Source organism: Lactuca sativa, chromosome 4 (assembly GCF_002870075.4).
Source record: "Lactuca sativa cultivar Salinas chromosome 4, Lsat_Salinas_v11, whole genome shotgun sequence".
Classification (NCBI taxonomy): Eukaryota; Viridiplantae; Streptophyta; class Magnoliopsida; order Asterales; family Asteraceae; genus Lactuca; species Lactuca sativa.
The window spans coordinates 21,655,885-21,727,973 of record NC_056626.2 but is presented as its reverse complement, the minus strand read 5'-3'; the positions used below and the strand labels follow the sequence as shown (position 1 = coordinate 21,727,973).

General features: G+C 37.6%; 2 protein-coding genes and 1 long non-coding RNA gene across 11 annotated transcripts; all 3 read right to left on the bottom strand.

The window, feature by feature from the left end:
- Window positions 1–15,769: 15,769 nt before the first annotated feature.
- LOC111890379 (uncharacterized) lies at window positions 15,770–29,172 on the bottom strand. Of its 8 annotated transcripts, XR_002849841.2 has the most exons (12): window positions 28,796–29,170; window positions 28,126–28,186; window positions 27,974–28,034; window positions 27,790–27,877; window positions 27,608–27,689; window positions 27,424–27,525; window positions 26,569–26,707; window positions 23,637–24,474; window positions 23,430–23,512; window positions 18,143–22,994; window positions 16,320–16,399; window positions 15,770–16,022 (listed from the first exon to the last, which is right to left on the bottom strand). It is a non-coding gene; the product is annotated as an uncharacterized LOC111890379 (long non-coding RNA). The 8 variants fall into 8 exon arrangements; XR_006190082.1 differs by lacking the exons at window positions 23,430–23,512; window positions 23,637–24,474 and having other exon boundaries at window positions 28,796–29,172; XR_006190081.2 differs by lacking the exons at window positions 15,770–16,022; window positions 16,320–16,399; window positions 18,143–22,994 and adding an exon at window positions 23,018–23,165 and having other exon boundaries at window positions 28,796–29,157.
- Window positions 29,173–29,488: 316 nt separating this feature from the next.
- On the bottom strand, window positions 29,489–33,510 carry LOC111890366 (protein ALP1-like). 2 transcript variants are annotated; one of them, XM_052771316.1, is made up of 3 exons: window positions 33,169–33,510; window positions 30,375–30,719; window positions 29,489–30,286 (listed from the first exon to the last, which is right to left on the bottom strand). In XM_052771316.1, the coding sequence occupies exons 2-3, from the start codon at window positions 30,711–30,713 to the stop codon at window positions 29,648–29,650; spliced, it is 978 nt and encodes a 325-aa protein (XP_052627276.1). In that variant the 5' UTR covers window positions 30,714–30,719; window positions 33,169–33,510; the 3' UTR covers window positions 29,489–29,647. The 2 variants fall into 2 exon arrangements, with proteins under 2 accessions (XP_052627276.1, XP_052627277.1); XM_052771317.1 differs by lacking the exons at window positions 29,489–30,286; window positions 30,375–30,719 and adding exons at window positions 30,729–31,405; window positions 31,482–32,242.
- A 412-nt stretch (window positions 33,511–33,922) lies between these two features.
- On the bottom strand, window positions 33,923–36,170 carry LOC111890395 (uncharacterized). Its single transcript, XM_023886514.3, has 3 exons — window positions 35,922–36,170; window positions 34,815–35,845; window positions 33,923–34,726 (listed from the first exon to the last, which is right to left on the bottom strand). Exon 3 carries the CDS (start codon window positions 34,671–34,673, stop codon window positions 34,089–34,091), a length of 585 nt encoding a protein of 194 aa, XP_023742282.3. The 5' UTR covers window positions 34,674–34,726; window positions 34,815–35,845; window positions 35,922–36,170; the 3' UTR covers window positions 33,923–34,088.
- Window positions 36,171–72,089: the final 35,919 nt, after the last annotated feature.

The window sequence follows — 72,089 nt, the reverse complement described above, 5'->3', positions numbered from 1 at the left end:
AATGGTGCGAATGTATCTTATCCATTCGCTAAAGTTGGTACCATCGAAGGTCACCTTTTGGCAAAGACTCATTAAGGTGAATGAGTTGGCAGCAGCGTTGTTTGCGTTCGACATCTACAAATAGAAAGGACAAAGTTTGATTAGAATTTGGATCCCTAATTAAACACCCAAAATGAAAAATTAGGGCTAGGACCCAACAACATTATTCACATATTAGAAAAGGGATGCCGTAATCCAATCATGCAAATAATTTGGAGGTAAGTGAATGACGATTCACTAATTATTCACCACGAAAACATAACTTTAAGTTTTATTGAGAATTCCTAGATTTTAGAGATTCATTGAACCTTTCAATGGCATATGCCCCTCTAGTTTGTGACTGGGATACCGAGGATCACAAAGCGGGTGTGAATTACCATGCAAATCTACATGGTGCCTTCATTGTTTCAATCATCTATTCGATGTGCCGGTAAACCACACACGCTCCATCGAACTATGATAAACAATGAATCACCCTTTACCACCTTTGCTTAGAACCAATTAGTGTGCCGGTAAACCACACACGCTCCACTAACTTCTTAGCAAGGGTGCGAAGTGCAATTTCATGGGATTGCATCAATTCACTTTTCCTAAAGTAACTAAGATTGGGAATTTTATAAAATAGTTTAGTTACTTTATAGATTCATTATACTTATTAATGAGGATAGAGAGTTGACCTATCCTACCCGTTCGGCTAACGACCCTCCACCGATCAAGCAAGCGGTAGGTGTGAGTGTACACCCATTAAGCGCCATTTTATAGGCAGCAACCTTATACCCACCTTATAGACCGACTTCGTGAATGAGGCCTACTAACGGTAAGACTAGCATTTTAATCTTACTTATATATTTATTAAGATTTTAATAATATAATAGTATAGGGTTGAATTTTAAACTTGTAAAACTCTAGGGGTTGAAATTTAAATTCTTCTAAATTAAACTATTAATCACAAAATTCAAAATTCAAAACTTCGGGATAAAAATTGAACTTTTCAAACAATAGGGATCAAATAACAAATAATTGAAATTAAACAATTAATTTCATAATTATCTATATTTGACCTAATCCAATTTTAGTCATTAGATAATTACCAAATAATCTTAAATAGTCAAATATTTATCATATAAATAATCAATATTTAAAAGATTTGAAATTATCTTTATTTATGTCAAGGATAATCATTAAATTAAGTTAAAATTCGGATTTTTACATAATAAAACGATTTAGGTATCAATCCAAGACAAAACAGCAACAAAATCCCAAATTATCCTCTGTCTGACTCTCGGACTCGTCGAGTCCAGCTTTGGGACTCGCCGAGTAGGGTCAACTCGCCGAGTCCAAAAACTGAATCGCCGAGTTGGGTCGACAGAGGGCAAGAAAAACGATTTTCAGCAAGTAAAACATTTAAGCATCATATTCAATTGAAACCAATCATGGCTCTGATACCACTGATGGGTTTTGGACATAAGAACTTTCCCTATGTGCACATACAACCCTATAGCTTGGATCTAGGTTTCACTAATTGAACATGCCATAATTCCAAGACTTTCATGGCTAGATCTAAGAACAAAACATATGAAAAGAGATCTAGAATAATACCTTGAGTTACTTGCTTGAAACCTTCTTCTTCTTGGAGCTAAGAGTCACAAATGTCACTCCTCTAATGGCTTACAAACACAAACTAGCAAGAAGGTGACTTGAGAGAGATGAGGAAGAGGGAAGTCGGCTCTAGGGTTTCTCCAATCACAATGGTGGTCGATTTCCTCAACCCTATGGGTCTATTTATACTGTGAGCTCCTAGGGTTTCACCCTTAAACCCTAATTGGATAACTTAGCCTCAAAGCAATCCAAATCCCTTCTCAGATAAGGCCTTGGACGATTTCTAGGTGATCCATATCCCTAAAATCATCCAACCCTATATCCATTAGGATTATCAGCTCAAAATACAACTTTCATACATTTGACAGTTTATACCCCTTTACTCAATTAATCTCTTTAAGTCACTAAATTAATTCCTTATTAATTTATGAATTATATTAATCAAATAATATAATTATTCTTTTAATATATTATTCTTACAATATATAAATAATATCTCTTCTCTCTAAATCACCCTATCAAGTTGCTATGGTGAAGGCAACCCAAAAGGACCATGCACAATCGGGTCAAGTACTTACCAAATATAGTTAAAGCCTTAGACACTAATCCAACATGTACAATCAAGCCGGTGCCTTCCCGCGACCCTCTGAGATACCTGAAACACATATCACAATACACGGTAAGCACGAAGCTTAGTGAGTTCCCCAAAATACCACATACAACACATATTAGCCACTCGAGGCTATAAATCTGTTGACCCTCTGGTCAATGTGTCTCAGTGGGACCCTCTAGTCCCATAACTCTGTGGACCCTCTGGTCCTAAGCTCGTTGGACCCTCCGGTCCGGTCTGCTTGAGCCTTCCGGCCTCATGAATCATTGGACCCTCCGGTCCGGTCTATAAACTCTGCATAGCATAAATCACAAAGACATAATGCATAGCATGTCACATACAACAGGATAACATAATACTCAATGTGAGCACATAAGAACTTCCGGTCACACATAACTACCACTCAAGGTAAAGTATAGTGAGAAGACTCACCTGAAAGCAGAAAGCGGTTATCCTTACACTTGAATCTCGAACTCGCCACCGCCTAACACATAAGGAAAATATCTCTAATTAAACCGACAATTTCTCTTTCCCTCTCTAATCGGGTAGTGGGTAAAAGACCATTTTACCCCTCTATGATCTCTATTACTTATGTTGACCAAAACCCCAAAGTCAACAGAAGTCAACTCAAGTCAACGTCAACTCTGACCAGACTCGTCGAGTGCACAAGAGTGACTCGGCGAGTCCATGCATGTCACCTGACTTCTCTAAGGCCTCACTCGACTTGTCGAGTGATCCTTTCACTCGACGAGTTTCCGTTGCATTCGAATCGCGGGGCAACCCGACTCGACTCGTCGAGTCTTCCCATGGACTCGGCGAGTTGCTCCCATGACAACACTCATCTGACCTTCTGAGATCAGATCTGTTCCTCTAATCCATAGATCTGGCTTCCTTACGACCAATAACCACATAAAGGTCGAATCCTGGTACACATGCGAGGCACTCTATGCTTATTTTGGTGAAATCCTTTATATCATGACAATCCTAGCTCATAACTCCAAGGAAAAGGCATAAAGCAGAATGGAAGGGACTCTCTGGACCTCTTAAGGTCCAGATCTAGGAATCATTTCACCATGGGACCTCATACTCTAGATTCAAGCTAAATAAAGCATGAAGAAACCCTAGATTCATAAATCTACTAAACAAACGCAGATGGACATGAATCATTACCTCTCAAAGCAGCTCTGAACGAAATGATGGAAGATTTGAGTCCCACAAGACAGCCCAACTCGAAATCCTTCCTTCCCTTTGCTAAGACACTCCAAAGGATGATGAATTAGCCCTCCTCTTGCACTACAAGCTTCCTTTCTGCTCTCTATGGTTTCTCAGGGTGTGGTAGCCGCAAATGAAGGCCATAAGGACCTTTAAATAGGTCCCAAACCCAAGAAATTAGGGTTTCTTTGCCCAGCACCTACTCGGCGAGTCCCTCCTCTGACTCGTCGAGTCCACTCATTAAATCCGCGTGAGAAACCCGACTCGACTCGGCGAGTTGGATCCTCAACTCGTCGAGCCTCTCATTTAATCAAAAGATTAACCTACACAATAATAACCCCAAAAATCTGGATGTTACAATTCTCCCCCACTTGAATTAGATTCCGCCCTCGAAATCATTCCTTAACCACACATAGATTAAATCATTAACCCGAAAGGCACTACCGAAATGATCTTCATAGCACACTGATGTCTTTATCTATGGACACCCAAAACCACATAGAACCTCCAAAACCAGAGTTTAAACCAACTCTTTCGTCGCTAAAATACTCCTTTCCAATAACCGGAAACTCTAGTGGCCTGACCCGCCGCCAGACCGCCTACTTGAGCGATCACCATGATATTTGCTCCTCGAATATCAACCCAGTTTCTTCACTAGCTCTCTGATTCTCATAAGACCACATCCAACAACCGTCTATCTCTTCTCCAAGACGATCATGCTAAATCATAAGAATCATGCCCCATGAAAATAAAGGGATCACACTCCACCGTGGCACATCTACTCTACTGCTATCAGAAACCATCCGAACAAAGAATCCCCAACACTCTGCCCTTAGACACAAATGCATAACCATGCTCGCTCAGAAGTGTCCTCAAACATCACATTCATAATCCTCAACTCCAAATTCCATATCTCTTTTAATACCACACGAGGTCTGACCTCAACCCTATAGTTGAACCTCCATGGTTACCCATAACATGATCCAAAATGTCTCACTGAATTCCTATTCACATCAACTATCTCGGCCCTGTGACACACAAGTCACAAAATTCTCAAACGAAAACTACAATCCAACCGAAGATCAACTTAGCCCCGACCTCTGATGTCTACTACACATATCTCCGCACATCTTGCGGTATCTCCCGCACCCGAGCACTGACCTATACAGGCCTAAGACATCAGATTACGAACAATACCCCTCATCTTGGAACCCAACTCAGAATCCAGAATCTCATCTCGCCTACTCAATGCACTACTAGAGCCAAACTCAACTCGAGAGTCTGGTCCGACCCAGAGTTGGAACCACTCGTTCCAACAAACCACTCAACTCATGACTCGTGACCCGCAACCCATGTGTACATCACTTCCCAAATTCCTTCTGATTGTGATAACCATACCTTAACTCAGGATATAACGACTCTTGATCGTTAAGGAGACCCCCGTCACGCCCCTGATCCGACCACCAGTCTCCCAAAACTCATAGATTAGGGCTACCCAAGCCTAAAACTCTTCTGCGTCATGCTCTAATCAAAGAGTACTTCATCATAAAAACCTCGTGCTGACTAGCGAGTACTACGTCTCCCTGTAGCATCACCACACCCTCTCTCTAACTAGTGAGTACTACGTCCCCCCGTAGCATCATAACACCCTTTCTCTGCCTAGTGAGTACTACGGCTCCCCGTAGCATCACAACACCCTCTCTCTGATAGTGAGTACTACGGCTCCCCGTAGCATCACAACACCCTCTCTCTGACTAGTGAGTACTACGGTTCCCCCGTAGCATCACAACGCCCTTTCTCTGACTAGTAAGTACTATGGCTCCCCGTAGCATCACCGATTCTGACGACAACCGCCATAACAAAGCATCCTTCCATGCTGAAATCCATATTCTTGAATAATCCCTCTTGATGTCAATACCCGAAGGGCTCCCACTGGAACCGTAGATACTTAATTCACCATTTGCCGCCTCAAATTCACGACTCTAATATAATTCAGAATTCAGGACATCATACTTGGATACCCCGGAACACCATCGCAGAACATCACAATTGTCACACCCCAAAACCAAGAACGGCGGAAACGTTCTGGGGCGGAGGACGTCATGTATAATATCAGCAACAATGTAAAGTAGTAAACAAGCAACAACATCGTCCATTGCATTAATAAAATAATTATTATACAATTGTATTCTGTCAAATTTTGATAAACACTAAAGCATAAATCAAAATGAAAGATAAGTCTTGAACAAGCTCCATCTTCCTTTCTCCTTGCATCGGTACCTGTCTATGATAACCTGAGGATACAAGTAATTTTGAAAACGAGTATCAGCTTTAAAGCTGGTGAGATCATAAGCATTTAGTGTCTTAATTTGTATGTAAGTATTTGTAAGTCTATGTATTGTAAAAGTTTGAAAAACCCTAGAATCCCTATGATTCCTTCTAGTATGTGAAGGTGTCTTCTACCAAGACCTAACTGTTCTGTGTGTGTGTCTCTTGTAAGAGTATGTGTTTTTCCAAAGTATAACTATCATTATCCAAAAATATAGTTTGTACATTTATGTTTAAGTGAGGTTATCACTAAAAATATGTACTGGAAAAATTAACGTAGTACTAAACGTAGCTCTAAAAGGACTACTACCGTACTAACTACCTCAGGCCGGATTTTGGGCAAAGGCACTATGTGATAAATTGCGCCATACTATCGACTAGTAACAATGACATAATGAATGGTCGTAATAAAGAAATGACGTTTGGCACCCGCAGACCTGCAGGTTCGGCTGTAGCTAGCAACAAGGTGTAGGATTGTCAATCCAGCATAGATCTATACACAAACTCATACTATGGACTAGTTCATCGACATAAGAATGGTCGAAATAAGGTATGACGTTTGGCACCCGCAGACCTGCAGGTCCGGCTGTAGCTAGCAGTAAGGCGTAGGATAGTCAATCCTTTATAGAATCTATACGCAAACTCAACGCTCCCCCTTCAAGAGACTCTGGCCGCAACTCAAGTCATGAGGTTTTAAGTCATGCTCCGATTTAAATCACAGTAATTAACGTATTCTCGTATATGTAATGGAATGTACTGTTCTAGCAAGTATATTAAGGAACTGTTCTACCAAGTATAGCAATGTAATGAACTGTAATGTTCTATGTGTGCTAGCTGAAATGTAATGAACTGTTCTACCAAGTATAGCAATGTATGAACTGTAATGTTCTATGTGTGCTAGCTGTAATGTGTGCTCTCTCTATCTAGCAAGTATAGTAATGTAAACATTCTAGTATTCTTGTATACGTTCTCGTCCTAGTATAGATGTATATGTAATGTACAGTAATGTTCTAGAAAGTATTGACTCATGAATGAACTGACTCATTGTATGATATCGCGTTCTAGTAATGGTTCTAGTATCTTCTTGAACTACCCATATGGTAGCTTGCTAGTAAACTAAGTGTTACGTATGGACGTGGATGTATACCCTTGCTACCTAAGGGCATAAGATGAACTGGAAGGACCCTTTTATGAATTTATATGTACACATGATATATAACTAATATTTAAACGACCTTCGGACGAGTATCCGATATCCCACCAGACCACATCTCAAGCGCGAAAAGGAAATAGGGTGGATAGCCTTCCTAAGTCTTTTAAACATTTCTTATATAACTATACATATAGAGGCATGCAATTTATAATATCAAAGCATAAATAAGTTTAGTAACATTTGAAATATAAATATTAGTCTAAGGAAAGATCGACTTGATGTCAATCTATAAAATAATTTGAAGGCATAAGTCTGATAAAACAATATAAGTACAAGGAACATTTGTTTGATAAAACAATATAAGTACAAGGAACATTTGTTTGAAAACACAGTTGTAAATAAGTTTGAAATATGATGACAGAGTAAGAAGTACAGTGTAATAAGTAGTTTAAATCATATAAAATGTTTATAAAAAACCATTTGAAGGAAACTATTCGGTAAAACGGCTAATGAGTAGCCAAATCTTTTGAATGTTGTATATTAATCACATGTGATTGACGTAATAAGTAATAATGTCCTACTTACTAATCACATATGATTGACATAATAAGTAGCATGATTCTACTTGTATCCCCCCCCCCCATAAAACATTTAAAATAGTTTAAAACATTAGTTAAGGGGTATGAACTCACCTGCAGTATGTGACTGGAATTGAACGGCTGTTATCGTATGGAAGGATCGGACAAGTGCTTGGTGTCAAGTGATGAGTTAGACACACACAATGATCCTAATTACATATGAAGACATATGTATATAAATAATTAGAGATTAAATCACTAATTATACAAGTATAAACATTTAAGCGCGAGGACAACACTTTTGGTCAAGTGCTAGGAGGCTAATGGGTTGCAACAAAGAAGTGCAATGCCCCTAATGGAAGTTTAAGGTCAAAAGACCATATTCATTAGAGTTTATGGCCCAGGGGAGTAAGCTCCTGGCCGTAAACTCTCAATCAAGGCTTGGAATGGAGTTTGGAAGTACTACATCCTTAGAGGGGAATTGTTTCAAGGCTATACAAGTGTTTAAGGTACCATATTGACTCCTAAGGGGAGTTTACGGCCCAAAGACCCTTTTCCCTTGGAGTTTACGGCCGTAAACTCCCTTGGGAGGGTTCTTATTGTCCTTTCAAGTCTCTAATATTTCTAGGAACAAGTCTAGGCTTCAATACTTGGATTAAGAGAGGTTTATGGCACTAAATGGGACCATTTGATGGAGTTTACGGCCATAGAACTCTTTGGGCCGTAAACTCCCTCACACATGAGGTCCTAAGAATTTTAACTAGTCCATATCTCATCTAGGTACTTGCCCTAAAAGTTTCTTGGCCTAAGGAAGTGTCTAGGGTGTCCTTTGACCCCATTAAAGGAGTTTACGGCCCAAGAAATACTCTTGGCCGTAAACTCTTCAACACTTATGCTTTTCATGTGTTATCTAGGTCCTAAACACATTAAGGTACTTGCCAAAAATGAAGACTAAGCCTTAGGAAGAGTTTGAAGGCATTTTGGAACCTAAAACTTGGAGTTTACGGCCTAAGGAGCATCTTGGCCGTAAACTCCCTTCCAATGTTGGTTTCTAATTGTTTTTTTGGTCTAAAACACTTGCTTAAGGCTTCTAGGTTCTTGTTCTAAGGCTAAAGGATCACTAGGCACTCATTTGTGCCCTTTACTTGGAGTTTACGGCCCAAGAGGTGGTTCCTTGGCCGTAAACTCCTCAAACTACTTGCTTTTGTTTTGTTTCTAGCCTCTAATGATCATACACTAAGTCCTTAGTTAGATGCCTAACACGGAAATGGGACTATGTGGCCTTTAGGCTTGATTTTGGAGTTTACTCCCCAAGAACGTTCTTGGGCGGTAAACTCCCGGATCTTGTGTTTTGGACATGTAAACAATGTTATAAAGCATATAACAAGTATTAAAACACATTTAGGGAAGTAGACTCACAATTTGGGATGAAAACCCGAAGATCCGTGAGAGAGTATTTGGCTTTTCTCTATTTGGAAATCAAATAATGAACCAATTTGGTTCAGAATTCTATTTATAGTCCAGAGATTTTTGGCAGAAAATATTTCTATTCTCGGAATGGATTCTAATGACCTAGAGTAATGGAATTACAGTGTTGCACAAAATCCTAGTGCACCCACTCTCCTAATAACTCCTTAGGTGTAAAACCCTAAAACTGCCAAACTTATTCCAAAAGTTTGAATTTTCACTGAAACTGCTCTACTTCCATTGGATTGATGTGGTTTGATTTGAATGGAAAATTTCGGGTTGTCACAACAATGTCCTGCTTCAACCACCAATCCCATACTTACGACATCGTTCACGGATACCGCCGTACATTCCCTCAGGATATCATAACTATCCTTCATTTCACACAACTCGCAACTTCGGAGTATCCCAACTCTCAATCGAAACACTAATGAATCGACAATGACTCAGAACATGATGACAACCATCCGAAACTCCCTCCTTTATTGCTCAAAACACATGCAAGAATACACTGAACGACCCTGAGGTTGGTCGCCCAATCAACTTCTTTCCTTCCCATACTGCATATAATAGCCCATACTCTGAACCAGAAATTCTCAACCGCCGAACTAACCTCGCAAGCCAACCACCTCGATTTCACCATTTTAACCTTGAAGGATTCCTAACTACCACAAGGTCTCCGACCAACGGCCAATTGCCGTGGAGACACTCATCCTTTCTCAAACATGTATCACATGCACTATCTTGCTCTGCACCTCTCCTTGACCACCAATAACTCTGGTCTCAGGAATTCGCATTGCAGGCCTCTCTATCCAGTTCTCTAATCGCTCTTGAACAATTCTCAAATCTCCTCAAAAGTACTCGGTTCTCCCCAACTTAGGGTTTGATCCATCACCAATTGGTTCGCCAACAATCTAACCCACAAACTATTTTTTACCAATAACATCACACCTACTCTTGGAAGGTGATACGCAATGCTCGATGATCTCCCTGATGGAGGTCAAGCAATTCCAAATTCTCTGAATCTCCGATGAAATCCTCAGAAACTTCTCATCATGACTACCTCTAGTCATTTAGAATCTCATACCATCCCACTACCGGACATCTCAACTGTCCATTCGTAACCCTGACTCTCAGTCTGAAAATAACGAACTACATATTCCTCATCCTCGACTCTTCAACCAACGTTCCATCACGTGGGTTGTAATAAGAGTGGATTCCTCATTACCACACTTGTCACTCATCATAGACAATAATAGCCACCGCCCCAATATCCTCTTCTTGATCGTCTGCCGCTGCAGCTAATACATGACCTACTATGCTCAGATAGGGTGTATCCTTGTCCTTAACCATCTCAGTCTCCGTTGACAACCTGCTCAGGCTCTAACATTACCTCTCGGCAGACATACTGCCCAAATACTCTGATGAAAGATTGTAACCAAAGCCACCCTACAGGGCTCACCCCCATCCCCAGGAAACCGAAAATCTCAATATCTCTCCTGTTTCCCACAGGAACATAAATAACACCACTCAGGTCACAGAAAATGACATCTCCACCATCGGATGATTGCTCAACTCATGCCACAATCCTCTATAACCGCCATCTCTACTCATTCCTGAGTCTTGTGACTCCAATTGGCATCTCACCAACAATTCCTCGGAGCTAACTCGATTTCTCTTTTTATGGATGCTCCACTAAAACTTGTTCATCATGGCCCTCTGGCCCCATACTTTTTCACATCTGATCTCGGTCTAACCAATCACCACAGAATAACTGGTAGAACCAATAACACTAACTTCCACGGGTCATGGTACTCGAACCATGTGGCCACCTCTCGATCTGCTATGAATCATGGTACCTGAACCATGTTATCTCTTCTCAACCCGCTACAAATCATGGTACTCGAACCATGACGTCATTCCTCCATCTGCTACGATGTATGGTACTCGAACCATAACATCACTCCTCAATCTGCTATGATGCATGATACTCGAACCATAACATCACTCCTCAATCTGCTACAATGTATGGTACTCGAGCCATAACATCACTCCTCAATCTGCTATGATGCATGGTACTCGAACAATGACATCACTCCTTAATCTGCTACGATGTATGGTACTCAAACCATAACATCACTCCTCAATCTGCTACAATGTATGGTACTCGAACCATAACATTACTCCTCAATCTGCTACGATGTATGGTACTCGAACCATAACATCACTCCTCAATCTGCTACAATGTATGGTACTCGAACCATAACATCACTCATCAATCTGCTACTTAGAACCTTCAGAATACTCCCTGTATTGAGTATGGGTCCTCTGCTTTCGATAGTACAGGCCTATACTACCTGCCACATCTACCCATACTTTCCACACAGACCATCCCGGAGCTCCTAAGTAGCTGCTCAACCTTCTCGTTCACCAATTCCGCCACGCGTGCCTGCTCCCCAGCGAAATGCTATACTCTACCAGCACACTCATCTAGCTAAGGTTACTACCTAGGCTCTTCCTTGGTTCTACCACTTATCCGCCATCAGTTGCTGAAGAACTCCTAATGATGCCAGCCATCTACCTCCTGAATATCGTCATATTCACTTAGTAGCTAACTCCCATCATCGAGAGCTCCACAAAGCACGAAGCAAGCAGCATTCGGGCATCGAAGTATCTCCTTCAGCACGTAAAACCTCCTTAGGTTATTATCTACTCGCTTTCCTCATACTTGAATGATATCACCTAACTCTAACATCTTCGCCCCACATGGCCTCTGGCTACCCTCTCGGAAGACTCCTCATATGCTCATATAGATACCTCTTCTAGATTACTCCTCTACTCGAATCCCCTAAAGGATTCCTGCTGAATACTCTCACTCATCTCATACTCAAAAGCACATCACATACAACAACAACTCCTAGGCTAAGGCATCACAAATAAGGCCACTCTAGTCCTAACATATGAAATACCTAACCTGTCTCTAGCATACATAATATTTCATAAAATGTGTCATAAACATCTCGTAACAAAAGTAAGGGTATTTTGGGAAATCACCGTTCGGGCTCTGGCTGATTGTACACACTGCTCTTTCTCGTTTTCTCCTTGAACTCTTATTCGCTTTAGCAAAATCATTTCTTTGAAATTTTTTCTCAATTCCTCAGTTTGAGTCCAGATTTACCCGAAGGTGAGTCCGAATCCCTCAAACCAAGGCTCTGATACCAACTTGTAACACCGTAATTTTTCAAACAAATTTTTTCATTCTAAAATCGCATACTTTTCATAACATTTTATATGGAAATCTCGGTTATTCAAATTACAAAACACACCTCTTATTAATAATCCAGGATCCTTAACACATAACTCTTTCTGTGGTGTGTATAATCAATCCGGTGCCTTCCCGCGATCCTCTGAGATACCTGAAACACATATCACAATAGACAATAAGCACGAAGCTTAGTGAATTCCCCAAAATACTACATACAACACATATTAGCCACTCGAAGCTATAACTCTGTTGACCCTCTGGTCAATGTGTCTCAGTGGGACCCATCAGTCCCATAACTCTGTGGACCCTCTGGTCCTAAGCTCATTGGACCCTCCGGTCCGGTCTGCTTGAGCCTTCCGGCCTCATGAATCATTGGACCCTCCGGTCCGGTCTATAAACTTTGCATATCATAAATCACAAAGACATAATGCATAGCATGTCACATACAACAGGATAACATAATACTCAATGTGAGCACATAAGACCTTCTGGTCACACATAACTACCACTCAAGGTAAAGTATAGTGAGAAACTCACCTGAAAGCAGAAAGCGGTTATCCTTACACTTGAATCTCGAACTCGCCACCGCCTAAAACATAAGGCAAATATCTCTAATTAAACCGACAATTTCTCTTTCCCTCTCTAATCGGGTAGTGGGTAAAAGACCATTTTACCCCTCTATAATCTTTATTACTTATGTTGACCAAAACCCCAAAGTCAACAGAAGTCAACTCAAGTCAACGGTCAACTCTGACCAGACTTGTCGAGTGCACAAGAGTGACTCGGAGAGTCCATGCGTGTCACTCGACTCCTCTAAGGCCTCATTCGACTCGTCGAGTGAACCTTTCACTGGACGGGTTTCTGTTGCATTCGAATCGCGGGGCAACCCGACTCGACTCGTCGAGTCTTCCCATGGACTCGACGAGTTGCTCCCATGACAACACTCATCTGACCTTCTGAGATCAAATCTGTTCCTCTAATCCATAGATTTGGCTTCCTTACGACCAATAACCACGTAAAGGTCGAATCCTGGTACACATGCAAGGCTCTCTATGCTTATTTTGGTGAAATCCTTCATATCATGACAACCCTAGCTCATAACTCCAAGGAAAAGGCATAAAGCAGAATGGAAGGGACTCTCTGGACCTCTTAAGGTCCAGATCTAGGAATCATTTCACCATGGGACCTCTCATACTCTAGATTCAAGCTAAATAAAGCATGAAGAAACCTTAGATTCATAAAATCTACTAAACAAACGCAGATGGACATGAATCCTTACCTCTCACAGCATCTCTGAACGAAATGATGGAAGATTTGAGTCCTACAAGACAGCCCAACTCGAAATCCTTCCTTCCCTTTGCTAAGACACTCCAAAGGATGATGAATTAGCCCTCCTCTTGCACTACAAGCTTCCTATCTGCTCTCTATGGTTTCTCAGGGTGTGGTAGCCGCAAATGAAGGCCATAAGGACCTTTAAATAGGTCCCAAACCCGAGAAATTAGGGTTTCTCTGCCCAGCACCTACTCGTCGAGTCCACTCATTAAATCCGCGTGAGAAACCCGACTCAACTCGGCGAGTTGGATCCTCAACTCGTCGAGTCTCTCATTTAATTAAAAGATTAACCTACACAATAATAACCCTAAAAATCCGGATGTTACAAGTTGAATAAAAATTTCCGTAACTTATATGATGATCATAGCCTATTAGGTCAACATTCAAAAAGTTTTTTTTTTATATTTACATCATTTTGGACAATTTTGCCCCGGTTCCTAATATCATGGTCATTTGGGCCAAATAAAGTAAGTGTATCAGAACAAAACGATGACATAATAGTAAATCAAAAAGAAATTAAGATGTATTAGTCGATATTTTTTCCAAAATATGCAACCTATATATTTAACAATGATGCAACATGTTAATCTTCAACTATTAAACATAAAAGGAGAAGGTTAAAAACACATATTACTAAGTATTAAGATACAGCTAAAACAGAGCATAAAATAACTAAACATATGCCTCTGTAACTCAAACCAGGAAACAATAGAATTTGATTAAAACATCATAAATAAGTAGAATTCGATAAAATAAACAGTATGGGTAAAATGGAAAATGAAGAGCAAAAGGGCCACTAATGGAACAATGGAAAACAAAGAAAAAAAAGTTACATAATATACAAAATTAAAGACAATGTAGGAACTTACAATCCTCTTCTACAATTCACCACTGAACCTCTTTTGTTATTGGTTTCTGGCAAACACCGAAACCCCCCCCCCCCCCCCCTATCTTTTAAAAATCTGTAAAGAAAAAAATGGATAATGGGGAAGGACAACTTGAATTATAGTGCTCAAAGCCTCACACAATGAACATCATAAGGGATAAAACCGAATTATATTGACCATATATTAAACATCATGAAGGATAAAACCGACATAATGATGTGAGAAAAATATGGAGAACTGCCTTGGTCAAGTTATAAAAAAACCACATATACCAACCCACAACTCTAAAATGTAACTGTACGTGTGATAAAAAACCAAATGTTGGCCAGTACCGATTATATTTTCAATAAAATAAATAGTATACAACAAATATGAATCTGAAAAAATAATCAAATCATCTATTTTTTGTTCTGAGGAACTCAATTAAGTGATTAGTTGTGTATTTGATGTTATAATTATGTCGCATTTATAATATAAATCCCTTATTATATTTTTAGTTTTCTTTTTATGATATTTACAATCTTTCAGTTCGTCAATTGAGAAAAAACATAGGTTTTAATTAAATAGTTATGTATGTTTGAGCTTATTTCACATGGTATTGATTGTATTATACGTATGAACTGCCAAACTGAATTACCCCTCAAAGACACACACACACACACACATAAGTATGAAATTCAATATGACATTGTTGGAAACTATTATTTGACACACATTAAAGAGAATGAGAATATCAGTGAGAAATAAATTCCATTGATGAAGTGTAGGGGTAGTTTGCTAATTACATTAACCATTTGCAGTGGACCAATCATTGGGGAGCCATGAGGGAGGACAAATTAGCTCAATTTTGGTTCAGGTAAAAGAAATAGCTAAACGAAGGGCTAAAATATGTAATTTACTCAATATAAGTATAAAAAAGGAATTAAAATTTTTATTTAATGTAATTTACCCTACATGTTCATAAATAAAAAGTATAAGTTTTTGTGAAGAACATGAATTGTTACATATCTGTTTTTAATGTCATATAATTTCCGAACGTTTTTACCCTTGTTCATGATATAATGGTTTTTTGGCAAATAAAGTCAGTGTATCAGTAAAGTAGAATGACATAATAATAAAGTACCTTTTCTGTACATCTTCATGTATTAGTAAAGTACAATGACATATTAATAACAGAACATAAGTAAGATGTATTACCCTTGACAAACAGCAAATTGTAATCATATGGTACTGAAAAGATGGGTATAGTGGGTGTCAAAAGTCTTAAAACATACCCATGTTTCAAAAACCAAAACAAAATGACATGAAATAAATGGTATATATCACGTGCTTGTACAACCAATATGTCTAATTATAACATCAAACCGTATCAAAATGAAAAAACATGATCATATTTACAATCACATCTATCACCTTGGCATACAAACTGTCTCAAAATCTGAATGAAATGAAAAGACTTCATAACATTGATGAATCGGAACAACACACTCAAGTTTTTTTCCTGTTAAGAATGATAGTTCATTGTTTCGATAATCCCACCATTCATGTGCATCTGCATTGTTATTAATAAAATCAACTTCAACCCACTGATTGCGAATGAGAACCCAAAGACGCCACATTCAATCTCCATTTAGACATAGAAATCCCAATTTCCCCTCAAATTTTATTAGCCTCGAAGTATACGACATGTAATGTATATGTGTATAAGGTGAAAATATGATTACATATTCTTCTGAATATGCATCAAATCATAATATCTCATAGTTTGATAGTAAGATGTAAACTACATCTTTACTTATGATTGCTACTGCCAATACAGGATGAAAAGAAGATAGTAAGTGAAAATTACCAAGGTCCCTCCATTCCCAAGTAGTGGAGTGAAATAATTCTACTTGGAAGTTTTCATAGCCATGATCATTTGTCAAGTCACTACAATAAAAAAACATAAAAGTTATAGAACCAACTAAAACAAATAGTTAAATAATAATAGTAAAAGAGGCTTATGATGGCTCTGCATATGATAAACGAATAATCTTGAAATGTAATGGGTTCGAACGCATAACCACCATAGCAAACTTAACCGCAATGTACTTATAAATCGGAAATGGTAATGATTTGGCATCTAAAGTCGTTGGCTTACATACAAATAAAAACTTATTTGGATATTCATCTCGGTTATCACATTCACCAACAATGAGTCTGTTCAACGAAGTTGCTAAAATTGTAAACGCTTTTGGTAGACAACCAATGCCAAAACTCTTTGCACCAGACAATGGAACAAACTGACGCTCTATCGTTCCCCATGGTTTTTTTTGTTGAACAATAAAACCATGAAGCACATTATTTTTTCGCTTGTAAAGATCAAGAACATGCTTGTTGCAAGTTAGTTTTTCAAGACGTTTACTTGTGCAACGTATAATATGAAACGTTTTTAATGATGTTCTTGAAAGAATTTCAATAAACACGTCAGTCTCCAATACTACAAGTTGTAAAACAATCAAAATAATTATATAATGAACAAACATAAAGTAAAATTTGTAACGAACCAATTTTTCAAAGAAATTTTTCATTTTAAAATAAGCAACCACATTTCCATAATTAAAGAAATTCAATCGTAATTGATTTCAAAACATATATCAAATAAAACTTTTGTTCCAAATATGCGGATTTGGGAAGAAAGTGAGAGGAAGGAAAATTTTAAGTTTTATTTTCTTATTCCTCCTAACTCAGGATCACAAAAACTTAAAATTTTCCTTTCATTTCCTTTGAACTCGGGAACATGGAATAATGAATATTTTCCTTCTTCTCCCTTTCTTTCTGTCAAAATGTTCCTTCCCTTTCCTTTATTGAGTTTACAAAAAAACTCGGAAACAAGGCATTAGAGAGTGTTTGGCAAAACTTATTTAAAAAGGCTTATAGCGGAGTCAAAACGTAATTTTTAAAAAAGTATTTGGCTAAGCTTATCCGATGTCAAAACGCTATAAGCTGATAAGTCATTTTTAGTGTTTGCAAAAAAAAAAACAGCTTATAAATGTAAAATTACCAAAAAAAGACTTCCTTGATAATCGAAGCACAAACACATTTACAAATCAAAAAAATCGACAGAAACACAAAATTCAGCTCATTTGTTTGAGTTCCAATTCAAATTAGTATCAATGGCAGCACAAAAATAAAACACAGCATCACAGAAAAAAATCAACATCAGCAAAAAAAAAAAAAAAAAGAACTCACAATTTTTATTCTTTGATAATTGAAGCACAAACACATACACAAATCAAAATAATCGGCAGGAACACAAGATTCGGATCATATTTTTGAGTTCCAATTCAAATTAGTAGCAATGGGAGCACAAAAAATAAAACACAGTAGCTAAAAAAATATGTCCTTTAATATACATCAAATTCTAACAGAAGGTTTCAATAAAATATTTTTTGTAAAATACTTCAGTTAACTCCATTGATATACATCTTCTGTCCTTTAACTTAAAGGTCAAAAGATTGATAACATTGTATGTGCCGGGGAACAAAAGGAAGTGAAATCACATAAAAAATCGACATCAGCAAAAACAAGCCATGATTTTTTGAGTTCCAATTCTATCATACAAAAGAAAACAAAGGGAAAAGAAGGAATATCGACAGCAAGGGTAAAAAAAATGAATGCAGAAACACAAACCTTTATGGGGTCGAAGGTCGCCAGTGCTGTGGGCTGTGACGATCGGCCGGTGGGGAGGAGATGCCTAATGGTGATGCTTCGTGGGGACGGCTTGAGGAGGCAAATCGAGAACAGCATATGTTGGAGGCGTACGATTATTTGAGTCGATGTAAGGTTTAGGGTAAGGATATATTTGTCAAATTTTTTGAACGGTGAAATAAGGAGTTTTGATATGTGAGGGGTAAGTTATCAAAAAACGACTTATTTGAGGTTCCCAACAGCTAAAAGCTGTTTTTAAAAAAAAAAAAAATACCCAAACATTTTTTTTGACTTGTACCGGTGTGGAATCGGTAATAAGTTAAAAAGGCATTTTTATAAGCTTTGCAAACACCCTCTTAGAATAACAAAAAAAAACGGAAAAAACAAGATGGAAGAAAGAACGTTTGATGGACGAGATACACGAAGCGGGGGGAACCACAATCATCAAGGAATACGGCTTGAAACCACTTGGTATTGAGCACGACTTAGGCACCGTGCATAAGCCTTTTGGGATTTTATTATATATATAATCAGTTAGGTCGGTTAAAGGTTGTTAACTCTCCATCCAATCCTTTCCTAGGAGCTTTTCGTGGGATATCCATGAAGATCGCACAATGGGAAGGAATCATCAACCTAATAGTGGTTCCGATGGACAACCATCGACCAGGGATGATCTAGAAGATACAAGATGAAACTAGAATAACTCTGAGGACTTTAGAACATCCTAGAACATGCTAGGTCACGAAAGAACAAGTTGGATAATGCTGGAACGTCCTAGAAATCTCTAGGACGTTGTAGAATAGTGTAGTATATTATAGAATCTTGTAAATGTTATATAGATATCATTGGAAGAGCCTATAAGAGTCGGCAAGATACAGAACCTAGAAACTTTCATTTGAGGAGGTGTAAAGTCTCTATAAATAGAAAGGAGGTCTCATTAGTAGAATTCATTGATAAGTTGCCTTGTAAAGTAGTTGAGTTCTACAATACAAGATTTCTTTCATAGAATTCATCGATAAGTGTCTCTTGATTTCCAAGTTCGTTAGTAAATCTAGATCATCAAAGTTAGCTTGATTTCCAAATTCGTTAGTACATCTAGATCATCAAAGTTAGCCTGACTAATCACAAGAGTCACAAGAGTCATCCCGTGACAAGGAACTTATACTTTTATTAACAAATACATTTTTTGAATTACAATGTTTTAATAAAAAAAAAATAGACAATGCTATTACAATTAGTTTACCTGACTTCTCATATTAACTTCCAAAACTAAATCAAATGAATTGGCATCCCCATTTGATCATCTATTTGAAGCAGTTCACTCCCATAATATACGAACTCATATGTCTTCATCAGTTGATCAAGCTCTTGAATCATCCTTGTAACATTTTCTCCATTGACATTTAATCTTGAGCTTAAACATGAATCTTTTTCAACCAGCCAAACCCTTCAGGAACCTCTTAAAAAACTTTTTTCTTGAAAAAACACTTTAAAAGGATTTGAAATTTGGTTTAGAATTCAATATAAAACCTTTTGATATAGTTGTGTAAAAGGAACACGAAAGATTGAATTGTCATTTGACCATATCAATGTCGAGTTTGCATCAGATGTTATTATCTTCCCCTCTAACCCACCCAGCCACTCACTCCATTTTGACACTGCTATAAGCTAATAGGCTATAAGTTAATAAGTTGAAAGCTATTTTAATAAACTTTGCCAAACACCCTCTAAAACCTAGCAAGAATATGTTCATCATCATACTAAATTGATCCAAAATAGGTAATTAATCTTGTTTGATGATTATGTGTTTCTATCATTGTTCATATTTCTTAGTTTTTTGATTGATTAACTCTGTTTTATCTACTTGTTAATCTATTATGTTTTCAATCTATTGTATCGGATTCCAGTTTAGAGGAATTGAGCTCATCGGATTCAAGAAAGATATATAAGCTAGTTGAAACCAAATTGCCTTTAGACGAAGTTAGCGATTTCCCCCTTATTTATTCTGTATGTAATGAAATTTTCTGTAAGTGGAGGTTTTCAAGTATTAAAACACTGGTCAAATGAGTAATTCTATGCAAATATTAACTGATTTTGGTTTATTAATGGATGATTTTAAGTTTTAGATGATTTTGTAACTTCAATGATAGAATGGAATCAAGATCACAAATCTATAAGATGTTAAGAGTTTTGTATTTTGAGTTTTAATAATTATCTTTTATTACAGAAATGGTCACTTTGATTCGTTGTCTAGTTACAACAAGGTAAAATTTATTTTTAACTATAAACATTATGTAAGCATTTGTTTGAATACAATCAACTTCATAACTTAAAATTCTATTTTTGTTTTTCATAAAACATATCTTTGGAAAAACCTCCAAAGGTACTCCTTGGACCTTAAGAGGAAGGGTCTTCATCTTCAAGTCTTTGAATGTAATCTCCCTGGTGGTATGGTTTAAGAGATATCATCAAAGAAATCATTTCTTTAGTGATATCTCTTTAACCATGCAACCAAACAGTTCAAGAAATGATTTCTTTAGTGATATCTCTTTAACCATGCAACCAAACAAGGAGATTAAGTTCAAAGGCTCGAACATGAAAGTCCATCCTCTTAACGTCTAAAGTAGCACCTTTAGAGTCGAAAACTTGCGTTAATTTGTATCCCTGTCCCATTGAAGATTCTGTTTTTTCTTTAGTAATTTTCTTAAAGAGGTCAAAATGGGATATTTAGGATCCTTCCACATTTTCTAGTTGGTCTATGGTTGATTGTGCCAATTTGTGTGAGGCTTATTTTTTTATTCCTCCGGTTGAAAGTAGAAAATGAAACACCATTTAACTGAATGTTGTTTGATGCTATCAATATATCCCTTAAAGTTGGTGCAAAACTAACAATAGTCCTCTAACGGTAAATTTTATGTTTTTATTATTAATTTACCTTTTTAATAATAAAAACATAAAGGAGATATTGATAGCATAAGCATAAAATTTACCATTAGAGGAGTGTCATTAGTGTTGCACCAACTTTAAGGAGATATTGATAGCATTAAAAAACATCAAGCCAAATGACGTTTCATCTTTTATTTTCAACCGGAGGAATGAACAAATAAGACACACAAATTCACACAATCAGCCGTATACAAATCAACCTTAGACCAAGTGGAAAGATCCTAAATATCCCCATTTTGACCTCTTTAAGAAAATTACCGAAGGAAAAAACATGATCGTCATTGGAATAGGGATACGAACTAACGCAAATTTCGACTCTAAAGATACTGCTTGGACCTTAAGATGAGGGGCCTTCATGTTTAAGCCTTTGAATGTAATCTCCCTGTTTGGTTGCATGGTTAAAGAGATGTCACCAAAAAAATCATTTCTTGAACACTTTATAGGCAATGTGAAGTGTTCAAGAAATTATTTCTTTGATCATATCTCTTTAACCATGCAACCAAACAGGGAGATTATGTTCAAAGGCTTGAAGATAAAGACCCCTCCTTTTAAGGTCCAAACAGTACCTTTATGAGTCATAGTAGTTGGAAGAGGTTTTTGCCAAAAGATCTATTTTATCAAAAAGAAAAATAGAATTTTAAGTTATAAAGTAGATTGTATTCAAACAAATATTCACAGAATGTTTATAGTTAAAATTAAATTTTACCTCGTTACTAGACAAAAATCAAAGTGACCATTTCTGTAAAAAAAAGATAATTATTAAAACTCTTAACATCTTATAAATTAGTGATCTTGATTCCATTCTATCATTAAAGTTACAAAATCATTTAAAACTTAAAATCATCAATTAATAAAGTAAAATCATTTTATATTTGCATAGAATTATTCAGTTGAGTTTATAATTCATGTTTTAATACTTGAAAACCTCCGGACATTTAATTGAACACCCGGCGGTCAGAAAATTTCATTACATATAGAATAATAAAAGGGGAAAATTGCTAACCTGACTAAACTTCTTAAACTTCTGAAGACAATTTGGTTTCAACTAGTTTATGTCTTTCTTGAATCCGATGAGCTCAAATCCTCTAAACCGGAATCCGAGACAATAGATCGAAAATAGAAGAGATTAACAATTATATAAGATAGAGTCAATCAATCAAAAAACTAAGAAATATGAACAATAATACAAAAGCGTAATCATCAGACAAGATTAATTACCTTTTTTGGATCAATTCAGTATGACGATGAACACATTCTTGCTAGGTCTTACAGGGTGTGTGGCAAAGCTTATTAAAATAGTTTTAACTTATTAACTTATATCTTATTAGCTTATAGCGATGTCAAAACAGAGTTTTAAAAAAATATATTTGACAAAACTTATCCGATGTCAAACTGCTATAAGTTCCACTCTTAGTGTTTGGCAAAAAAAACTGCTTATATGTGTAAAATTACCAAAAAAGGCTTCCTTGTAGTTAACATATACAAATCCTCCATCATGGAATTGCTATGAAATATCATAACACCATATAGTGATTTCTTTTCAAAAGCTATTTTCCAAAGGAGCTACCAGAAAACTTCATAATCATTTAAGGAAACTACCATGATTCACACTCATCCCCCAACTCTTTACTGAATGTATACTTCTCATTCAGTAAAAAAAAATAGAATCTTGAGTGCATAAAGTTACAATTTTTTAAGTATTAAACAGCATTAATGAAAACTGCTTATAACACCATTTAAGTAGCCTCCGGTCGTAACAAATGACACCACCAACATAACACCAGCCGGAAACTATACCAAACTTCTTAAACCGTATACCCATCACTCCTAAAGAAGCACCGGGTAAACCAAGTCCAACACATGATGCAAACACAAGATTCGCCGGCAACTGTGTAAACAAACAACAATAATGCTTGCAGATATATAGGCTTCCACTCTTCAAAAAACCCATCACACCACCCAACCCAACCAAGCAAGAAATTAAAGATTTATGGCTTCCTGTTCTTATGGTTTAACATCTAGGTTACATGTTTAACATTTTGATTTAACATCTAGCATCCTACAATCATATAACAGAATTGAAAGATAAACAACTTTCAGAGCTCTTATGCATCAATTGATAACAGAATTGAAGAATAAAGCTAGGTAATAAAAACGACACATTGATGTTTCTACTTTACAACTCTTATGCATCATATAATAAATTCAATGAACCAACAAATTATTCTAACAGAAACCAGGGAAAAGAAGGAAGAATAAAGCTAAGAAAAAATCGACAGCAGCAAAAAAACGAAGATGGTAGGAAAAATTGACAAAAACGAACCTAGCAAAATCGACAGCAGAAAAAACAACACAGTGATGTTTCTACTTTACAGCCAGACTTCTTAAACAGCATACCCATCGCTCCTAAACAACACAGTGAACCAACAAATTATTCTAACAGAAGGAAACAAAGGAAGAATAAAGCTAAGAAAAAAATCAACAGCAGCAAAAAAACAAAGATAACAGGAAAAATTGACAAAAAACAAACCTAGCAGTGGAGTCAACGGAATTCGGCAGGTGGCTTCACATGGGAGAAGGCTACGATCAGGAGAGGCGAGCTGGAGGTCTCGCTTGGAGGAAACGATCGAAAGATGGAGGCGTATGTGATGTGTACAGTAGATGTAAAAGTTTATTAGGTTAAAGTTTATTGATCAATTTCTTCAAATGGTAAGACATAGTGGAATAACGAGTTTAGTTGTTTTTAAAAAAAATGTTTGTTAAAACATTCTTTTTAGAGAGACATTATTTTTAAGTTATATTGGTGTGAAATTGGTAATAAGTTAAAATGCTTTTTTTAAGCTTAGCCAAATATAGTCTTAGGGAAACTAAAAGAGCGAGAAAGCTTAGAGTAAAAGATGGATGGGAACGAATTGGGACATCGCACTTTTATAAATTACTTATACAGGGTAATATATTTATCCTTTCATCAAGGGTTTTTTGGAATTTTAAGGAAAAACAAAAATGCTTATGTGGGTTTTTTCGTGGATTTAACCTCTTTATACCCGTTTGACCCGGACACCACATATTTAATATGTGGCTTTCTCGATCAGATTGTCTAGCCCAACTTTCTTACCCGGTCAGCTTGTAACATACGTTAATTAGAAATAAGAACGCTCCTATCCCTCTCCATTCCTTCTTCCCTCGTAACCTAAAAGAAAGCACAGAGCCAAAAAACAATGTCGCCATCGAGAGCTCCCCATCGAGGCCAAAGAGAGCTCGTCGGCCGTCGCCATCTTGCCACCAGGTCGCCCGTCGGACCTCCACCCTCCCTATTTTCGACCTCCAGACAGAAATTCATCAAACAGGTAAGCTAATCTTCTCCTTTTCTGTTAATAAATTTTGAAATCAGAAAATGTTTATGTATAAGCTATATGAAATTTGAATACTTCTATGCTCTAATATTATAAAATCTGAAATTGTTTGCGTATAAGTTATAGAATCAGAATTCTTTTTTGTTTATAAGCTAAGAAATCAGAAATCTTATTATTTCTAATGTTATGAAATCAAAATCCAAATGTTATGAAATTGTTTGGGTATATGTGGACACTGTTGACCTTAATTGTGTTATTGTTATTTAGGATAATGTTGATTTCATCGGTATAAAATTGTTTTATATTTAAATAGTTATGTTAGTTTGTTATTTTTGGGATTTGGGAGCAATTTCGGTGTTTTATCTTGATCTTGATAAAAGTTATGATAAATTGGTTTAAATATTTCTGTTTTAGGATGTTAGTTTATACCTTTGTGGTGATTTAAATTAGTTGAATATTTATGTTTTAGGATGTTGGTTTGGACCGAGTGTGAGGACAAAACTTTTATTGATGCATGTATCCATGAACTAAACCACTAATGGTCGTGAGGGTTCTGGGCTTAAGGCAGGTTCATGGAAGACAATACGCGAAAAATTGATAAACGAACACGGTAAAGAGGTTGATCAGTAACAAATGAGAAAACCATTTTGACTACTATAAATCAAAGTATGTTGATTGGGTGAAACTGAAAACCAAAACCGACAATATATATGATCCTATAAAAATAAATTTAATCTGACCAATAAACAATGGAAGGAAGAGGGCAAGGTAATATTTTTATAACAAATATTAATATGATTATTTTTATAACAAATACTAATATTTACAAAAATTGTAAATAACTGAACAAGTTCGTGTTGTCACTGAAAACTAAGTCCCTGTTGTACCCTGATCTTTGCACCCAACTATTTGAAGGGTCGATCTCGATCGGCTTTCAAAGTTGAAGGTCATCTTCTACACTCCATCGTCATGTAGAAGAGTTTAGTGTCCATGATTTTGATGATGATGTTCTGATGGAAATCGCAACATAACACATACGTGCAAGTGAAGAATCTTCAGGGCATTCAAAATATAAGGAAGTTGGTGGAAACAAAAGAGTTGGTGGAAAAAAAAAAGATACAAGGGCACTAAAAGTTGAGGAGGATATTGTCAAGCTTGCAAGGTAATTTGTGGGAAAAAATTACATTGAAAAAAATGAAATGGATAGGGATGTTGATGTATGGATAAACTGAAGAAAGTGTAACGAGGAGAATATGAAAGACACAAGATCGCTCTTTTGCTATTTGGTGAAAGTGCTGATGTTCGAAAAGTTTGGTTACGACTTTCGCCTACTAGTTGTGAGTCATGATTAATGGGTGCGTATAGGAAGTTTGCTTACCTTTGATGACTTCCGACTACAAGTTTTTTGTTGCATGACTTTTGTTATTTGCATGACTTCTAGATGCTATGTTTGATGATTTTTTAGATGTTACTTTGGATAATTTTTACTAGTTTTTTGTTGGATGACTTTTGTTACTTTGGATGTTATGTTTTTTGATATTGAAGATGAATTTTGTTATTTACTAGTTTTTTGGTGCATGATTTTTTTTTTACTTTAACATGTTATCTATAATTGTTTATAAGATGTAAACTATGGTTTCTGATGGTGAAGTTGTAGTTTTTCTTTTACTTGTGTTTTATTGGTTAAGGTCAAACCGACGAAGGCTAAACAAAATTCATAGAATAAGAGATAACGATTCAAACGGGTATGCGTATACACAAGATTTGATGCATGGAGACCCTACACAATGTTATGATATGATGTGTCTTACACAAGAGGCATTTGTATTATTATGCAACCATTTTACCCAAAAAAAATTGGTTGCAAGCTAGTAGGAAAATAAGCATTGAAGAGAAGATGACTATGTTCTTACATGTTATAGGACATAATGAACGTTTTCGCGTGGTTAAGGAAAGGTTAAACACTCCACACAAACGATTCATCAATGTTTTCAAGAGGTCTTAAGAGCAATGATGTGTTTTGCAAAAGAAATTATAGTACCAACAACTCCTAATCCAACAAGACATGACTCAAAACGACATAGACAGGTTGTAACATGTTGTGCTTACCTCTTGATATTGCTGTCTGAGAACTCACAGTGACAAATGAGACTCAAAAACAAATTATGCGGTCTTCAGTTACTTGTCTATGTTGTTGATTTTTCTAATATATAGCAAGTGAAGTTAAGGTTCATCTTTCCTAAGCAAACTGCAATCAAAATTAAGTCGCAAAGATTAAACATGTTAACATTACTATACAAATTTTCATGTGCATAGAACCTTGCATGCTATTTACCTAGTTTCAAGTTTAGCATCTCGTATAAACAACATTCTATACTTTCTCTTTCATAACAAAATAATCTGAAAGCCGACAACCACACAAGTTGAAAATAACTACAATAAAGCTTTAAAATTGGTCATATGTAGGTTTGAAAGCAAAGTAAGCAAATCATATTTGAAACAATATTTTCAATTAGATTAAAAGCAAAATAGAATTTGATGGTTGTTTTTAAAGAACCAATATCATCATCATATATCATATTATGGACACTTAATTTGACAGTAAACCCCGTTGACCTTTTAAAACTACCATCAAATCACCTGTTCTTATCTAAACATTTCTGTATTAAAAGAAATGAACATAAACCATATTAATTTACCCTGATGTATGATATTAGTGTTTAACAATAAAAATCACGATATCAGATTAATGGAACAGGTAACCGGTTCATTCCAATTAATCAAGTTAGAAAAACACATGCTTTTTGCCATTCAACACGAAAGATGATAGATAAACAAAGTATTAAATAAGAAAATCGAACTCTAAAATTACAAAACCAGTCACATTAGCAAACCAATCAATCATATAACTTCAGGGAAAAAAAATTTGACATCAGTAAATATATTAAGTCAAGCTTTTTAAACCTGTGGGACATAGGAAACAGATCTACTTGAATTTGTAGATCCCTTGGTAAGCTTCATTTCTCCCGGGATAGTGTTCAACAAGGATGATTTACCTGAACCAACCTGCAATGCAAATACGTATTTCATTTAAATACTGATAGCCATAGGTAGAGATATAAGTCAAATGAGTAAGTTTGACTTTGACCTCTCCAATAACTGCAACTAGAGATCCCTTTGGAATGGAAAGATTGACATGATCCATAATCAGCTACTTCACTTCTTGATCACTGCTTGACAATACATAACATGCATCTTTCATGAGAATATCCATATTTTCATCTCTACATTTGGAGCAAGATGATGAAGAATCACACAAGAATGATTTACCTTTTCAAATATAAAAGTCATAAGGCCAGAACGTAGTTTTAACTTTAATTTGGAAAGCCGAAATGTGTATTTTGTATCAAGAAAAGATCTTGCACAATCAGAACATAAATCACATTATTAAATGGTGAGAAGTTAATATGCAATTCAAAAAATTACAAGATTCCATATTAAGCATGACACTTACTTCAAAATGGAAGTCAATCCAAGGGAAATTGCTAGGATATAACCATCAAAATTCTCAGATCCTGTTAATAGAAAAATATGTATTTTAATGGGGGCTATCTAATATATATCACCCTTCTATAAATCCAAACGAAATAAAAAATAGATATAGACCTTCTTGAAGATACTTAATCAGCTTATTCAGAAGCAAGGGTCCAAGACAATCATTAAGTACCTGCAATTTATGAAATATGAGATTTACCTTTACTTTTTTTTTAATTTTTCTGTAATTTAGGAAAGATTACATATATGGCCAACTAAGAAGCATGTTTCTGTAGCTCCAAACAATTCGGCTGCTTGCTTTTGAGCATCTAAAACGGGTCCCACAGGTGCAAATAAGTTGTCAAGTTCTGGAAGCTCAGGTAAGTCATGGAGGGTTAAACACCAAAAATACAGAAACATGGTTGTGATATTTAGGGTTAAACACCAAAAATACAGAAACATGGTTGTGATATTTAGGGTTAAACACCAAAAATACACCGAATTTTCCTGATTTCAGCACAAAATTCGGCATCCAAATTCTAATTTCTAGTCAACATGTCATTCTCTTCGAAAACAACGAAGAGTTGAACTAAAATCGGTAGCAAACAAACTCCCATTAATAAACTCAACCAACACATATAGCCATGCTTTCGTTTCAAGTTAACCAAATCCCATACGCAAACAAACAAACACGATTACACAATCTTCACCAATTAAAACTAAACTTCCTAAAACAAAAAACAAAAAGAAAAGAAAAAAATCTATTTTTTGGGAAAAAATTGAAAGAAAACAAGATTCTCACCTGGGAAATGTCGACGTTTTACGTCTTACGAACTAGTCGTCTTCAATCTAACCGGCGTGAGTGGAGTGTGGTGATAACTGAACTTGGAGAATAGTTGCAGATTGAACCTTCGATTGAGCCGATTGAACAACCTAGGTTACGACTTTGACGAGAGTGACAACGGATGGCGTTTGATGTCGGGCGGATGACGATTGAAAGGAGAATAACGCGGTATTTCTGTTAATCGGTAATGTGAGCGACCAAGATGACTGGTTTGAGAGAGGAGACCGACGAGAAGAAGAGAGTTACACCCTGTTCCGAGTTTCATTTAAAGGAAAGAAAAGAAAAGAAAAGAAGAGAAATGTAGAGAGAAAAGAAAGGAAAAGAAAGGGAAAGTAAAGTGTATTTTTAGTAAAGTGTATTTTTATGTTTATTTTTCTTTGTGTTCCTCAGAAAGAAAAACTAAAAATGGACAACTATATCCTTGTCACCTTTTTTCCATAATTTCAAATATATACCATGCGATTCTTTTGAAAACAAAATTATGCCTAAACTATTTTTCTTTAATTATTTTTTTCACATGATTATTTATATAAAAATCATTAATGCATAATTCATTATTAATCACAATTATAGTATATTCTTCATTTATATAACTTTTTCAAACAAAATCAATATAAAGGGTAAAAGAAGTAAATAAACCCAAACCAAAAATAACATAAATGTATTAATAATCAAACAAATTCATAAGAAACCAATTTAAAGTCAATGCAAGAATAATCAAACAAATTCCAATGTATGAACTCAAACCAAAAACCAAAAAGTATGAAGTCAAACTAATAAAAAAATCAAAAAACTATCATCCTAAGTAAGTCATTTACTTGCCCCCATCATTTTTTTCAGCAAACTTTTTCGTATTTTAAATGGAACTCTAAATAACGTCCCCGCATCAGATTGATTTCGCGACAAAAACATGAGAGCTTCCGCTAATTCATCGGGTTCCAAATCCATTGGCTCCAACTCTTTATAAATTTCATCACCAGTATAAACTCGATGATGAGAGTTTTCGAAGATTTTGTTACCCTCCCTCATAGCAGAAGCCACATCTTTAACTGCACGCATAATAACCTTTTCAAACGATTCAGGTTCAACTTCAGGTTCATCTTCATCTTCAATTTCATGTTTCCTTTTTTTAGTTTTGTACTTCTTAGAACTTGAATTTTGCACCGGTGAAAAGCATGTAGGAGATAACACTTGAATATCATCAAGACCATCATCATCATCATCATTATTTTTTTGTTGTTTCTCAAGTGTTATGTCATTGCTTGCTAGTAACTGATCCACTTCTTCAATTGTTTCTACTTTGATATCCCCAGTCTTGTTCAATCGAGCATTCTTCTCTTTCGGGGTTTCAGCATGCACCCCTGAAGCCCTATCTCTCGCAAACAAAGCTATCATTTCATTGTAGTTTGGTATTTTTTTGGACTTCAATGAAATTGCCTCTGGCTTTAACTGTAACACACAATCCCAAATACAATTATTGTTAAGAAAAATAACATAAATGTATACAAACTAAGTAACATGCAGTAAAAAAACTTACATTAATTAGGTTGGCCCACACTTCCTCGTCCGCTTCAATTAGTTGTGTTTCAGAATTCCAACCGAACCCACTCAATGAAGTTCCGCGGAACATGTCAAACCATTGCGAGAAACCTGATTTTAAAGTTTTCAAACGATTCTTTAGATGACTTTTTGTTAAACTCTTCCCAAACTTTTGATTAAGCTCCTCCACCATGTTAGAGTACGCTTGTGGGATGAAACTCCCACTAATCCTTAATCCTTTGTCATCTTGTGTCATCATATATTGAATAAAACAAGAATCCATCCAATTTGTCCATTTTATGTGTTCTTTCTTAGTAACTTGTTCTTCCTTCATCATCTTGACCTGCATAACATCATAAATAAACAAACCAAGCATTGATAACATAAAAAATACTTACTTAGAGGATGTACAAATAATGAGTAAATAACATGTCCAAAAGATAAATAACACAAATAAAGTCAAAACAGTAACGATTCATACAAAATCAAGTCAAACACAAAAGATCCAAACAAAATCAAATTGAAATGTTATAATAAAAACTAGTAGCTACATTGACATATCGATCTCATTGTTTCGATTTGGCAAGTAATCAGTCCACATTTGATTTGCAATTAAGTTCCTCATTTGCTCTGCCGCAGCATTACCCTGATTTGTCTCTTTTATATTATGGCACATTTCCTCTCATGGTTCATTTAACATTTCTTGTAGGACCTCATCTTCAAGATTTTTGTCTCGATCTTCTTCTAACAAAAAGTTATGTAAAATACAACATGCCAAGAAAATGTCTGATTGTGTTTCACAGGAATAAAAAGGTTCTTGTGTACTTCTAATGATAGGAAACCTTCTCTTTAAAACACCAAATGCCCGTTCTATAGCGTTACGTAATGAAGCATGACGGAGATTAAACAACTCTTTTGCATTCTCAGGGGCCCGAGCAGAATACTCTTTCAAATGATATCTGACACCGCGATATGGTGCCATTAGTGTAGTTGTATGGGGCAAACCAGCATCTACCAAATAGTATCGACCTATAAATAAGTTGTAATTAGTTATGTATTAAAAATTAGATTACACATAAGAGTAATTTTGGTATTAAAAATTTACCCTTTGGAATTACTAGTTTATCTTCTCTATTGAGTGCATTCTTTAGTATCCTTAAGTCTGATGCTGTACCCTCCCAACCACTTAAAATGTACGTAAATTTTAAATCAAATGTACAAGCAGCTAAGACATTTATCGTAGGGTATCCCTTGCGACCACGATATCTAGGGGCATCTTTGTTAGGTACTTTGACACGAACATGTGTCCCGTCAACTGCACCTATACAATTCTTGAAGTAAGGATAAAATCGTTTTTTTTTCTTGAATTTCTTTTTGTACAACATCGCCTTTTGGTTGTTGAATATAATAACTTTCCAGTGATATAATTGCTCGGAGAACTCTATGGAAGCACCTACTTGTAGTGGATTTAGAGCGACAGTATAGCCAAGAGACAAATCGATTTCTAAAATCATTGCCGACAATGTGCAAAAATCTTGCAACATGCTCTTCAACGGACATGCGTTGAGTAGCTCGAAGACCACCAACTTGTTGTAAGATAGTTCACAATTTCTTAAAAGCCTGCTCACTCATACGGATAAGTTCACGACATTGACCACCGTTTGAAAGGTCGTGTAGCAACTGTTCACGTATACGTCGCCGTTTTAAAATAAGTTTCCTAGAAGGTAATTTGGGACGGTTTGTGTTGGCAAGGGCACGATATGTCAGAATGGCCATCAACAAGCAAAGCAGATGAACTACTTGTCTTTGCCTGACTCTCAGAAATTGAGCGGGTGTTTGTAGTTCACTATCCATCGAAATTTTTACCTATTTTATGAAAATTATTAAACTGTGATTATTGTCTTATCTGTGGATGTATAGGTTATTGTATGGTTATAGTTGCTTACTCAAACCAAAGGTATATTCAAGGGCAAACAAATTTGTGAAAATAAATTTCTTAAACGATATATAAAAATGTACTTGTTTATAATTTATACATTTATAATAATATGAAAAATCAATATTGAATTGAAGAAACTTATGAAAAAATTATAATAAAATAAATAATGATGTATACATTTTTAAAGAAATACGTTTATAGATAAAATAGTAAAGCATAATAAATATAAAATATGAATGAAAGATAACAAAGTATTGATAATAAAAAGGGATATGCATCTAATATGTTATGATAGTTTAACTGTTTATGGGACTCCAATATAATTTTTTGCAAAAAACTCCTATGTAGTAGTATTGGCACCAAGAAAATGAATCAAATAATCTGTGCAATAATTAGTCATATGTTAACAACTACCACCAAATTAAAAACAAGAGAAAAGTTATAGAAGCACATGTACTGGTCATTATCATTTTATTTTTCATTTGTTTCTTTTAGATATAAATAGCATTATTTGTAGCTACTTTATGAGATATCTTTTTCATATGTTTCTATTACATATAAATATCATAATTTGTTTGTAGTTACTTGATAAATAGCAAAAGAAAAGTTCACATCTTTTTTTTTTCTTTTTTCTTGTCGTGTACAGCAGCAAAAGCAAAAGCAAAATACTTGTTGCTTCTTTTGTTACTTATTTGTTCAGAGTTGGAGGGTTGAACCAGCAATTACACCAAAATAAAATAAAAACACATAAGAATCATACATAAGAAGTCGAAGAAGGGGTTGAAACAGCAACTAACACCAAATTAAAAACAAATAACGATCATACAGAAGAAAGCGAAGAACAAAATGAAACCTGATGTTTTGCTGAAAGAGAGAACAGCCAACAGAGCGTGAAGAAGGAAGCAGCGATTTTTTTTTCTGTGTTTTGCTGTTGACGTGATTATATAGGGTTCAAGGGCAATTTGGGAATCACCGAGATTTTTTGCTTGTCAATGATTCTTTCTCTCCAAATCTCTCCAATTTGGGAGGAAGATTAGGAGAGAAAAGATACCTCCGATTTCCTTTCCTTTCTTCCCAAATCAGTCAAAAAAATAAACTCGGGAACGCCATTGAATCCTTCTTTCTCTACAAATCCATCCTTTTCACTCGATTTCCCTCGTTAATTGCAACTCGGGAACAGGGTGTAACACCCTGTTCCCGAGTTTCATTTAAAGGAAACAAAAGAAAAGAAGAGAAATGTGGAGAGAAAAGAAAAGAAAAAAAGAGAAAGTAAAGTGTATTTTTATGTTCCTGAGTTCGAGAGAAAGGAAAGGAAAATTATTTTTCTTTGTGTTCCTGAGTTGGAAGGAAAAGAAAGGAAAACTAAAAGTGGACAACTATACCCTTGTCACCTTTTTTCCATAATTTCAAATATATACCATGCGATTCTTTTGAAAACAAAATTATGCCTAAACTATTTTTCTTTAATTATTTTTTTCACATGATTATTTATATAAAAATCATTAATGCATAATTCATTATTAATCACAATTCTAGTATATTCTTCATTTATATAACTTTTTCAAACAAAATCAATATAAAGGGTAAAAGAAGTAAATAAACCCAAACCAAAAATAACATAAATGTATCAATAATCAAACAAATTCATAAGAAACCAATTTAAAGTCAATGCAAGAATAATCAAACAAATTCCAATGTATGAACTCAAACCAAAAACCAAAAAGTATGAAGTCAAACTAATAAAAAAATCAAAAAACTATCATCCTAAGTAAGTCATTTACTTGCCCCCATCATTTTTTTCAGCAAACTTTTTCGTATTTTAAATGGAACTCTAAATAACGTCCCCGCATTAGATTGATTTCGCGACAAAAACATGAGAGCTTCCGCTAATTCATCGGGTTCCAAATCCATTGGCTCCAACTCTTTATAAATTTCATCACCAGTATAAACTCGATGATGAGAGTTTTCGAAGATTTTGTTACCCTCCCTCATAGCAGAAGCCACATCTTTAACTGCACGCATAATAACCTTTTCAAACGATTCAGGTTCAACTTCAGGTTCATCTTCATCTTCAATTTCATGTTTCCTTTTTTTAGTTTTGTACTTCTTAGAACTTGAATTTTGCACCGGTGAAAAGCATGTAGGAGATAACACTTGAATATCATCAAGACCATCATCATCATCATCATTATTTTTTTGTTGTTTCTCAAGTGTTATGTCATTGCTTGCTAGTAACTGATCCACTTCTTCAATTGTTTCTACTTTGATATCCCCAGTCTTGTTCAATCGAGCATTCTTCTCTTTCGGGGTTTCAGCATGCACCCCTGAAGCCCTATCTCTCGCAAACAAAGCTATCATTTCATTGTAGTTTGGTATTTTTTGGACTTCAATGAAATTGCCTCTGGCTTTAACTGTAACACACAATCCCAAATACAATTATTGTTAAGAAAAATAACATAAATGTATACAAACTAAGTAACATGCAGTAAAAAAACTTACATTAATTAGGTTGGCCCACACTTCCTCGTCCGCTTCAATTAGTTGTGTTTCAGAATTCCAACCGAACCCACTCAATGAAGTTCCGCGGAACATGTCAAACCATTGCGAGAAACCTGATTTTAAAGTTTTCAAACGATTCTTTAGATGACTTTTTGTTAAACTCTTCCCAAACTTTTGATTAAGCTCCTCCACCATGTTAGAGTACGCTTGTGGGATGAAACTCCCACTAATCCTTAATCCTTTGTCATCTTGTGTCATCATATATTGAATAAAACAAGAATCCATCCAATCTGTCCATTTTATGTGTTCTTTCTTAGTAACTTGTTCTTCCTTCATCATCTTGACCTGCATAACATCATAAATAAACAAACCAAGCATTGATAACATAAAAAATACTTACTTAGAGGATGTACAAATAATGAGTAAATAACATGTCCAAAAGATAAATAACACAAATAAAGTCAAAACAGTAACGATTCATACAAAATCAAGTCAAACACAAAAGATCCAAACAAAATCAAATTGAAATGTTATAATAAAAACTAGTAGCTACATTGACATATCGATCTCATTGTTTCGATTTGGCAAGTAATCAGTCCACATTTGATTTGCAATTAAGTTCCTCATTTGCTCTGCCGCAGCATTACCCTGATTTGTCTCTTTTATATTATGGCACATTTCCTCTCATGGTTCATTTAACATTTCTTGTAGGACCTCATCTTCAAGATTTTTGTCTCGATCTTCTTCTAACAAAAAGTTATGTAAAATACAACATGCCAAGAAAATGTCTGATTGTGTTTCACAGGAATAAAAAGGTTCTTGTGTACTTCTAATGATAGGAAACCTTCTCTTTAAAACACCAAATGCCCGTTCTATAGCGTTACGTAATGAAGCATGACGGAGATTAAACAACTCTTTTGCATTCTCAAGGGCCCGAGCAGAATACTCTTTCAAATGATATCTGACACCGCGATATGGTGCCATTAGTGTAGTTGTATGGGGCAAACCAGCATCTACCAAATAGTATCGACCTATAAATAAGTTGTAATTAGTTATGTATTAAAAATTAGATTACACATAAGAGTAATTTTGGTATTAAAAATTTACCCTTTGGAATTACTAGTTTATCTTCTCTATTGAGTGCATTCTTTAGTATCCTTAAGTCTGATGCTGTACCCTCCCAACCACTTAAAATGTACGTAAATTTTAAATCAAATGTACAAGCAGCTAAGACATTTATCGTAGGGTATCCCTTGCGACCACGATATCTAGGGGCATCTTTGTTAGGTACTTTGACACGAACATGTGTCCCGTCAACTGCACCTATACAATTCTTGAAGTAAGGATAAAATCGTTTTTTTTTTCTTGAATTTCTTTTTGTACAACATCGCCTTTTGGTTGTTGAATATAATAACTTTCCAGTGATATAATTGCTCGGAGAACTCTATGGAAGCACCTACTTGTAGTGGATTTAGAGCGACAGTATAGCCAAGAGACAAATCGATTTCTAAAATCATTGCCGACAATGTGCAAAAATCTTGCAACATGCTCTTCAACGGACATGCGTTGAGTAGCTCGAAGACCACCAACTTGTTGTAAGATAGTTCACAATTTCTTAAAAGCCTGCTCACTCATACGGATAAGTTCACGACATTGACCACCGTTTGAAAGGTCGTGTAGCAACTGTTCACGTATACGTCGCCGTTTTAAAATAAGTTTCCTAGAAGGTAATTTGGGACGGTTTGTGTTGGCAAGGGCACGATATGTCAGAATGGCCATCAACAAGCAAAGCAGATGAACTACTTGTCTTTGCCTGACTCTCAGAAATTGAGCGGGTGTTTGTAGTTCACTATCCATCGAAATTTTTACCTATTTTATGAAAATTATTAAACTGTGATTATTGTCTTATCTGTGGATGTATAGGTTATTGTATGGTTATAGTTGCTTACTCAAACCAAAGGTATATTCAAGGGCAAACAAATTTGTGAAAATAAATTTCTTAAACGATATATAAAAATGTACTTGTTTATAATTTATACATTTATAATAATATGAAAAATCAATATTGAATTGAAGAAACTTATGAAAAAATTATAATAAAATAAATAATGATGTATACATTTTTAAAGAAATACGTTTATAGATAAAATAGTAAAGCATAATAAATATAAAATATGAATGAAAGATAACAAAGTATTGATAATAAAAAGGGATATGCATCTAATATGTTATGATAGTTTAACTGTTTATGGGACTCCAATATAATTTTTTGCAAAAAACTCCTATGTAGTAGTATTGGCACCAAGAAAATGAATCAAATAATCTGTGCAATAATTAGTCATATGTTAACAACTACCACCAAATTAAAAACAAGAGAAAAGTTATAGAAGCACATGCACTGGTCATTATCATTTTATTTTTCATTTGTTTCTTTTAGATATAAATAGCATTATTTGTAGCTGTTGACGTGATTATATAGGGTTCAAGGGCAATTTGGGAATCACCGAGATTTTTTGCTTGTCAATGATTCTTTCTCTCCAAATCTCTCCAATTTGGGAGGAAGATTAGGAGAGAAAAGATACCTCCGATTTCCTTTCCTTTCTTCCCAAATCAGTCAAAAAAATAAACTCGCGAATGCCATTGAATTCTTCTTTCTCTCCAAATCCATCCTTTTCACTCGATTTCCCTCGTTAATTGCAACTCGGGAACAGAGGGTGTCGGCGTTATTTTTTATGAATGAATCACCAAAACCCTAAAAACGACTAAGGTCTAAGGTAATCACGTATAAATATATTTCCTTATTTTTTAAATACAAAATCACCAAAATATATATAATTTTTAGAAAAAATGCAGGTACCCGTCGTTACCGGTTCGGGTAACCGCCGATTTTGGGTATCCATTGTTGGAACTGGAACCGGCGGGTATCGATTTCGTAAAATGATAATTGAAACTGAAACCGCATAAGTCTGTTCAAGTACCTATGGAATATTAAGGACAAGGTTCTTACCCTCGCTGGAAGTGATTACTTGAGAGTGGTGGTGTATAGTGACGTCAGTTTTCAGACCGACAGGGATAATTTCTGCTCTCAGTCGAGCTGGGTCTTTACTCTGAATGGAGGAGCAAGCGAAGCGACGAAGGAGGCGATATTGCTGAAGAACTTCATCGGAGACCTTGGAGTTGTACCGGCTATAAAGGAGCATGTGGAGATTTTTTGTGACAGTGATAGTGTGGTTGCCTTAGCCAAGGAACCAAGGGATCATTGCAGGTCCAGACACATCAACATAAAATATCACTTCATAAGACACAAGATAGAAGAATGACTCATCGTGGCAAATAGGGTATCATCAGATGAGAACCCGACAGATCCCCTTACAAAGGGACTAAGTAGGGTTAAGCATTTACAACATGCGAGGCGCATTGGACTGAGGGATCATATTAGTTTTAATGGTTAGAAAGATGTTTCAAAACTTGTAATAGATAAATTGTAATTGACGTTTGATGCTTAAATAAAGGGTATTTTATTTACTAGTATGGTACTGTCTCATGTCAATTGTTTACTATTGTTTCATTTTGTATGTTTTGATTTCCATAATAATTGAATTATTCAAACCATCCACAGTCGATAATACTTTGGAAGTAGGTATTGAATTAAGACTATCATGAATTTAGCTTGTAGATTATCAGAAAATGGTTAGACATTGCTATGACATTCATGAGTACTCAAAAGGTCTGAGTATTGGACTCAACCCACGCTCACTTGTATTACTTCATGGAATTTATCTCGAGTGATCGTGAGACGGTAATATCATATAATCTTTAAATCTAGATACATGAGTTGTTGACTATGAATTGGTTGTACATTGATAATACGAAAACGCATCAGTAACTCGATGTTATAAAACATGTTGTTGTGTATGATTCAATGAATAGTTAGTACAAGCATATATTGTCGAAGTTTATTTGTTCCTTTTAGTCCTCGGAGGTTAAAAGCGATATCTTGGGCCCCTCGATGATTTTGTTTTGACTTATGTGCCAGGCCCGGTCAGAACTAAATTGATGTGTTCAGTTAAGTTTTATGTCAAACGAATCGGAAATCGGGAAACAAATTGTTGGACAGTAAGATTAACTATGTTCCATGTGTTTTTCTGGCTGATATCTTGAGAACATAGTATTCTATGACCACTTATCTAAAATTGTATGTCTCAGTTCGACAAATGCATTTAGAAGCCACGATTGCTAGTTGGATCCTGAAGTTATACTTACAACTATAGTTATTAGACTTATCAAAGTGGGAGACTATTGGATAAGGCATCTAAGTCCATAACTATATTTGGTATGTACTTGACCCAAGAGTAGCATGGTCTATTTGGTTTGCATTTCACCAGAACAATTTATAAGGACAGACTTTTGAGAATAGGTTATTTATGATTTAATAATATATTATAAGTTCTAATATATTAATATGAAATCATATTATTTAATTAGTATTGATCAAGAATTAATTTGGAATTAATTTTGTGACCAAAAGAGACTAATTAAATATATATGGATTGATTGTGTAAATCATTCATTTTTATGAAGTGGGCTAGTGATCCATGATTCCTTATGTTGGGTTAAACCCATGTGGTGACCCATGGATGATCCATGGAGGTTTAAACCCATGGAGCATGAGGAATGTGGAAAGTCATGCACATTAGGATTTACATGGTGTAACCCTAATCAAGCCACACTATATAAGGACCCCTCTAGCTAGCAAAAATCGGCCACCAAGTATACATACAAGAGTACTAGCCGAAACTTGAGTGCAAGTAACCTCTCTCTAGTTCCTCCAATTGTTGGTGGTGATTTGTGGTTCCATTTGAGGCATTCGCATTATTGGTGCTAGGCTATTAAAGCTTCAAGGTTTCAACTACATCAAAAGGTATGTCGTCTAACTATGTTTTTGTAGTATAGATACTTCATTGTATGCTAGTTAGGATGATGCTTTGGAAATTTGAAAGTTTGCATGTATATTAGAGAAAACATAGATCCAAAGCATTTAGGGTTGCATGTACATCATAGGAGTGTTAGAATGCTCAAAGCCCATCAGGATTTGGATCCGGGGCTAGGTCAGGTGACATTACCAAGGCCATTGATGAGAGGATGTGTGAGCTCATTGCAGCACGGGTTACCAGGGGCATCATTGACGCTACCTCATTGATATTTGGGACGGTCAAAGAGGGTATGATGAAGATTATGGAGGATATGCTCAGGTCATTCAGGGTCGAGATTTATGCGGGCCAGGTTGGGGCCCGAACTCCCTCATTCTGGGATTTCAATGCGTGTGGGGCACCACAATTTTCGGGGTCAAGGACCCCATTGTTAGTCGATGCTGGGTGGCGGATATCGAGAACTCCCAACGCACGAGTTCTTCCCTGGAGGCGGCAAAGGTGGGTTTTGCCTCATGTATGTTGGGGCGAGGTTACTAGACAGGTGGAAGCGGTCGGTGTGGCTGAGATGACATGGGTCGAGTTTGTTAGACGGTTTGACTTGGAGTTTGCACCACCTATCGAGGTGCAACGTCCTGTGAGGGAGTTTCATGACCTTCGACAAACCACCAAGACTGTAGCAGAGATCACCGCCAAGTTTCGGGAGCGAGCATTGTTGATCCCTCAGTATGCTACTGATGAGGACATGTGGAGGACGAGATATCATTCCATGTTGATGGATGATATTTGGGAGTTTGTGAGCTTTACAGGGTGTACAACCCTGAATGAGATTGTGGACAAGGCCTATGAGCAGGAGATGGTGTTGGACTTCCACGCCAATCGGAAGCCCGAGTAGGCACAAACAGTAGTAGGTCAGGTTAAAAATCCTAAGACCTTGGATTCATCGAGTAGGGGCCAGAAGGGTTAGGGGCCGGTGTGCCAAGTGCGGTAAGCCGCAAAGTGGAGCTTTTCGGATAGCCTACTTGGGATGCTACGCATGTGGCCAACAGGGTCACTTGAGAAGGGTTGCCCTAAAAAAGGCTTGATTTGTTTTTACTACAGCCAGACTGGCCATAAGCGGCCAATTTTCCGAGGTTGCGGAGAGGGGTTGGAGCAGTAGCGGCGTTGCGCCCGCCACGATGAGTATTACGGATGACCGACCTACTAAGGAGAATGCTCCAGCGGTGAAGAGTCTTGCAATTTAGTTGACCACAAAGAAGGCTCGGCCAGCGCCAGACATTGTGACTGATACGTGTTTATTCTTCTTTGCTCTACAATTATTTGTATTGCTTATGTGTATATTGTGCTTATGTATAGGGACCTTTTTGGTCAATGATATGTTTGCTCACATTTTGTTCGATTTGGGATCTACCCGATCGTTCGTGTCACTTGCGCTTAGCAAGAAGTTTCGGGATGCGCCAGGAACTTTAGATTCCCTGCTCGAGGTAGAGATAGTAGATGATCGTAATTTGAGTGCTGCGAGGGTGTATCAGGAATGTGTCCTAAATATGCTTGGAGAGAGGTTTCGTGTTGACCTAGACCCGATACCGTTGCGAGGACTGAAGGTGATAGTCAGAATGGACTAGTTGGGGGAAAATGGGGCCATGATCGATTGCGAGTGCCAGTTGGTGAGGGTTCGAACCCCAAGTGGGGGAGAACTGGTTATTCATGGTGAGATAGCCTCGTATGGACCGACCCTTTGTTCAACTGTGAGGGCTAGGAGGTTTTTGCAGCAGGGATGTACAGTATTTATGGCTTATATATCAGATACGAGAGTTGAGACCACGACGGATGTGGATTGTTTTTCGAGTGTACAGGAGTTTGGGACGTTTTTCCCGAAGAGTTACCAGGGGTGCCTCCAGAGAGGCAGATAGAGTTTCGCATTGATCTAATGTCAGGTGCCGCACTGATAGCAAAGGCACCGTACCGGCTAGCACCGCCCGAGGTGCAGGAGTTATCTATGCAACTTCAGGAGCTGCTAGACCGAGGGTTTATCCGACCAAGCAGTTCCTCGTGTGGAGATCCGATCCTGTTTGTAAAAAAGAGGGATGGGTCACATAGGATGTGTATTGATTATCGAGAGCTGAACAAGCTAACGGTGAAGAACCATTATCTGCTACCAAGGATCGATGATTTGTTCGATCAATTGCATGGTGCATCTTGGTTTTCCAAGATTGATCTTCGGTCAGGATATCATCAAATGAGGATTCGGGATGAGGACATACCAAAGACAGCTTTCAGGACTCGATATGGGCACTATGAGTTTGTGGTGATGTCATTTGGGCTCACCTATGCCCCAACAGCGTTCATGGATCTCATTAACAGAGTGTGTAGAACGATGCTAGATCAGTCAATGATTGTTTTTATTGATGATATCCTGGTCTATTCTAAGACCAAGGAGCAGCATGAGCAACATCCAAGGGAGGCGTTGGAGACACTAAGGGTGGAGAGGTTGTATGCCAAGTTCTCCAAGTGTATTTTTGGCTGCGAGAGGTATAATTTTTGGGGCACATCATCAACCAAGAGGGTATTTTGGTTAATCCAACCAAGGTGGAGGCAGTAATGCGGTGGGAAGTACCGAAGAATACATCGGGGATATGTAGTTTCTTGGGTCTAGCGAGCTATTATCAGAGATTTATCCAGGATTCCTCCAAGATTGGTGTGCCTTTGACCTGCTTGACCAAGAAGAATGTGACATTTCAATGGGGCACGGATCGTGAGTTGGATTTTGAGACTCCGAGACAGAGGTTATGTAAGGCTCCGATTCTAATACTACCGGAGGGGTTGGATGACTTGGTAGTGTACTGTGATGCATCGATCTCAGGGTTAGGCACAATACTGATGCAGAGGGGGCATGTGATAGCTTATGCCTCGAGGCAGTTGAAGCCTCATGATGCGAATTACCCTACTCATGACCTGGAATTGGGGGCAGTAGTGTTTGCCCTCAATATTTGGAGGCACTACTTGTATGGAGTATGGTGCACTATTTATACCGATCACAAAAGTTTGAAGTATTTGATGGATCAGCAGAACCTCAACATGCGGCAGCGGACGTGGTTGGATGTGCTGAAAGACTATGATTATGAGATCTTGTACCGTCCTGGGAAGGCCAACGTGGTGGCTGATGCTTTGAGCCACAAGGCGGCATGTTCCCCGATTGGGAATGTTTGTTTGAGGATGACAGTGATCTCTCCATTGTTGGGTATGATCAAGGAGGCTCAGGTCGAGAGGGTGAAGAAGGAGAATTGGATAATAGAGCGGATTTGGGGACATTATCCTTTGTTTGTTAAGGATAGTTGAGGTTTTCTAACGCGTTGTGGTCGAGTGTGGGTAACAGTGACTGGGGTAGTGAGACAGAGGGTATTGGAGCATGCACACAAGTCCAAATTCTCTATACATCCATGGGCTACGAAAATGTACATGGATTTGAGACCGAGTTACTGGTGGCCCTACATGAAGCGGGAGATTGTTTGGTTTGTGGAGCAGTGCTTGACCTACAAGAAGGTCAAGGCCGAGCATCAATGGCCTCATGACAAAGTTCAGCTACTACCCATTCCCATGTGGAAGTGGGAAGAGATCACTATGGACTTCATCACGAAGTTAATGAGGACGACGAGGGGTGTAGATGCCATATGGGTAATTGTGGATAAATTGATGAAGAGTGCCCACTTTATTTCGATCTCTGAGAGTATATCCACTGAAAAGTTGGCTGATATTTATGTGCGAGAAGTGGTGGCGAGACACGGGGTACCTGTATCAATATTCTCTGATCGAGATGTTCGATTCACTTCTAGATTTTGGAAGAAGTTCCATGAGGACCTGGGCATTCAGTTGCATTTTAGTATAACGTATCACCCTAGATAAATGGCCAGAGCGAGAGGACGATCCAGACACTTGAGGATATGCTTCGGGCATGCGTGTTGGATTTTGGAGGGAGTTGGGATACATACCTCTTATTGGCAGAGTTTTCATACAACAACAATTACCATACCAGTATCGACCGACCACCGTTTGAGATGTTGTATGGTAGGATATGTAGGACTCCAGTCTGTTGGGGTGAAGTTGGACACCGGGTCATGGGGAGCACGGACGTAGTGCTCAAGACTAGCAGGTTAATTCAACAGGTGCGCGACCGGCTTCGAGTCACGTAGAGCCATCAGAAAAACTATTCTGACCGACGATGATCGGATCTTGAGTTCCAGTTGAGGGATTGTGTGTCACTGAGAGTGTCCCCATGGAAGGGAGTCATCAGGTTTCAGAAGAGGGGCAAGCTAGGGCCCCAATATATTGGACCGTTTAGGATTATGACCCGGGTGGGCAAGGTGGTATATCGTTTGGATCTGTCGGATGAGCTTAGCCAGATTCACAACACCTTCCACGTGTCACAACTTCGGAAGTGTGTCACCGACGAGGCCGTAGTCGTTTCTCTGGACGACATTCACGTGGATGAGAGCCTGAACTACATTGAGCGACCTGTGGCGATTCTGGATAGAAAGACCAAGGTTCTTCGGAACAAGGAAGTGAAGCTGGTGAAGGTGCAATGGCAGCACCGAAGGGGATCCGAATGAACCTGGGAGCCAAATAACGAGATGCGAGATCACTACCCAGATTTGTTTGGATCAGTAGACTCAGAGGATGAAGTGTAGTTCAAGTGGGGGAGATTTTTAACACATGTTCTAGTTATTACTTGATTCAATTAATTTTAGGATTTTTGGTGCGTGGACTCGACGAGTTGGGAGTCCAACTCGTCGAATAGAGGCATTATTTATGGACGCAGAATCGGGACCTACTTGACAAGTTAGAAGGCCCCGACTCAGCGAGTAGGATATGTAAAGAGAAAACCCTAATTTCAGGGGTTTACACCCTATTTAAAGGATTTTTTGGCTCATTTGTAGCTTCCATTAGCATTCTTGCAACCCAAAAAGAAACCTTATCCGTTTGTTGAGCTTCCTTGAGTGTGTGTGATCCATTTTGGGATATTTGTGAAGGATTTCAAGCTTAAAGAGGAAGGAGCAAGGATAGGAATAGTAGATCCAACATCTACTTCATTTTAGCCATCACCTTGAGGTATAAAGCTGCCACCTTGAGCTCTTGCTGATTAGATCCCTTCTCTTACTAGTAAATGACCATTTTTGGGGCAAATAGAGTCCAAACTCGGATCTGGACCTATCACAAGGATATGGTTCCAGATTTGTATCCCTTTAGGTCCCCAATGACATAAAGTTTCTCACTTTGTGTAGTCTAGCCACTTTCCATGCACATGAACCTTGTAAGAAGCCTAGTTTTGGAGTTATAGCCTTGGAGGGCCTTACACGCACCACGTAAATTTTGCAACTTTACGTGGTATCTGCACTAGGGGAAGTTGGATATGAAGTTTGGGACCTTAGATCCTACTGAAAAGGACTGAACATGAAATGGTCTGAAGGAACTCGTCGAATCCCTTAGTTGACTGGACGAGTCGAGGAGGGTTTACCCATTTTCGGATCTTTCGAGTGATTCAGAGGAGGATTAGGGTTTTCGGCCTTCATGGGTTTTCGATTTTCCTGGTCATGGAGGAAATCGACGAGTTACAATGGTAACTCGGCGGGTTGATGAGTTACTCAGGTAACTCGAAGAGTTGCTGGATGCACTCAGCGAGTTGAGGTCAACATTGACTGTTGACCTTGACTGTTGACATTGACTTTGATCAGGGTTGACCAGGGCTGACTTTGAGGGTATTTATGGGATTGCGATAAGTTAATCACTTGATGATTATAGGAAGTAGAGGAGGAGCAGCGCGTGGGAGATACCTGACTTTAGCCTATCAGCTCAGCATTCGAGAGGTGAGTCTTCTCACCATACAAATGGGTCTAAGGCACCAAGTCCGACCCATTTTGTAGAGATGTGTGGTATACTTGTTGTGTAGAGTTATGTGGTATACTTATTGTAGACATATGTGGCATGATAGTTAGATATGTTTGGTGATATGCTAGCTATATATGTAATACTTGCAGGGAAGACCATGGGAGGAGCCCATGGCATTTGGATGTAAGACCATATGAGGGATCACATGGCTTTCCAACTAAAGACCATGGGCGGCCCATGCCATTTGGATGTAAGCCCATGTGAGGGAGCCCATTTCTATCCAATTAAAGACCATGGGGGAGCCCATGGCACTTAGGTGTAAGACCATGTAGGGGAGCCCATGACATCCTGAAGTAAGACCTTGGGAGGAGCCCACGACATCCTTATATTTCAGTAAGCATGGCTTATGTGGTAGAGATATATTTTAGAGCTAATATGATATATGTTATGTGGATTGTGTGTGGGGTATTCTCTGGGGGACTCACTAAGCATTAGCTTACAGTTTGTGGATTTGTTTCAGGTACATCTGAGCCCAATGGCAAGGGCAAGGCTTGATGACGTGACGTACACTCTCTCACATGTAATTTTGGGACACTCTGATGATTTGAAATAAATTTGTAACTATTATTGGTTGAAAACAATTGTATTTTGGATATTGTGGAAAGTGTTTTGACAAATTAAAAACGAAAAATTTCTTTTGAAAATTGGGTCGTTACATAACTAGTCGTTACCTTGATCACTCTAACATTAGATCCCCTTATTTATGAGTTTATGGCTTTTTTAGCTTCTTTTTGAGTCATTTATGATTGTGAGCATGATATGGAGATGTGACTTCAAATCTGGATAGTAGGAGGTCCCTTGGACAAAGAGACACAAGCTTTATCAAGCTTAGGACAACCTACAAGAGCTAATGTCCTTGTAAAGCCTTGTTTTGATGACTTTATCCCTTCTAAACCTGCATGGATGTAAAGCTTGCAGCTTTACGTGGTATCTCATCCTTGGGAGGCTAGATCTAGAGTTTGGGGTGGTTTTTCTGCCTTAAAATATCTGAATGAGAAAGCAGACTTAAGGGACTCGACGAGTCGGTTAGAGTTTACCCCGATGGTTTGGACGCGTCAAAAACTCGGCGAGTTGGTAAGACAACTCGACAAGTTGAGAGGGTTTTACCCATCTATGGATTCAGAGTGGACTTGACGAATTGATGAGACAAATCGACAAGTAGGTGGGGCTTTCATGGTGTTTTGGACATTGTGTGGACTCGACAAGTAGGCGAGCAGACTTGGGTTTTCGTAATTTACTATGTTTCAGGGGACTCAACGAGTTCATGAGTTGCACTCAGCGAGTTGAGTCAACATGGACTGTTGACTATTAGAATTGGGTCAGTTTTGACTGTTGACTTCCATTGACTTAGGGTTTTTGTCAACTATGGATTTTGGTGGTCGTGGAGGGGTGGAGATTAGACCAATAGCAACGAGTGTGGGATATATTGCTTTACTCTACGATGTGATTCTTCTCACTATACTTACCTGAGCGGTAACTATTATGTGACCAGAAGGTCTTCATTAAGATACAGGACCGGAGGGTCCAACCTGAGCTGTGAGACTGGAGGGTCCTTACTATTGACCGGAGGATCTTATTTGCTTATATCGTGATATGTGTTATTATGCATTTTGTCTTTGTGACTTATGCTATCATATTATTCTGTGTATATACTGAGTTATGACCGAAAGGGTCCTATGTGCTTATATTGCGTTAGGTGATGTATGTATTGTATTGTGATATGTGTTGTATTATTATGTTCTATGCTGAGTTGAGGGACCGGAGGGTCCAACCCGAGTTGTGAGACCAGAAGGTCTTCACTGAGACACTTTGACTGGAGGGTCCGAACCGAGATATATCCATGAGAGGCTAATGAGATGTGTGCAATATTTTTGGAGAACTCACTAAGCTTTGTGCTTACCGTGTTATGTGATATGTGTTTCAGGTACTTCTCAGGATCGCAGGAAGGCGCTGATTTAATTGTACACACCTGTTCGAGATTATGAATGAGGATTCTGGGATATTATCAATTATTTCATTGAGTTGTGTTTTGGTAATTGATACATTGTGGTTTTTGAGAAAATGTGATATTGAGTTTTAGATGATCTAAAAATGAAATTTTTTTTCAAAAATTTATAGTGTTACAACTACAAAATGATCGTGACTACTCTAAGTTTATTGAGGTTAAAAATGCTCACATATATGTGAATGTGTACATTGATCATAATAATGAACCTATGTTTGATTGTATTGAGAAGGAAGAGTCGGACCTCGAGGAACCTTAGTATGAAGATGAATATGTTTACTCCATTATAGTATATGTAAGTGTGAGCATGAAGAAGACGGTGACGTTATATCAAGCATTAGAACCTCCAAAAGAACGATAAGTGATCACTTTATGAACAAGTTATGTCCAATAGAACATGATGATGAAGACTCCAATGAACAACTAGTTGTCTACCTTAGGCATGATGCTACTCAGGAATGGAAGAAGATGGAGCATGAATTGGGTATGCGATTCTCCTCTACTGTTGAACTTAAGTCAAGTTATAACAACTATGTAGTAGCATATGGGTATGACTTGTATCATGAGAAAAATGACAAAGATGTGTTGCTTGTAAAGTGTTGTAAAGAAAAGAATCCACAATGCCCTTTTAGGCAGTGAGCTTCCTAGACGAAATAGGAATAAGCATTTTAAATAAAGTTCCTTAAAAAGACCATAAATGATCAAGGGAATTCAAGACATTCTAAAAGGGCATTATGTCATCCAGGACTGACATTTATGTTGAATTATTACACTCTCCAGGATAGAAATTTATGTTGAATGTCTTGGAGACCATGGATTTCATCTTCTTCAAACTCATTTTTGGATACTTTAGAATATCATTGACAAATTGTTTCCATATACATGGCAACGTAAATAAATTGTTTAATGTGTAACACTATGTTTCGAGAAGTTTCTTATTTTGGGATTATGGGAAATAAATAGATCAAATGAAGGCCTTAGTTCCAAGGAGATAGTTTTTAGACTATATTGGATGATGATAATATGGGTTATGCAATCCAATCCCTTGGTGTGTGTTGGAGCATTAGGTGCATAACAGGAAAAACAGTGTTCGGACTTCTTCCATGAAATATGGATTTTTGTTCGAGAATTTTTAGTCCAAGATATATAGATAATGTTGTAAATCTCTTAAGTACCTTTCCGAGGATACAAGGATCTTCAAAATCGGAGCCTGAAAGAAGAAGTTATGGCCTTCAGAAGTTAGGAGGTTTTCATTCAAAGCTTAGTATGCGGGGCGTACAGGGTGTACTGGATCAGAGTGATCGCGAAGGGTTAACCTAGTACACTGGGCGTACTAGGAATACATATGGCGTACACACTCAGGTGCCAAACCCTAATTTGGGAGTTTTGAGCCCTATTGAAGCTCCTTAACTCACTCCAACCCTTTCTATTCATAACCTCCACCCCCCTTAAACATTCTCCCTTAAAACCCTAACCCTAGATGGAGCTTTGTGAGCAAAGAAGGTGTTCTTGTGTGCCTTTGAAGGAAGAAGAATGTGGGGATTTTGTTTAGAAGATTTAAGCAACCTTGGATCTTGAAGTTCTCCTCCATCATTCATCTCCATAAGGTATAAAGTTTGTACCTTTATGCTTCCATTGGTAGATCTATTTTAATGATTAAAGCTATATCCTTTTTTTCCCATGATTTGTTCCATTTGAGTGTGGGTCATTCCTGATCTTGTGAAGTGCATTTTGAGGCGTGTAAAAGGATATTAAGTTATAAAAATATGATCATGGCCCTGTTCTTCCTCCCATACATGCATTATGAAGTTTAGAAGATTATGATAAGTTAGTGTTTTAGATATGGACCCTTTATAGTCATGCAATATCATAAAGTTGGAAGCTTTATGATTTAAGGAATCATTTAGACTTATATCTGAGTTCTAGACAAAAAGTCTTAAGAGGTAAGGCACTTAATAAGGAGAATGGGTTGTTAGGGGGGTACGATGGGAGTACTCAACCTGTACACCCTGGTCAAGGGTGAGTATGCTAGGTGTAGACTGGGTATGTAGGGCGTACTCATTCGTTTGATACCCATTGACTTTTTGTTGACTTTTGCGTATTGGGTTATATTTTGGACTTTTAGGGTTTGGGTCGTGTTGGGCCAATAGTCATTTGGTATTAGGGCATTTTAAGGCTTTTGTCCTTCTAGGATTGGGCCCATAATGGGCTTTGGGTGGCATTTAGAATTTTAGGCCATGTTGGGCTCTTGGAGCTATTGGAATGGGCATTGGTTAATGAGCCAAGTGAATAAAGAGTAAAAGGGTCTTTTACCTTGGTATTGGACAATTGTATGAGATTCATGATTTTGGATTATGACTCAACTTATTAATTGAGTGTATTTGATTGGTTAGTGTGAGGATTTTCCGGATAAGCAGTCCAAGCATTTGTTTAAGATATTCAGCCACTTCAAGTGAGTCTTCCTTGCTGTACTCATGGGTCGAAGGCACCAAGGCCGACCCATTGGATTAGATATCCTTTTGTATGGTAGTATGTTATTATGTTGAAGAGATTTGTGAGATCGGTATCGTGGTATATAGGATGGTAGCATGCCGTAGTGATCTGTATATCTATCTGGTTATCTGTTGACAGACTATTTGTTTATCTGTTATGTATATGTCGACATGTTATGTTTGGTTAGGTTGAGGCAGTCCTGCTTTGTGCTAAAGGCCAAGATACCATGGGCGGTCCGGATAGAATGTAGGCCTTACGAGGCGGTCCAGTCACGCCAAAGGCCCAGAGAGCGTTCCGGTTAGGCTGTAGGCCCTGCGAGGCGGTCCAATCATGTCGGAGGTTATGAGAGCGGTTCAGATAGGATGTAGGCCCTACGAGGCGGTCCATTTAGGCTGAAGGCTCATTTATGCATGCTGGTGTATGTTATGTTTATGTGGTGGTACTTTGGGGGAACTCAATATGCTTTGGCTTACAATTTTATTTTGTGGTTTTAGGTACTTCTATGGATCGTGGAAAGGCGAAGACTTGATCATACAGGACTTCTAGTTTTATGTCTTCGAATCTTGGGAAAAACTCCAATTTGAAATAATATTTTTTGAAACAATGACTCTTTTGTAAACAATGATGTTGACTGGTTGATTTTTAAGATGTTAAATTTCTTTGATCTTTGGGGATGTTACATAATGACAGATTCTGGAATCCATATGTTAGAGGATACAAAAAATTTAAAGTGGTGCAAGGTAATGAAAGGTATGGTGTTGACCTGGAGAAGAAAGAGTGTGGATGCGGAAGTTGGTAATTCACGGGAATTCCATGTGTACATGACATTTGGGTCATTCAAGAACATGTCAATCAAGAGCCTATGAATCAAGTACATGTCAACCAATTCTCTGTCAATATTGGTTTTAGAGTGCCTAAGAATCTTGGTATTAGAGTGAGGAAGTTTTAGAGTGCCCTCAGCACGTCTGGATCGCCCTCCCGGGGTCTTCAACCTATCCGAATCCCTCTTCGGGGACTTCGACATTACTAATTTGCCCTATCCGGGCATGCAGTCTATCCGATCCGCCCTGGGTGTCTTGGCCTACAAAATGAAGCAAGACTTGCCTCAACCCATTCCCCAAACCAACAAACATGTACACATAAATATCATACACTAGCATACATAACAGTCAAACCAACCGACAGACCACTAAGCTTACATGCCCACAGTTTAAACAATCTTAGGCTAGAGAATTCGACCCCACAAAGGATAGACTCAAACAACAGCTGCGAAACAGAACCCAACCTTTCATCCTAAGATCCTTTAAACCATGTAAACTAGCATGTATCGATAGTCATAGATAATTTAACATATCACTAGCATCGCAACCATCATACAGTCAGGTTACAGATCTAACTGATCACTAACATAGCAACCATCTTATAACCAGGATACTGATCTAATCGATCTCTAACATAGCAAACATCCTATAACCAGGATATTGATCTAACCGATCTTTAACATAGCAACCAACCTCTAACCAGGATACTAATCTAACCGATCTCTAACATAGAAACCATCCTATAACCAGGATACTGATCTAACCGATCTCTAACATAACAATCATCCTATAATCAAGATACTAATCTAACCGATCTCTAACATAGCAACCATAATATAACCATGATATAAATCAACAAGCATACCATGAAATAACTTGGATACAAATCCGATAAGGGCTGACATTGGTTTCGTAGACCCTGTCAGTATAGTGAGGATAACTCACATTGCAAATGTCGAACTGAATCATGAAATCAAGCTCCCAAAATGTGGCCCAAAACACCAGCACCTATAACCACCAATGATCCATTTCCATAAATACTCGATTTACCATATACCCTCAAAAGTCAAACATGGTCAACCATGCTCAAAGTCCAAGTTAACAGTCCATGTTGACCCAACCCGTCAAGTCCAACTACAGACTCGCCGAGTTCCTCCAAAACTCAGAAAACCACGAAAACCCTAAGTCAACTTGCCAAGTTTCCAACCAACTTGTCGAGTCCATGCGTTTCCAAACGTCGGGAAGAACCATAGCTGACTCGTCGAGTCTTCTTACCGACTCACCGAGTCCATGCAAAACCAACACGGGAAAATCTTCAACCGATTCGTCGATTTGATCATGCAACTCATCGAGTCCCATTTAGTCCAACAATTATTCAGATGATTTTAAGCTGCTCCAAAGCTCCAAACAGAATATTTATGCTCCTAGGGTGTTGTTATCACGTAAAGTTGTTAACTTTACGTGCATGTAAGGTCCTTGATGCCAAAACCAAGCTAAGGGAAAGGTTTGAACCAATAAGAAGAGCCTTAGCTTGCTAAATCCAATAACTTTATGATTAAGGGGACCTGGAGGAGTCCAGATCTAAAACCATGCCCTTGTGACAAGCTCAAACCCGAATGGGACTACAATTTGCCCTAAAAATGACCATTTTCTTTCGCAAAGGGAGATCTAAGCAATGAAATGTAATGTTGGTAGCTTTATACCTCCAACTTGCTACCACAACACTGGAGAGACTGGATCTACAAGATTTTTCTTGATCCAAGCTTTCCACTCCTCAAGAAATGCTCCAAAACTCTCTCTTTTAGCCTCACACACTCAAGAATGGAGGCTAGCTTGCTATGAGGGTTTCTCTAGACGTGGGAGTGACAAAGGAGGTTGATGGGCAAGTTAAGGACCTTTAAATAGGGAGAAAACCCTATAAATTAGGGTTTTCACTTTGAAGCACCTACTCGTCGAGTCGGGTCCTCCAACTCATCGAGTAGGGTCTAAAACCCACGCGACTGATTTGGTCTCTACTCGACGAGTTTGCCTATCAACTCGTCGAATCGCCTTTGAAACATAACTCTTGGAGCTTTAAACTGCTCGGGAAATTGGGATGTTACAAATCTATCCCACTTAAACTAGGCTCGTCCTCGAAGCCTGTTGCAATGCACGATTCGGATAATGCTCTTGCATTGTAGCCTCCGGCTTCCCAGTCAACTTAGATCTCTTCAGCCACTGCTATAATACCTTTACCGAGATAACTTTTTTTCTGTGCAGGACTCTTAGTTTTCCTTCCAGGCCGGCCACCGGCCTCTCTACTTAATGACAACACACATCAACCTAAGTATCACCCAATGATACCACAACATCCCCGTCCTACATGCACTTTCGTAACTTGTGAATGATGGAAATCTCTATAATCCGATTAAGCACATTCAAAAGGCCTAATCTATCTGTCACTTTGCCAATCCCGGCATAATCCCGATGACTCAAAGTATCGGGGACTCATCTTTTCCCCCTCCTGTAGCGAACCCCCTTTTCGTGCTGACATGATAATGTTTCCTTCGGCTCCCGAAACAACTCACATACACAACCAGCTAACAAGCATGAACACTCATACCTGGCCCAATCAGCCTCGGGCTGGAAAACCATGCATGCCTATGACCGGTCCGATCATCCCTAGGATGTAATACCACCGAATACATAACCCAAGTCTAAACCCAGAACTTGAAATCCAAGGATTTATCCTTGCATCGCTTCCAAAATTCTCTGAACCGTCGCCACTGAGTATATCTCATATGAATCTCAACAATACGCTCATTTCAAACACGCCCCAACAGGAGAAATAGTTATTCACTATTCTCTATTCCCACAACCTATGATTGGGATGCTCCCGATAACTTATCATCACTGCTGCCGACACATCACTTGCCCAACTCTCCGACCTGAAGATACCTACCTTCTTCCATTACCCCAAAGGCCTAATCAATGTCCTTTACCACATCAAAGTAGCGCCACAATAATGAAACTCTAACGTACATGATTCCCTTATAAAATAAGTTGATTCCCTCAAGCTTTGCAGGCTCTTCTATATGCCCATCGACAACCCCTATGGGTACTCCACAAATGGTAACCAACGAGCACGTCATGCACGGTTCTCTAAACTATCATCACCAAAATGACCGGCTCAATACCAGGAATCGGACATCCTGATTGTTGTAACATAGCAACACACTTAATACCTGCTTACAGATCTAACAGAATCCATACAGAGTCTTCAACATGACTGGACCGCCCTCACTGGGCCTTCAGTCTGTCTGGCCCACTCTGCGAACCTTTAGCATGTCTGGTCCACCCTGATCGGGCCTACAGCCTGTCTGGACCATTCTCTGGGCCTTTGGCCTGGCTGGTCTACCTCCCTGGGACCTTAGTCTATCCAGGCCGCCTTGGGTCTGTTGAGCAAAATCCTGAACATGTCCTGGTGCCCCTTCCCTAAATAGCCGGTTCTCCCCCCACTTGGGGTTTCAAACTCATGATCCCATCCGTGAACTATGATCCCAGCCTAACTCTAGACCTCATGTTGATCGCCCATCCTCTCAGGAGACCATGGTCTAATCTTTGACCCCGCGTATCCACCGAATGTGCTAAATAACTCGCACACATGTGTTGAAAGTACTACCGAACCCCAGGAAGCTAAACATAACCCTCAATGGTTGATGCTCCATCTGAGAATTCCCAATTCTCTCCTTCGATCCCAGGTGACATTCATTAGCTCCTGTTTACCATCCAAATAGCAATACGGCACCCGTCATACCCGATAATATGATACCTAACCTGCCTCGCAAGGTACTCATGCTACATCATGTCGCCTGCGCTTACCAGTGTTGAAGTGCTGCCACCAACCCCTACGACCAGCGGACCCCGGGCTGGAAGTACCACCTGACCTTGGGTCATAAGACTTCTCACTCCTGTGAACTCGGAAGAACTGAAAAGGGTATCACCCTTGCCATAGATGATAACATTCCAACCCATCAATTAACCATTCTACTTTCCATCCTCTAACGAATCCTTGAACTCTAACTACCTACAATCCTTTGCTAATAAACTCTCGTGGCACTTCTATTGTCCTGATGACTTAGGAAGTTTCGCAACACATAGATCCAGCAAAGCAGGTAACTAACCCGAAATTACTGCTTATCCACACTCAACGATATTCCAAGGAAACATAACTATCGGTCAAAGACAATCCGACCATGATATTATTACCGAATGGGGGGGGGGGGGTTTGTCCAATTACATGCATGAGATATCTTGCAGCTCGACTTTGACCTCCTGAGGAACGATGACGATCGGAATCTGAATTCCTTCCGTCCCTAATGTAGGATAACTGGACCTGAAATGACCTGGCTGGTGACAGTGAAAACATATCCGATCCTACTTGCAATTCTGTTCCACATGCCCTCTCTCTCCGCACTTATAGCACCTGAATTTGTGGCAAGCATAACCGTAGGTTCCCCCACACCTGCCACACACCTCCTGACCCTCCTAACTTCCCGTACCCAAGTCAGCAGTCGTTAACTCTTCATCATCTGCCGTAAAGTCCCTCCTCCTCTTTCCTAGTTGTGACCCTACAACTGACACTCCCATAGAGGTCTTCCCAGTAGCAACGTCTCTCATAGTTTGCAGGACTGCAATTTGCTCCCTGGGCTTGGCGATCACCCTGGTAGTGACCCGGTCCACAACACTAAGCAATTCTTCTTGCAAAATCTGAGATACCTCCATATAAATCGTCTCTTGTGTTTTATCAACGGACAATACTGACCTATCATGGACGCTAACTCCTCCCTTTGCCGCTGATACAGCTGCAGTAGCTGCCGCGACAGCCACTTGAGTAAGGACTGCGTAGCGCTCATCGAACTACCCAACCATGGCGGTCTTGATAGACCCAAACATCTTTGGCAACTATTCCCTAAACAATGTAGCAACCTCATCATGCAGGATCTCCCGGATCTTGGCATCTAAACCCTCTGGTCTCATCTGACCAGTAGTCCCTGTCGTTGCTGCTGGCTCACCCTGACTGCCAGCTCCTGATCCTGATCTGGATCCTGTCGCAAATCGCCTCGTGACCACCATGCTGAAAATCTACCAAGAAGATACCAAACACTCCCTATAATAACAGACGACTAGCTCCCAACAAAACCCTAGGGTTTGTGACTTCCTTGCTACGCGTATAGGTCCTGTGTTTTCAGTAGTATGAGCCCATACTACCTTCCACACCTACCCATATTTGTCTCAAGTATCACCACAACGCCCTAACCATATACATAAACATAAATGAGAGCTTGATCCTCACTCCTAGAGGGATGCTAAATATCTCATAACTGGCCTCCCGGCTTCACACAAACCACCCATGAAACTTCCACCAACCCTGTAGCACTAGTGTATGCTATCCATACATAACATTGTACCCCATAGACTTTCGAATACCTGATCCTACGCTAAGCCCTTAATCATACAAGAACATGAAATGAGTCCAAACCAAACATTCTTAGGCTATAAGATCTTAATTATGTACAACCGTGATGCATACACTAAGCAACTACAGTAATGATGTCAATTTCATATAAAGAAAACCCTAGGCTACCAGACATCATATAATCAGGCAATTCTATCATGCAGTTCCTAAAGATCCCTAGCCTAGTACTAGCATGTTGTTCTAACATATCACGATATCAAATAATTGTATGGTATTCTGGGGTCTACTTACTGGCTTTGGCTGATCGTACACATCGCATCCTCCTTTGATATTTTGAAAACCATTTGAAAATCATTTTAGAAATCTTTTCCTTAGTTTGAGATTGGATTCACATGGGTGTTCCTCCAATTCACTCAAACCAAGGCTCTGATACCAACTAGTAACATCCATAAAAATCAAGCCAATTTTAAACTTTTTCAAACATTCAAAGCCATTAGTTATTACAAAAAGGTTTCCAAAATAGTTTTATATCAGAGTATCCAATAAATCCAAACCATAAAATGTGAGGATGTGTACGGTCACGCCTTCGCCTTCCCACGGTCATTTGTTGTACCTGAAACAATAATCGATAAATGTAAGCTTGAAGGCTTAGTGAGTTACCCCCAAAATACCATCGCCTCATAATCATATAATATAAGAAATACAACATGCATAATGAGTCTTCAGTCTGACTGGACCGAATCCCGGTCCTTAGTCTATCTGGATCGCTCTCCGAGCCCTCGGCATGTCTGGACCGCCCTCCTCGGGGCCTTCAACCTATTCGGACCACTCGTCGGGCCTTCGGCCTGACTAATTTGCCCTACCCAAGCCTGCAGTCTATCCGGTCCGCCCTAGGTGTCTTGGCCTACAGCACAAAGTAGGACCTGCCTCAACCCATTCCCCAAACCAACAAACATGTACACATAAATATCATACACTAGCATACATAACAGTCCAACCGACCTACAGATCACTAAGCTTACATGCACACAATTTAAACAATCTTAGGCTAAAGAATTCGACCCCACAGCTGTTAGACTCAAACAAGAGCTGCGAAGCAGAACCCAACCCTTCATCCTAAGATCCTTGTAAACTAGCATGTACCGATAATCATACATAATTTAACAAATCACTAGCATGGCAACCATCCTACAATCACATTACAGATCTAACTGATCACTAACATAACAACCATCCTATAACCATGATACTAATCTAACCGATCTATAACATAACAACCATCCTATAACCAGGATACCGATCTGACCGATCTTTAACATAGCAACCATCGTATAACCAAGATACTGATCCAACCGATCTCTAACATAACAACCATCTTATAACTAGGATATTGATCTAACCAATCTCTAACATAACAACCATCCTATAACCATGATATAAATCAATAAACATAACATACAATAACCCGAATACAAATCCGATAAGGGTCGACATTGGTACCATAGACCCTGTCAGTATAGTGAGGATAACTCACCTTGCAAATGCCGAACTGAATCACGAAATTAAGCTCCCAAAATGCGGCCCCAAACACCAACACCTATAACCACCAATGATCCATTTCCATAAATACTTGATTTACCAAATACCCTCAAAAGTCAAACATGGTCAACCATGCTCAAAGTCCAAGTCAACAGTCCATGTTGACCCAACTCGTCGAGTCCAACTACAGACTCGCCGAGTTCCTCCAAAACTCAGAAAACCACGAAAACCCTGAGTCAAATCGTCGAGTTTCCAACCAACTCATTGAGACCATGCATGTCCAAACGTCAGGAAGAACCCTAGCTAACTCGTCGAGTCTTCTTACTGACTCGCCGAGTCCATGTAAAACCAACACGGTCAAATCTTCAACCGACTCGTCGAGTCTCATTCAGTCCAACACTTATTTAGACGATTTTAAGCTGCTCCAAAGCTCCAAACAGGAGATCTATGCTCCTAGGGTGTTGTTATAATATAAAGTTGCTAACTTTATGTGCATGTAAGGTCCTTGATACCAAAACCAAGCTAAGATGAAGGTTTGAACCAAGAAGAAGAGCCTTAGCTTACTAAATCCAATAACTTTATGATTAAGGGGACTTAGAGGAGTCCAGATCCGAAACCATGCCCTTGTTACAAGCTCAAACCCGAATGGGACTCCAATTTGCCCTATAAATGACCATTTTCTTTCACAAAGGGAGATCTAAGCAATGAAATGTAAAGGTGGTAGCTTTATGCCTCCAACTTGTTGCCACAACACTGGAGATACTGGATCTACAAGCTTTTCCTTGATCCAAGCTTTCCACTCCTCAAGAAATGCTCCAAAACTCTCTCTTTTAGCCTCGCAGACTCAATAATGGAGGCTAGCTTGCTATGAGTTTTTCTCTGGATGTGGAAGTGACAAAGGAGGCTAATGGGAAAGTTAAGGACCTTTAAATAGGGTGTAAACCCTAAAATTTAGGGTTTTCACTTTCCAGCACCTACTCGTCGAGTCGGGTCCTCCAACTCGTCGAGTAGGGTCTAAAGCCCACGCAGTTGATTTGGTCTATACTCGACGAGTTTGCCTATCAACTCGTCGAGTCGCCTTTGAAACATGACTCTTGGATCTTTAAACTGATATCGAGAAATCGGGATGTTACACAGATGATCTCAAGCGTACCAAGGGTGGTCCAACACTCCAACCTATACCGGAAGCATCCCCACCCGTTATAAGATCTCAAGATTTATCCCTTCAATAGTCGATACCGAAGTTTCCAAGCCCTTCCATACTCATAGAATGAAGCCTTACGATGGAACTACATATCCTGAAGAACATATGACACAATATAGAGAGATTGGAGATAATCCCCATTTCGCCACACTTAAAAGAAGCCTGTCTATGCAAAGGCTTCAGATCGACCCTTACATGATTAACCTTAAAATGGATACTTAATGTTCCTCCCTATGTAATGCCCGTGTTTCTGGGCTAAAGCATTAATGATGATGTAATAGTCTAGGTCAACCTTTGTAACTCATTTTGAAGTAATAAAGAGGAATTATGTGAATATTATGTGAATTATGTGCTTATTTACTTAATTATTATGATTTAATGAATTAAGAATAAAAATAAACGTCGAAAATAAATATTAGATAAAGCCAATATCTAAGGATAAAGTTGTAGCGGTTGAAGCAAGGATTCCAAAGATATAAAGAATACCGAAATCCGAGTTATAACGAAGAAGTTATGACATGTCGAAGTTTCGCGACAGAACCAACACGATGTTGTGTGACGTAAAAACTGAATTTACGATAAAGTGCTTTTTAGCATTAGTGATCTAAATGAAATTCATAGTGTTCGTTATACCGAGCGCGTGCATAAAAAGAACGTCCAAATCTGACTTCATATGAGGAAGTTATGATTTTTCTAAGTTCCAGCTTAGTGGTAGACAACTAAAAACTTGAATTTTAGATCGAGTGATTTTTACCCGAGACAATCTAAACGAAAATCGAAGATCTTGTCGATTGTAGTTCAACGGTAAAAAGAAAGACGAAAACGGTGTTCGGATGAAGAAGTTATGAATTTTTAACGGACTTTTCCTATCCTGGCCTGTTAAAAATATAACTTTAAAAATAAAGTCAAAATTAGCCGACGGAGTCTAAACGAAAGTTGTAGTGCATAGTCGCACATATGCGTGGATATAAAGAACGTCAAAAACGGAGTTCGTATGCTAAAGTTACAAACTTTTGAAGTTTTGAAATGGGAGTACGCCTAATATACTCTTGTACGTAACCCGGAGTCCGTCACCTCCCCTACTCCTTTGCAAGAATGCCACGTGTCATAGCCTTGCTGAGTCCAGAGTTATCCTTTAGTACCCCCCGCATACCATGATGTACGCCCAGCGTACTGCTTGAAGAGGGAGTACGCCCAATGTACTCTAAATGTATGCCCAATGTACTACTTGAAGAGAGAGTACGCCCAACGTACTGCTTGAAGAGGGAGTACGCCCAGCGTAATCCGATGGTTCAGCCCCTATAAATAGCACCCGATGCCTTATGGATTTTGTTTAAAATTTTCAATCCACTCACCCTATACTTTCTTCTACTTTGCAAAAATTACCCCTAACCTTATTATATCATCCTAACATCATAAGCAAGTCCTGGAGAGCCCGAAGATCCCGAGGAAAATATCTATCAAGTCGAAACTCTGGCCGCGTGAAGCCCGACTTTTGGGAAAACATCTCGGTTTTATCAGAAACAATTGTTTTAAGAGAAGATGTCACACCCCTGAACCAGACGGCGGAAACCTCCGAGGGCTCGCGTGACTTTAATTGAATATCATCACAATGAATATAATGAATCATAACATAAACGTCATCGTGCATCAATATATTACAACTGGATCTGTTCGCATCAAGTACATTGTTTTAACATTACACATTCATAACATAAATAGTTTGAGTGCTTTTAACAACATAACATCTAACATTACTTCATATTACTCTTCCGCTTACCTGTTACCTGAGAATACAAGTTATTTTGGAAAAACGTCAACATGTGAAATATTGGTGAGTTCATAAGCAATGTTGTGATAAAATGATTTGTATAGTTTGTAAAACCCAGAAAATCCGATATTTTCTGAAAAGACTTTTGTTTATCAAAGTGTGAAGATCCATAAGTTGATGCATGAATGATTTCAAAAACATATATATATACATATATATATATATATATATATATATATATATATATATATATGGAGGGTATTTTGTATTATAGTTATAAAATTTCGAGCGAGTAGTATTGAATTCCCCGGAAAACTCGATGTTTTCCGATGTTGAAATGTATTCGTGATTACTGATTTTTGTATTGTCTTAACGAATGAATATTGATTAATCCACATTGTATATCGTCCTAATTTGTCTACATTGATTTCTCATAAGCCTTAGCGAACGAAGAGAAGGGGGCATTATGTCCCACTACTATCATAAGTACCTTAGACTGTCGCGGATGCGAAAGACACGATGGTCCAACTCGCATTTGATTATTGTGACCTTACTAGCTTTTCTAACGAGACACTTTGGCCCGCTAGCACATAAAAGCTATTGAAAGTCCTTTTATAAAATATTGGGTCATTGAAGGCCCAATAACATATAAGCGTTATCCCTTTGGGCCCAAAGATCATGTTGACGGGCTTGCAAGGCCCAACAAGCATGATTTGAAACTCATAAGCCCAAAGTTTGTAGGTTTATTCCTTTTAGTCATCACATATCTATTGCAGAGTTTTGATTTAGCGATTGTTGTTTTGTATTGATTCGAGACCGAATCAATTCGTTTATAACGATATTTGGTATTGAAGGTGTATTCGTTTTCCTTTTTGTCGCTAGTCGGGTATCTTCTATTTTGTCTTAATGAATTAATTTATTTAAAAGTATGATTTTGACCTTTTCACTACCTTTCTTTTATAAAAATAATACTTTTAGTCCGTTATATAAAAGAATTTCATTTTTAGTCCTTAAAACATTTTCTTGACACTTTTGTATCATAAACTTGTTAAAAGACATTTTTAACCCAAAATTTATTTTGTAAACAGCTTTAGCCCTTCCAGAATGGAGTTTCTCGGTTAGAACCCCCTATTTCGCAACTTTTACACTTTTGACCCAAAATATAAAAAGTTTACATTTTTTATCCTTTTTGGAATTGAAAAGCATTTTTGACCTTTGAAATAGTTTTATTTCACTTCTTATCCCCTGTTTTGCAGAATGTTACAATTCAGCCCCTTAAAACTTCAAATTTCGCAATTATGGGCTTATTGGGCCGAAAGCCCAAATTTAGCCCATTAAGCTAAATTTTTGCATTTCAAGTCCTTTGAAAATTCCAATATTCAGAAAAATGATTATAGAAACTGTTTTGACTCTTTTGACCCTCAAGAAACCGTGAATTGTCAGTTTTTAACCCAAGTTTTGTATTTTTGACAATTTAAGCCCTAAAATGGGTTTTATGTTAGAATATATTCCTCATAACCTTATAAGCTATTTTTCTAGATTTGTTTAGTGTAAAATAACTTAGATTATGTTTGTTTCCTTTCTCAAGTCATAGATCTCAAGTTAACACCCCTTTTGGTTACATATTTGTCACAAAAACACATAAAATCACACACATACATGCATAAAATCATACATAGCATACACATACACATAGATCTACACATTTTCTTGTATTCTCCCCCATAAAACATATGAAAACTGAAAAGAGAGGGGTATGAAGCTCACCTTGAGTTGTGTTTTCGGTTTTGAAGAGAGAAAAGAAGAAAATTTTGATCCTAGCAAGTCTTCTTGGTAGATCTCGAGTTTAGTGACTTCTAAGGTGCAAGATCACAAGTTGGAATAGATTTAAAAGAGATTTTTGATGAAATGGAGTAGCTAGATCATGGATTTAACATCAGCTTACCTTAGATGATGTGTTTGTGGGAAAAATCTCCTTGAAAGCTCCCTTAAACTTGAAAAATTGATGAGTGAGTGTAAGGATGTTCTAGTGAGAGTTTGAGAGAATGGAATGAATTTTTGTGAGTGTGTGTGTGTTGTGTTCGGACGAGAGAAGAAGATAGGAGAGAATAGAGAGGATTGATGAGATGGTTGCATGGAAATATGGGAGTTGCATGGAAAACCACTAAGTAAAAATGAGTTGGCACACACAAAGTCAACTCCTCCTTCTTTGTGGGCTTGGGACGAGAATGGGGAGGGAAAAGAGAAAGAATTGGGTATTGAGTGCTTAGCCCATATTATGACTCACTTTAGATGATGTTTGGCCCCAAATAAATCAAAGTGTAATTTTTATGACCTAATAGGGCTAAATTAAGTTGGTTGTGACCCATTAAGGCCCATTAAAGTTAACCTAGCATATTTTGGGCTCATAAGGCCCAAAAATATTAAGTTTCATGTATATGGGTCCAACTAGGGCCCATCTGAGAGTTCTAGGTTCAAGATGGATAAATTGGAAGTTTATTAGTCCCTTAGGCCCAATAAGGAAATCCTAGTCCAAAATGGACTCAAATTGGGATTTCAAAGGTTTCCAACTCTTTGTTGACCATTTGTAGTGCTAGAATGAAGTATTTGATGAAGTTTTGTTGTTATAGAATAAGCATCATGCATGTTTTCTTGTTATTGGTTCATAATTGTTATACGTGTTGTAGTTACAAGGCCTCAAAATTCCTAGTTGTGACAGAAGAGGTGTTGTCCAACCGCCGTCTTATCAATGTGAGTGTATAATAATTTTCATCTTACACATAGATATAAAGTATATTCTATAAAATGCGTGCTATGTGTATTTATATTGATTGTTTATTTGAGTTGGATGTTGAATGAATGTTTTATACATGTTTAAAATGATTTAAAATATGTACATATATTTTATCTACAAATATGTTGGGTATAACATGGGTAAATGAAATAAGTTGATGTGTGATAAAATGATGAGAAGCCTCAATGTTGTTATTGATCCAGTCATCTAGCGGAGTATAGATGACGACCACAAACTTTTCTAGACAGTCCAGTGGAACGCTGGCAGGCTCGCAACCTGTAGGTGTTTGTGAACGGCATGTTCACCGGTGTACTTCATCCCCCTCATGGTTGCCTTACGGACATATATGGATGAGGAATCCCCTTGGCAATAAAGTCTCATCCCGATGATAAATCCTTAAACTAGGTCCCTTGTGATAGGTGTTTAGGGATGTAAAATGAGAATAACGGGAATGGGTAATCAGGGATATTATTGGTTGATGAAATTAATAAATTTATTGTTGGTTGTTGAAATTAATAAATTTATTATTTGTGGGTTGAAAACCCTATATGCTCACTAGGCTCCCAAACCTGACTGTAACGCCCGTAGATCCGGGCTAGTCAATTTAAAGATAATAGGAGTCAAAAATGACTTTTCGATAAAAGATTATTTAAAATAAATAATCTTAACCAAGTTGTAGAATATGTTTCAAGGGTTCCGTACATATAAAGAACGCCGAAATCCGAGTTATAATGATGAAGTTATGGCTCGTCGAAGTTTTTCAGCAAAACCGACACGACACTGGAGATGTAAATAGTGAATTTAAGATAGAGGAATTTTTAGCCTTAGTGATCTAAACAAAAGTTGTAGTAAATGTTAAACCGATAAAATACAAAAAAAGAACGCCCAAATCTGACTTCGTATGAGGAAGTTATGATTTTTCTAAGATTTGGCATAGCAGTGCACGACCCGAAACTCGAATTTTAGTTCGAGCGGTTTTTGGCTTATGCAACCTTAATGAGAGTTGAAGATCTCACTAATAGGAACTCAATGGTAAAAAGACAGACGAAAACGGAGTCCGTATGAAGGAGTTACAAATTTTTTCGTGGTCATTTAACAGTCTAATCTCCTCCTACTGTTAAATTTAAAATCGGTCAATAATTAGCCAACGAAGTATAAACGAAAGTTGTAGATATTGTTTTTACCTATGCATGGAAAAAAAGAACGTCGAAAACGGAGCTCGTATGCGAAAGTTACGGGGTTTAAAAGTCGGCAGGGTGCTGCTGCAAAAGGGGTGACGTGGCTGAATATAGGCCAAGGCTTTCTCCCCAAGAAAAGCCATCAGGTGATGACACGTGGCACCGAATCGGAAAGTCCGTGAACCAAATCGGCGAGTCCATCAGGATATCACCCTATAAATAGAGGTGTCGGGTTCTCTCATTTCCCACACCTCTCCCCTTCAACTTTCTCTCTCTAGCCTCCCTTAAGCCCCTAAAGTCTAGGTAAACCCCCTAGAACCTGAATGAAGCCCCGAGGCTCCCAAATCCCCGAGAAAAGAGCCTTTCGTCTCGGGAACGCTGCTCTAACGAAGCCCGGTTTTCGAGAAAACCTGTTGTAAGTGAGCTACGCCTACCCTATCTTTAGTATAAATTATGTTTCAATATAGTAATGTTATTAGGACCTTATAATAAGTACTTGGGATATTATTATGGGTTATATAAGTATTGTTTAACGCTTATATAATATTAATAATAGCTATACTATTAATTAGTCTTGGTGAATATTAAACTAAACTCTAGTGGTAATGATACTAGGTTTTGTCCGAGGAAAATTGTGTTGAGAGTAACGAAGTGTTGTCCGAGTACCGAGTCACCACCGTATCAGGTGAGTGCATAGTTACTTTCATCTTACACATAGATATGAAGTATTTTATATAAAATACATGCTATGTGTGTATATCGTCTGAATACTTGCTGTCTGTGCTGGGTGAAAGATTTTCATACATGTTTTAAATTATTTAAACTGTATACGTATTTTATATTTACAAAATGTGTTGGGTAAAACATGGGTAGATGAAATAGTTTCTGTGTGACAAAAATAAAATGATGAAGAGGTGATATAGACCATGAGGTAAGGGTGAGAGGTGAACCATGAGAAAAGCTTTTTACCCAAGTGATGGCCTCGTCATCCAGCAGAGTATGGATGACAACCACGGACTATTCTAGATAGTCTAGTGGACACTAGAAGGCTCGCAACCTGTAGGTGTTTTGAACTGTGTATTCACTAGGTGTACTCTAAATACCCATCGACATATATTTCGAGTGGATTCTCGGAAACGATATTGTCGAGAAACGGGATAAAACCCATTAACCTGTATTGCGAGAGGAGTCTCGGAAACGATATTGTCAATAAACGAGATAAACCTTGGTAACTATGGATTTAGTGCCTATTGAGTAAACCTTGTCAACGATGGATTTCGTGCCTATTCCTTAGGATAACCCTTAGGAATAAATAAATGAGGAATAGCTGAATTCTTAGGGCAGAATAAAGAAGATAATTGGGATGGGTAATTGGGTTGATTGTTTAAATGTTTAAACATAATAGTTATATTATTGTGGGTTGAAAATCCTATGTACTCACCAGGTTTCCCAACCTGACCCACTCATTTTATTTATATCACAGGTGTTGGTATGAAGTCACATTACACCGAGAGATTAAGGAGATATAGATCACTAGTGATAATGAATGTAAGTTCTGTTAATGCTTATGTTTCTGTATTGACAATGACATCCCAAATGTTTTTAAATGAATAAAAATACTTTTCTTTGTAAATGCCTTGATAACGTATTTACCATGTTTTACTGGGAACAAATTCCGCAATACTTTTATTAAAAGAAGTACTCTGATTTTTATAAAACATAAACAAAATTGGTCTTTTCTGGCCGTGAAAATAGGGATGTCACACTGACTCACTCAACTTTTATTATTACAGGTAGTGGACCCAGAGCATAGTTGGATGTTGAAGAGGGATTTTGAATTATAGACCATTAGATGTAAATATGTGATGTAAGGTCTATAATATGTTGTTTATGCTTTTGGTCTGTATCGGAACATGACATCTCGAGGTTTTGATATATATATATATATATATATATATATATATATATATATATATATATATATATATATATATATATATATATATATAATGAAAATACATATTTCTTTAAAGAAATGTTTTGATAAATTTTTATCATGTTTTGTTTTTGGGACAAATTTCGCAACATCTTTTAAAAGATTACTTTGATTTTATTTCAAAAGCATAAATTAAATCGGTCTTTTCTGGCCGAGAAATTGGGGATGTCACACCCTATTCTATTACCACTTTTGCTAATCTAGTTAATATTTTCAATAATCAAGTTTCTTGCAACAAAACTATTTGAAAGGGTCACTACAGATCTTTACCGGGTGGTCCAGGATCCCAAAGAATCCTTAAAGGACTTTGTAAGCAGGTTTGGTAGGGAAGCCCTGAACACACCAAACATCGACATGGCCACTGCCATGGAGGCTTTTAAGATGGGTTTGAAGAAGGATTCCCCATTTTACGAAGACCTTGTGATGACTCCATGTAAACGTATGGATGAAGTCAGAAGTCGAGCATTAAGGGTCATTAAATTAGAAGAAGACAAAGAAATACAAAAGAGGGCCAACATGCGAAGTTCCTATGGCAATCCCAATAGGAAGACTTAATCCTCAACCCAGAGATCCTATAAGTCAAAACCATATTCCAAACCTGATCATCATAGTGTTAATGCCCTCGATGATGAAGGGGAAGAAGAAAAATTTCCTAAAATTACTCACTATTGTTTCTTTGTTGATGTTTCAGGTCTAATATTCACCATGCATAATCTTGGTGACAAAGCCAGATAGCCAAGAAATGGAGAAAAGTCAAACAACAGTAAAAGACAAATCCAAGTGGTGTGCATATTATGAGGATTTCGGTCACAACACTGAGGACTGCATAGCCCTCAGGAAGGAAAGTAGTTATCTCCTGATCAAGTGTTATCTCAGAGAGATCCTAGGAAGGAAAAAAGAAAGATACAAGGAAAAAGAGCAAGGCCATGTGAAGATACTAGAAAAGACAAGATCCCTTCCCCCGGATGCCAAGGTAATTAATGTTATTCCGGAAGGATCTGATATATATATGGAACTCCTTATTCTGTAGCTAAAAGGCATACCAAACTATCCAAGAAGGAAAAGGAGGAAAGACCCCAAAAAAACACATCGATGACAAACAACAAGGAGATCATCTCAGACGAACAGGATAGAGAAAACATATAGGATCCTCACCACGATGGGTTGGTGGTTACTCTATATATCGCTAACCACTTCGTCGGAAGGATCATGATAGATGGAGGATCCTCAGTGAGCATCATACTTTTAGACACTCTAACCAGGATGAACATCCGAGAATCCGAAATAATCAAGAGATCCTTCGTCCTAATAGGATTTAGTGGTGAAACAAAGCATGCCATTGGAGAAATCAAGTTACCTATCTACATCGAAGGGGTAAATTCGATGCAAAGCTTTTGTATTATTGATGCCTTTTCTTCCTATAATGTTATATTATGTAAACCATGGATCCATGACTTGAAAGGGTTTCGTCGATGTACCACTAGTGCATCAAAATGCCTACCCCATGGGGGACAGTGAAGATTGTCGGGGATCATCAAGAATCTAAAGAATGCTACAAGACCTCGATGAAACCTTCAACAGTACCTCGACAAGCATAATAGTTAAAGCAAGGGCCACGAGGTGTGCTAGAAACAAGAGATCAAGATGTGAAGGAAAATAATCCATGGTTCGGCATTGGTATCATTTACCCATCAAGCACTGTGAGGAGCCTCACCTCTTAGTCTCAACAAATAGTTGAAGGTGGACAACCCTAGCCCCCCCCCCCCCCCCCACTTTCCTTTAAATACCCAAAAAAATTAGTGTTTTTCCATCAGGCCACCACCACGTCGTGGTGACAAAATGAAACACGTGATCTAGTCTCAACTTGCCAAGTCATGGCGACCCTAAACAAAGAATATAAAAATTACAACGTACCTCAAGATTCGAATGTTATAAGATCTGGACTAGAAATGCCACTGGAGACAATAAAAATCAATCGAAATCACTCAGATCTAAGCAGATATGAGTAAGAAGCATAAAAAAGTCATCGAAATTATGAAGCCGCCGACGAACCATCAGGGATGATGAGTCTACATAGATCTAGAGGTGGTAGAGGGCAACAATGGTAGCAGGAGACGATGGTGGTTGGTGGCGGCGTCGGAGGTAGGTGGTGATGGTGGTGGTGTGAACCAGTGGTAGATGAAGAGAAAGGAGATGCTTGTTTTTGGAGAATGGTGAACTAAATGATTAGTAGATCTCATATCTAAAACTACATCTTAATTTTAATCTAGTCATAAGAATTTTGACAAAATACCCTTAATATAAAGGGTTTTTAGATGGCATGGTCAGAGCTTATTAAGGGCTAAAAGGGGTTGTGACCCCCCCCCCCCCCCTCTGTGTTTTTCTGCGTAGAAGTAGTAATAGCCCACTATTTTTTATAAATATCATACAGAAAATTGGGTTATGGCCTCCTGGTTTTTTGTAAGAAAGGTAATTTTAGTTTGTAGTGACCCTGATTATGATGACATGTGTGGAATAGTAAAGATCTAGTGAATCATGCAAACATCAATAACACAATGAGTAAATAAAATCATTTAGACTCCATTAGAATAGTAAGAGTACAAGCGGGCTTTGTTATTTCTCTCACCAAACTAACACTCACAAAATGAGTCTTTCAGAATGGGAGTCACTCACTTCTTATTTATAGGAAAGACTCAACCCATTACACACACAAGAGGGTAAGCCACATCCAATGAGAACTTTGCACCTTAACATATTTTCGACCCCACAAATTAATTGTTCAAGTTCCGCCCCTACTAAATGGTTTATAACCTTTAGTGGTTTTCATTTGATCTTTTACCTGGATCAAAATTTTGATCCAAGATGTATCGACTAAAGAAAAACAAGCAAAAAAAGGTTTTTATTTTATTCTTCCTCTCGAGTCGAAAGTTAGAAAAAAAAACTCATTTTTATGGGATCGGTCATAACACATACAAACAAAACCTTTCCTTTTTTCAAACATACAAAAATCATATTTATCTATATGCATTTATATATATATATATATATATATATATATATATATATATATATATATATATATATTAATATATTATAAGTTCTAATATATTAATATGAAATCATGTTATTTAATTAGTATTGATCAAGAATTAATTTGGACTTAATTTAGTGATCAAAAGAGACTAATTAAATATATGGGGATTGATTGTGTAAATCGTTAATTCTTATATATGTGGGCTTATGATCCAAGATTCCTTATGTTGGGTTTAACCCATGTGGTGACCCATGGATACTCCATGGAGATTAAAACCCATGGAGCATAAGGAATGGGTAAAGTCATGAGTTACATGGTGTAACCCTAATAGCCACACTATATAAAGACCCCTTTAGCTCAATAAATTGGCACTAGTGATACTTATATGAGGGCTAGCCAATTTGAGCTTGAAGTGTCTTCTTTTCATGGTTATTCCAAGTGTTGATTATGTTGTGTGAACCATTTGAGGTGTCGCACTTGGGGCACTAGGCTCTCGAGCTTCATGGAGTTAAGCTACACCAACAAGGTATGTATTCTATCTAGTTTATTATTCAAGTATCAAAAGATTGTATGCTAGTTAGGGTAATACCTTGGAATATTCATATTTGTATGTATAATAGAGAAAACATAGATCCAAGGTATTTAGGGTTGCATGTACACTTAGGAGTGTTAGAATGCTCAAAACCCAACAGTGGTATCAGAGCCATGGGTTGTTTTCTGTTATATTGATGCAAATGTTCTATTTTTAAAGTTGAAAAAAAAAGGAAAAAAAACATGTCGTTTGTCAAATTTTAAGATAATTACTTGTTTTAGTGAAAAACTAATTATTTGTAAAATTTGAATCATTTGCTATATGAGTTGAATTAGGTGAAATTTAGTAAAAGATAAAATGATATGATTATTTTATTAGTTTTAAAAGTTTGATCTAAAAAGTTCTTTTTTTGGAACCTCCATAAGTTATGGATATGAAAAGGTTTTAAAAAAAAATTGATTCAAAGTTTTTATGGAGTTACAAAATTTGGTGTTAATGTTTTAAAGAATTCCATAACTTATTCTTAAGTTATGGAACATGAAAAGTTTCATCATAAAAAAAGCATTTAACTCCATAAGTTATGGATTACCAAAAGTTTTATGTTTCCTTGATTTATGAGTTAGTTTAGATTAATGAAAAAAAATTGTGTTTTAGTTGTTTTCAATCCAAATTAATCTAGAGGTAGTTCATAAAATGTGTTTTTGTAACTTGTCCTCAAGTTACATAAAAGGTCACATTTATGAATCCTAAAACTCATAAAAGTGCCATAGGGTACATAAAAAATGAAGAGTCTTTTTCATTAAATAGTATAATGACTCTATTACTTGTCCTCAAGTTATGGATGTTTAAGAGTCACTTCTTTAAAAGTGTTATTAAAGAATAAGAAGTTACATAAAAAATGAAGAGTCTTCATTTTAATGAACCATTAAACTCATAAGTTATGAAATAAAAAGTTTTGAATAATTTCAAAAACTTGCCCTCAAGTTTTGGAATTTGTAAAGTTTTCCCATGAATACTTTAATTCCAAGTTAAGCCCTTAGAATTTTAAAAGTTAAAAATTCAACCCTTATACTTTATAATATTATAAGTTAATATATATATATATATATATATATATATATATATATATATAGACTTAGGTTCCTATACAAACCATAATTATTGTGTGAATGTGTGGCCAAATATGGTCCAATCATTTTTTGATTAATTTATTAATTAATATCTAAATCAAATAGCTATAGTTTAGGATACTCGTAATTATCTTTAATTCGAAATCCACTATTTAAGTTCGTGTTATTAAAACTTATAGGCCCACATGCAACATAATATCGGTTTCTTTCCCAATTCTCATTTTGTTATTCTTAATTTGTTGCTTTTTAAAATCTACTTGAGCAATTGGATTGGGAAAATGGAACAAACATAATGCCGATTTTGAATTTAATATAACAGGTTGTTTTATCAATCGTGATGTTTGTTTTCAGAATAATGCTTGTAATGCTTTTTGGATTTTTTTTTTTTTTGTTAAATTGGCATTGTGATTATGAAATTGGAGTTTGATTTGACTAATAAAAAGGTTGTG

Bases quoted from the DNA above. Each gene is read 5' to 3' on its own strand.
- LOC111890366 (XM_052771316.1), bottom strand. From the start codon at position 30,713: ATGATGAAGGAAGAACAAGTTACTAAGAAAGAACACATAAAATGGACA. The intron at 30,287-30,374 runs GTAAGTTTTTTT...TGTGTGTTACAG, and splicing joins TGTGGGCCAACCTAATTAAT to TTAAAGCCAGAGGCAATTTC.
- LOC111890395 (XM_023886514.3), bottom strand. From the start codon at position 34,673: ATGATAGCTTTGTTTGCGAGAGATAGGGCTTCAGGGGTGCATGCTGAA.